A 72,089-nucleotide genomic window follows, 5' to 3' on the forward strand; every position below is an offset into this window, starting at 1 on the left:
ATCACAGAGGAAATCTTTACAGTTAAAGATTTATCACCAGACAAGAGTGTTGGCAGTTTTTCAAAGAGACATTATTAAGGGCACAAGAGCAAACTATCCCACTGCATAGGAAAGATAGGAAGTTGGCAAGAGACTACCCGGGTTAACCAGGATCTTCAATGATCTGAAACTCAAAAAAGAGTCCTAAAAATGTGGAAACTAGACCAAATTACAAAGGATTAATATAAACAAATAACAGAAGTATGCAGGGACAAAATTAGAAAGGCCAAGGCACAAAACAAGATTAAACCAGCTAGAGACATAAAGGGTAACAAGAAAACATTCTACAAATACATGCATCCGATGAAGTGGATATTCACCCACGAAAGCTCATGCTCCAAAATGTCTGTTAGTCTATAAGGTGCCACAGGGCTCTTTGCTGCTTTTACAAATACATTAGAAACAAGAGGAAGACCCAGGACATGATATGCCTATTCCTCAGTGGAGGGAGGCGGGGTGGAACAATAACAGAAAATTTGGAAATGGCAGAAGTGCTAAATGACTTTTTTGTTTCGGGTTTCACCAAAAAGCTTAGTAGAGATTAGATGTTTAACATCATGAATATCAGTGAAAACAAGGTAGAATCCGAGGCTAAAATGGAGAAAGAACAAGTTAAAAATTACTTAGACCATTAGATGTCTTCAAGTCACCAGGGCTGATGAAATACATCCTAGAATACTCAAGGAGCTGACTGAGGAGATATCTGAGCCATTAGTGATTATCTTTGAAAAGTCATGGAAGATGGAAGAGATTCCAGAGGACTGGAAAAGGGCAAATATAGTGCCAAAATACACAAAGGAAAATAAGGACTACCTGGGGAATTATAGCCCAGTCATCTTAACTTCAGTACCCAGAAAGATAATGGAGTAAATAACTAAGCAATCAATTTGCAAACACCTAGAAGAGGGACAGGTAACCTCTGGCCCACGGCCCGCCAGGGTAAGCACCTTGGCAGGCCGGGCCTGTTTGTTTACCTGCCATGTCCGTAGGTGCAGCCAATCGTGGCTCCCATTGGCTGCGGTTAGCCGCTCCAGGCCAATGGGGGCTGCAGGAAGAAATGGCCAGCATATCCCTCAGCCCACACCACTTCCTGCACTCCTGTGCACCCCAATCCCCTTCCCTGAGCCCCCTTATAGACCTCACACCCTTCCTCTGCCCCAATTCCTTGCCCTGAGCCCCTTCATGCACACCACACCCTCCCACACCCTGCACTCCCTTCTGCACCCCAACCCCCTGCCCCAGTCCTGCATACAATTTCCCCACCCAGATGTGGCCCTCGGCCAAAAAGTTTGCCCACTCTGGTCTAGTCTGACCTCCTCTTTAAAATTAAGAATTTCTGAGGATTATAGGAGTTTATAAAATATTTCATGAATCAAGTCTCCTTTACTAGCTTAACACATCATATCAGATCTGCCTTGTTTAGGCATTAGGCTCTAGGGTGCTTCTCCAAACCCAGCCCTGACAAGCCGCTGCTCAGGCCTAACGTCCTGCTGCTAGGGAAGAAGCCCCGCTTCTAGCCACACCCTATTTTTGCAAACAGAGCAGCTGGCTCACCCAATTTGGGGTAACTCTTATCCCCTCTGCCCCTGCCTCTTTACCCCGTTCTTCATCCAGGCTGCAACCCTGTCCCTGATTTTGTCCATCGGCATGAACCTCTCCCCTTCCCCGGCCGCAGGTGTTTGAACAGCCCCTGCATGCAGTTCACCGCCCGCTGCACAAATCTGGCCGTTTCCCCGCCTCCCCCCTTCGCAGCAGGGAGCACGTTCGGAATCCCTAGTGAGGGCAGAGGATTCAGCGGGTATTACTGCGCATGTTCAGCAGCCAACTGTGACGCTCCTGGACTCCTTCGGCTTACTTCAGGGCAGAAATGTCGCCGGTAGTTACTGCGCATGCTCAGTAACAGTTTAGGGCACAAGATCCGAACTGACTTGGTTCAGCCCATGATAACCCCGCATCCTCCACTGCTCCAGCAGGCCCTGGTGCGGACACCAGCTGCCTCGCGCCCGCGAGTAGCCGCTAGGCGGAGCAGCTTCCCCTTCCCTACGCTGTAGGGCCGCGCCCCCGCCTCCGACGGGTGAGTAAGCGGGGAGCCCCCAAAGCCCCCCAGGGCCCCTGCTCGCAGCGCCGCTTCGGCCGCAGATGTGGGGCCCATGCTCTGCCCGGCCGGGCGCGGGGGGTGGTGGTGCCGCGGGGCGGCTGCTCCGACCCAGCCCCTGCGCGCCCCTTGTGCGGGACCTGGCTGGCCTACGAGTGAGGATGGTGCGCAGCGCAGTGACACACACACACCCCCGGCCAACATTTTTGGGGCTGACCAGCGCCTGGACGTACCGTGCTGGGAGCCGTGGCCTCTCTGTGTGTCTGTAGCGCCCGTCGCCCCAAGAGCTCAGTTTTAAGGGGGGTAATGGAGTGGGTTCTCCATCACTGGCTATTTTTAAATAAAGGTCGGATTTTGGACGTTCTGGTTCAAAGAGGATTTAACATGGCCTAGCATTTGCTGAATTACCTAACGGGGCCAGACTAGGTGATCATGGTGGTCCCTTCTGCTGTATAATCGATGAATGTATTGAAGCCTTTGCAGGCCTGGAACACTACCGTATCTGAATACAATAAAATATTTCACATTGTTGGATCCTTGGCATTTCTGCCACAATTTGCTCTAAGAATCCAGGGCAGTTTAATCAAAAATAATGTTTGCATTCTGTCTACAGTATAAAAATACATAACTTTGCTTTGTGGTATAGCCTTTTGGCAGGGAAGGAGGGAGGAGAGAGGAACTGGGTGGAACAAAAAGAACAGTGTTATAATTATATTATGAATTGTTTTAATTTTTTTGACCAGAAATGAAAATATGGCACTCTCCTACTCAAACTACTGTTGTTTTTACTCTTTGTGTGTCATCTAAACCTACTCAGAGGAGCACAAAGATAAAATTGCCAATGGCTGATTTCAGCTGAGGTGCTGAAGTTCAAGTAATCCCAGATACCATGCAAATGAAAACTGATCTCATGATACTACTAGTTTCACAATCATATATTCTTCTAGGAAGAACAAATTAGGCAATACCTAAATGAATAAAACAAGCTGAAAAAACTCAGAATTTTCAGGCCTTATTTTTAATGCATTTTTTTACCCACAAATTTATGAGACAACAAAAAAGATTGTGCTTGAGAGTTATTAAAAAGGGGTAAAGTTACATTAACCTTGTAGGAACAAGAACCATGGATTTCCGCTCATGATGAGAGGCAAGAGTGAGTAATATGAAAGCCATATGGAAATTATTATTGCAGGACACAAATGGTAGTAGAGGAAAAAGTGGCTTTTATGTCTGCAGTCTCTGAAGATTTGGTAAAAAATAGCTTTTTCATATATAGGAGTTTAGAAAGCTGTGAGTAAAGTAGGTATGTAAAAGTTTTGGAGAAAGAGACTAGTGAAATATGGATTACACAATCATGCATGTAGAAAATGTCAGTTTTTGCCGAGTCCTTATGGAATGAGAGATGTTTCAGTTTCTTTGTCTAAAGTAGGAGTAGCTAAAGGAGATTAACTTCGGTAGATTTCAAATATTTTGAGTCCCATATCTAAGCCCTACTCCCCAGACCAGGAGGAAGAAACTGGAACAACTCTCACAAATGTTTGAGACTTCAGGAGTTGAGTCACCGATTTTGTTTCTAGTGAAGCTCAGTCACCTCCATGAACTTATTTTTTACCTGTTGTCAGTAATGTGTGCAGCTACATTCCAAGGCAAAATGCATTATAATTAGGCTTGGTAGAATTCTATTTTTATTTTATAATTTCAACAGATAATATCAATTGCTTCCTTTTTAAGTATTTTTTAATTTTTTATTTCACATTCTTCACAATTGCACATGTTGGGATGGATTTTAAGCATTTTTTTGTCAATTTTTAGAGATTTAAAATTTCACAGTTGAGAAATTATGGGCAGGTCAGAAAGTAAGGAGGGCCTGACAATTATTTAATAACAGTGGGTGTTGAAATTTAAAAAGTTAAAGCTTTATGACCATTAAAATACAAATTGTCAACATCACGTGTCAATACACAAAGTAAATATGATTACAACAAACTCAATAACTGAAATGAACGTCAGTAAATTGCAAAAGCAGTTTAAATCCCGGGGATTTACCAGTGATGAAGTGTCCTCTTGAAACAGTGCAGGAAGGTTCATTTACAAGTTGAACAGCCATTTTCACTGATAAAGTCCTGTGATGGGGTTGTCTATATAACAGTTAATGGTCAGTTGCCAAGTTATGATATCTCCAAGTTCCAGTTAGGATCCGGGAGCCATTGAGCAAAGCACTGTAAAAATCCATACAATAAGAGGGTCAGTGTCCCAAGTTTACAATCCAGAGTCTGAAATTTGTATGTTTACTCCTGTGGGAATTCTGTGCCAAAAACCTAAATTCTGTGCACAATGTTTTAAAATTCTGCATATCTTATCTGTTGAAATAATGCAATATAATCATGCCGGTTTCAGTTATTTTGGTTTATTTCAAAATACCTGTTAACAAGTATCTCTGTTACAATACAGACAACAAAAAAGATTCAAGAAATGTTTTTTTGACAAATAGATTCCTTACCAGGCTTATTAATACAGAACTTTGCATAATTCATCTAAACTACAATACAGAAACTTATTTTCCACACCCTTTATCTGCACCCCTCAGAAGAAGTGCAGAGGCCTTTGCTTGAGGGAATCAGGGGTAATGGAGGAACTGAGCGAGAGGGAAGTAATTACTGGAAAGGAGCCTGGGAGTGAATCTGGAGAATTGTTGGGTGTGAGTGGGAGAAGGGTGGAACATTTTTTGGGAGGAGGGAAGATTGTTAGGGAGTTGGGGCACCTCCCGCATGCAGACCCTGGCTGACCCCTAGTCTCTCCAGTTCAGTCAGGCACATCTGCCCCTGTCCCGTGTGTACCTGCGCCTTCCACTCAGCCACCTCCTTACTCCTGTCCCCATCTGTCACTGCACCCTTCTCCCGCATCCCTATGTGTCCCTGCACTGCCACTCAGCTACCCCTTTGATCCCATGTGACCCTCCACCTCCCACTCCCATTAAGCTCCTGGCTCAGTGCTGTCACCCCAGTAGTTCCTATGCCCCGGCCTCAGTCTGTCTCCCCAACCCTTCTGAGCCCCAGTCAATGTGACCCCCAGCATCTCCGGGTGCCCTGCAGTCTGTCATCCCCCCAATATCTCATGCCTCTTCCCCTGCCTGTGGGGACAGGTGGCTGTGCGTAAAGCATCCTCTCCAGGACTGACTGCTCTGGCCCTGAGCCAGCTGCTCTCTCTTTAGGTCCTACAGTGGCCACTGGTAGATGTAATTGCAGGGCCTCTTCAGCAGAATGTAGTATTTTGCAAGGGGAAAAAAATCTACAGGAGACATGAATTCTGTGCATGCACAGTGACATAGAATTCCCCCAGGAGTATCAAGTGCACAAAATAAAAAATCACAGCTATATTATGGTGTTTCTGTCAGTGACACAGGATAAGCACAGAGCAGTGGCTTGGAAATAGTGTAACCAGAATTCGCATTTCATAGGGTTTAGTGGCAGTTTGGGAAAACCAGGAAGCCAGTTGAAAAGTAGGATGTTAAAATGTGTAATCCTTGGATGGTGTGAAGCATCACCTCATGATTCACTAAAACATGTCTGCATGCTCTCTGAGAATGTATGTGTTGATTTTGTCTTATTTTTCCCAGCAAAGGCAATATGTACAAGAATGTGTAAACATAGTGTATTTTTAGAAATTAGTTATGTTTATTCCTAAATCTCTTATTTAGAAATGTTATGAAGTGCTTAATATCATTGAATTGATAGGTGACAAGAAATCTGATTTAAAAATATTTTTTTCTTGACCAATTGTAGCTGGAAACCTGTTGTTTGGACGCTGAACTATGACATCATGGCAAGATTTCACAGAAGAACATGCATTATTTTTTTGCTTTTTATTTTGTTCATTTGCTCCATGATGATGGCTTTGAAGACTCTGAGACCTGACAGAGCTGGTTTTGGGGATCCATTTGGACTTGGTCTCCTACCAGAACTTCAACAACGGACAACACTCTTAGAAAATAAACACAGTCCCCTAACTGCTGCCAAGGAGGATAGTGTAACACACACCAATAATTTGCACAGTATTGCATTAAATAGCATTAAAACATCTATGGCCTCTGTAAGAAAGTTGGAAGAGGAATTGCCTTCCCCTAATTATAACTTTCATGTGTTCTACTACAGCTGGTTTGGGAATCCACAGTATGATGGTAAATATATTCACTGGAACCATCCACTGGTGCCACATTGGGATTCCAAAATTGCAAACAATTACCCAAAGGGAAGACACAGTCCTCCAGATGATATTGCTTCCAGTTTTTATCCTGAACTTGGAACTTACAGCTCTAAAGACCCTTCTGTCATAGAAGCCCACATGCAACAAATGCGTTCAGCCTCTGTTGGTAATGTTTGTTTATTTTTGGCATAGTAGTCATTTGTTTGACCTCAGATACTGGTGTAAACAGAACTGTTTACCTTCTTTGTTTTCTCTAGATATTGAAATGTAAGAGAATTTTGGTATTTTCTTTTTCTGTGCACGGGAGATTTGTGTCAATGATAACTTCATGGGAACTTCTGTTTTTAACAAGTGACTTTGTACTTTATGTTCAATCCCTAACTTAATCTCTGGTCTTCCAAGCTGCTTCATACAGATACACCTGCTCAGAGCAGATGCAGGATTGGGGGCTATATCTATAGGTGTTTAGATGAAGGAATTTTATATTATTTGTTTACTTGTTTAACAGTACTCTGTGTAGTGTACAAAATAGAAAAATACAGATATAGGCATTTTTACAGTGGATATGATGTCTATCAAGTAGAGAAGATCAGTCTTAGATGTTTCTGTAATGGTTCTCAGGCAATCTAGGATCAAGTGTCACCTTATTACCCCTACCTCAAGACTTGCTTGTGTTTACCTGGGTGTCAACTCCCTCACATCTCCAGCCTGTGAGCCACCCAAACAGTCTCTCCAGACTTGGCCTTACTTTTCCTAGTTTAACAAGAGATGCACCCCAGTCCACCCCTTTGAAGCAGCCCCTTATCCACTGAATACTTACAGAAATCCTAGGTTTGCTGCCCACAAGGGAATACTGTACACACCAGCTTGTGTGATCCTATTTAGGATTAGTACTTTTGTTAATGTCACAGCACTGAGCTACATTTATAATGAAAACAACATAAGTTTATTATCAAATGTTCAAGTAATAATGACTAAAGATAATGGAAACATAAGGTTACATATAAAACAACTATAACACACTTTCTAGAGACTAAATTTAACATACTAACTTCCAGTCTAAATACGTTTCTCACACCCATAGTCTCTTGCAGAGTCTTCCACCAAGATAGGAAAAGATCCTGGTTTCATGAATGTAACTGTGGTGTTTGTTTACTTCCTACATGCAAGGTAAAGCGGTGTCTCTTTGCCTTTTCCTTCTATCCCCCAAAGTTCATCTGTCCCCCGACAGACAGTGTACTGCCTCCTTGTTGATTTTTAGAACCCCCATTGCCTTTGTAAATGACTGTCCATTGCATTAACTTACAGTGCTTAATTTACATGCCAGAGGGACTGCTGAATAGATTTTAAAACATACATTACACACACACACTCCTTATATAGAATCTGTCTAGAAGTTTCACAACAATATTATTGACCAACATGGTTGATCCTGGCTTTCATTTATGATTTCACACGATGTTCTTTGGTGAACCAGAATTTATGTACCAGGATCAGTGTATTCTTATTATTGCATTGCCAGTTGGCATCGAAGTGTTTCTGAGTCGCAGTTTCAGAGGCTGGTTCAAGAAATCTCTTAATAGGCAATTATGGAATAAACTGTCCACAGAGGAAAATTCTAGCCAACCGCTATCACCTAATAATTGTTTTATGCCCTGATTTGTGAGGGATTATATCCCTTGTACAATTTTCCTCCTGTACTTTGTAACTGTGGATATTCTTACTATCCATATACATGTCCAATGCTCCTGTGAAACTTGTTAAGCTCTTGACAACATTAATGCCTGGTAGAATAGGTTGTACTGTAGGTTACCTTTTTTTTTAAACTTATAGACCAGTATGTCCTTTTATCTCTTAAATTTAAAATTTATTAATGAGTTTCATTGTTTGTCCCCAGTTTTTATATTAAATGAGAGGGAGAACATAACTAGGAGCACTCAGGTTAACTTTCCTATGCCATTCTCCATTTTATATACCTCTGTTATAGTCCTCCTTACTTATTTTGTCTGTAAACTAGGCAGTCAGAATCTTTTCTGTTTTTCCTTTTTTGGATTTCAATATGCTTCTGATTATTTTATCATTTGCATCTGAACCCCCTTCTGTTTCTACAGCTATATTTGACCAGACCTGACCACAGTATTCAAGGTGAAGACTTCCTGTCAATTGGTATAATGCCATTATAATGTTTTCGTGAATATTTTCTATCCGAATATCTTCATACTTCCTAATATTGTTAGCTTTTTTGACCACAGCTGCGTATTGAACAAAGATTGCTATTTTCATACCAGTGATGTTTTTGTTTTTTAAGAAACTTAAATTTTCTGTTTTTACTAACACTGGGACAGCTCCATTGGTGTTAGCAACAGTGGGAGCACTAGTGTGGGCAGGTTGCTGCTGAGATTGTAAGCACAGTGATGTTTTCTCTCACTCTGTCAAAGTGATGAAAACACTGGCAACAATTTTCGCCTTGTCGACAATTTTATAAGGTATAATCCTTTAAACTTCAGGCTATAATCTTTACTTCCAGTAAAAATGAATTGGTGGAGAACATTAGGAAGAAATTTCTGGTGTAGACAAGACTTGGTGCATTCTTCTCTTTGCTGAGTAATTACAGTTGATTTAGGACTCAACAGTGTGTGTGAATAGTTTAAATTATTTCTTTCAGTGTACATTGCTGATACACCTATATAAGCTTCCTCTGAATTTTCTCTTGGTTCTGTCTAGTCTTGACTATCTCTAATAATTTCATTTTATTTCAGAGTTCACTTGCTTTTGTGGAACATGAATTGCTACGATAAACATCAGTCCTAGTATGGATGTTTGGGATACTGTTCACCTTTTCCTGTGCTGCGGAATTAACCATTATTCCCATTATTTGTCTCTTAGTTTCTAATCCATCACAGTACTTTTAATCTGGCCTTAGTTTTCTTACTAGCCTTTTATGTGAGCCTTTATGCTTTCAAACAGACTTAGTTAAAAAAAATGGCTTTAATCAGTTCTGTTATCCTCTGTTGTGGTCAAGCAATTCCAGAAGATTGGAGAGGCAGAATTTTTCTTTACAAGGTTCATCCTTATCACACAGTTCTGCTAGATATTTTATAACTCTTTATTTCAATTAATTTACATGGTTCTGAAATGTATCTCACTAGTTTATAATTCATGGTTATGCCTAATAGGTGCAACTTTTGCTATCCTCTGTCAGTGTCTGATTTTAGTGAGATTGAGCTGCTAACAAAAATATTCAATCACTTGAACCTTAAATTCTTTCAGATCTCTAGAATGAGTACCAGGTTCAAGTGGCTTGCTGCTATTTACTTTTTTAGTTTGTTCCTCCCTTTGCCACTTCAATCTCCAAGAGTGCTTCTCTTTTTTTTTAACCTGTGAAGAGAAGATCTGTAGTAAGTATCTTCTTAACAACCTCAGGGGTGAAGACTGATACAAAAATATAAATCAGAGCAGCGCAGAGAAGCTGTCTTTTTCCTCAGTTGTTCCCTATGTACCTTAACGTCCAGTGTACCCATTGATTTTTTTTTGCAGGCTTCCTGTTCCAAGTATATTTTGAGAATTTATTATTCTTATATGCTTATCTATGTGCTCTCCTCATGTCCTTTTACTTTCCGTCTTAAATTTTTCTTATCATATTTGTCCTTTTCTGTTGGCTTCACTTAAGCTGGATTTCTCTTATTTCTATAATGTGGCCATTGAAACATACTGGATTTATTTTGTTTTCCATTTCTTCTTTCTTTTTTTTTTATTTAGCAGCATGCAAATGTCTTATGATGGAATTACTGTATACTCATTATCCTCCGTGATTTTCTCAACCATGTCCCAACTTGATATCTGACCAGTTTATGTGCAGTTAGTTGCACGTTGTATTATTCCTATTCTATTAGATTTTGTTGCTGGTTTAATCTCCTAAATGTCATGCACTCAAGTATCATTTTCCGAGCTTGGGAGGTTAGTAGTATGTTCCTACTTGTACTTGTATTTTTATGTTTGGGGGTTAGTTTCCATACACATTCTTCTGTAAAGTCCTCTTCACTCAAAATTTTATCTCATTAGAGTGTATGGAATCTTTTAGGTACGGTACCCACTCTCCTTCTGTGAACTAATGTCATTCATGTATAATAACTTTAATACATGTCTGTAAATCCCAGCAGTTGTTGTTCCACTGCATTTCAGAAACACAGATTATTTCAAAGTTCTGTTCCAGTGCAAGTCATCTTTAGCTAATGTATTCTGTCTCAGCTTCTCTGACACTTATTTTTTTTTTACTTTTGACAATATGCATATCAGATGTACTTTTTTTAAGCAACATGGGGGTGGTATTTTTCTCGAATGTACAAATAAGTTTGGGGATAGTATATTTCCGTCCTTTGACTTATTTTCATATTCAGCAGCAACTAGTGCCATATTTCTCTGTTAATTAAAAAATTAGGGCATTTTTCCTGAGCCTTATAACTGAGGAATAATTTCATGAACATTTTTTTTTTCAAAGGATTCTGTGTCATGACTGTTGGTTTTTCCTTGAGGAAGCAAGAGCTAGAAAAACCTGAAAGTGTAGTCTTTTAGGTGTTTGGTACAGTTGGAAGAACAAGACAGGAAAAGGAGATTGCTGTTGCATTGGTCTCTGAAATTGAATTGTTTCACGATAGTGCTACTGGCAGCCCTGTTTGTGGACTTGTACAGTGTGCATATGCTATGACTTCCTCCTGGTGAAATCCTGGACTATTGGCAATCTTATACTGTCCGCTTCAATTTGACTTATTTCTTAAGGAATCTGTGTAAAGTCTCAAAAAGAGCAGGAGTACTTGTGGCACCTTAGAGGCTAACAAATTTATTTGAGCATAAGCTTTTCTGGGCTATAGCCCACTTCTTCGGATGCATAGCTATGCTGTAGCCCATGAAAGCTAATGCTCAAATAAATGTGTTAATCTCTAAGGTGCCACAAGTACTCCTGTTCTTTTTACGGATACAGATTAACACAGCTGCTACTCTGAAACCTATCTAAAGTCTAAATGTTGTTTTTGTTGGGGGGGAGGGGGACGGGGAATGGCTCTTCAGATGGACCAGAAAACACTCCTCTGCTAGATTCCTGTGGGAATTTTCTAGGTAATTATCTGGTAATTTCTTGATTTACTCATCACAGATTTTTATTTAAACTTTAGCCTGGATACCAGTAGTCAGTGATTTATACAGAACTATGCATAACCCATGCATTAACTGAGTCTTATAATAGTGACATAACTTATTTGTCATGAGATAGTGGGTCTGATCTAATCCAGTTAAACTCTGGAAACTTTGCTATTGTCTTTAATGGGAACAGAATGAAATGATCTAGTTATTTTATGTTAGTGTTAGCGTTTCCAGTGGAATTAAAAATTTACTTGCATTTCCATAAAATATACAGTGCTATTCAAAATGTTTTTAAAATATTAAGTACAAGAATAAATGTTATTGAAAAGACTCTTGTGCCAAATCAATTTATGGCTGGTTTTCTGTAAGTAATTATTATTATTTTCAGATCTTTGTTGTCTATGGACCGTATGATTTATGGTCCACTGGCTGTGTCTACAAAGTTAGGCCCACATGCCATCCTTTACCTTGATCTAAAGGCAACCTGTGACAGTCCATCAATAAGAATATTGTGCAGAGATCATGGGTAGTGTAACCTTTATGTAATAACTAAGGCTTTTAGTTAGTAAATATAGTGTTGCATTTAACATCACTCAGAGGAATGGGAGGGAATTGTACCAGGCACTTAAAATTCCACCGTGGCTATTTCTGTACCTTGCTTATTTGACTATCTGCATGCAACTTTAATGTTTGTGTGCTCATCTGCAGTAATTGCATAGTCAAATTAGGTGTGTAGCTGCATATATCTAAGTTATTTGAAAGCCTTGCCCTTCGCTGGTTTCATTAAAAAAATATATATTTTTCAAACCATGCTTTTATATTGTTCCTGGTTGTAAGAAATATTTACATATATTTTGTATCGAATGCCAGTCTTACTTAGAAATGACAGTTACTCAGTTAGCTATATAAACTGTTATACGTGAACATGATATTTATGCCTTTCATGTACACATTTCTGTTTTTTGAACTTTTAGTAGGCATAATGTTGTGTTTGGTGGCATAACTCAAGCTCATGTTTTATATCTTAGGTGTCATAGCCCTTTCTTGGTACCCACCTGGTATGGCTGACGAAAATGGGGAACCTGCTGAAGATTTGGTGCCTGTTATTTTGGATAATGCACACAAATACAGTCTAAAGGTATAGTACTTTTAAAGTGTTCATATTCATTACATCTCTAGATCAAATGTACAGATATATGTTTGTTCATGAACCATATAATTTGTACTCTTGTAACAGTTGTATATATTTTGGATTTAAACAGACTTAAAGCTTTATTTTTCATGGGGCGTGGCATGTAGAGAATTTCAAAGTGAATTGTTAGTTTGGCTTTCATGAAACTAGACTGTTTTATCTTGATTTTAAGGTACTTTATCTGTGTTCATTCCTTCTTGTGGGTTTTCTTTTCACTTACCTTTTGAAGTCATTGTGTAAATTTGTCAGTTTTCAGGTATCTAAAAGGGTGTCATCAGGAGGAGGGAGAAAACTTGTTCACCTTAGCCTCCAATGATAGAACAAGAAGCAATGGGCTTAAACTGCAGCAAGGGAGATTTAGGTTGGACATTAGGAAAAAGTTCCTAACTGTCAGGGTAGTTAAACACTGGAATAGATTGCCTAGGGAAGTTGTGGAATCTCCATCGCTGGAGATATTTAAGAGTAGGTTAGATAAATGTCTATTAGGGATGGTTTAGACAGTATTTGGTCCTGCCATGAGGGCAGGGGACTGGACTCGATGACCTCTCGAGGTCCCTTCCAGTCCTAGAGTCTATGAGTCTATGAGTCTATAAATGTTCTAAGAATTTAAAATTCTCTTTTGTGAATATGTGCCACCTATTTTAGAGGTCTGTCATAGAGTTCAATTCATAGGAACTCTTTAAATGACTTACTTATCACTATAGTATTACAATTAAATAATATAATTTAAGATAGAATAAACCATCAGACTTCATTAGTTGTAGTTTCTTTAAAGTAAAAGTTTTGTTGTTTTTTTAAGTCCTTTCTATAGTCAAATAACTTGATATTATTATTATTTTTTAATTGATGGAAGCAGCATTGGTTCATTTTCTACAAGAGTAACCCAGAAACTCTAGTTTAAATAAAAATTGGCTTTTAAAAAAGAAAATGTTCCAGAAAACACTAATTTCTACAAGAAGTATTTTAATAACTTAGTATTATGACTGCAACAACTTTTTAACAACTCTTTAATATTATCCTTTTTGAGAAAACAAACCCTATATGAATGGAATGTGCTTGAACATTCATGAGTTAAATGTGGATCCATTCCCACAAATAGTCTGTAGGCTAGTGGAAGCAGTATGTGTTAAGGCAGGGGTGGGCAAACTTTTTGGCCTGAGGGCCACATCCGAGTATGGAAGTTGTATGACAGGCCATGAACGCTCACGACATTGGGGGTGAGGGTTCTTGGCTAGGGGTGTGGGCTCTGGGGTGGGAGCCAGAAATGATGAGTTCAGGTTGCAGGAGGGGGCTCTGGGCTAGGGCGGGGAGTGGAGTGCGGGGTGGGGGTTGAGGGCTCAGGCTGGAGGTGCAGACTCTGAGGTTGGATTGGGGATGAGGGGTTTGGGCTATAGGAGGGTGCTCCAGGCTGGGACCGGTGGGTTCAGAGGGTGGGAGGGGAGTGGGATCAGGGATGGAGTGTGGGATTGGGGCATGGGGAGGTGCCTCAGGAGTGCAGGCTCTGGGTGGCACTTGCCTCAAGCAGCTCCCAGAAGCAGCGGCATGTCCCCTACTACATGGGGGCGCGGCCAGGCGGCTCTACTGCCTGCTGCCCCATCCGCAGGCATTGCCCCTGCAGCTCCCATTGGCCATGGTTCCCAGCCAGTGGGAGCTGCGGAGGTGGCACTTGGGGCAGGGGTAGCATGCAGAGTCCCCTGGCTGCCCCTGTGTATATGAGCTGGAGGGTTTGACATGCTGCTGCTTCTGGGAGCTGTGCAGAGTGGCCCCCAACCCTTTTTCCCAGCTGGAGCACCGGAACAGGGCAAGCCCCAGACCCTGCTCCCCAGCAGGAGCTCGAGGGCCAGATTAAAACAGCTGGCAGGCCAGATCCAGCCCGGGGACTGTAGTTTGCCCACCCTTGTGTTAAAGTAATGGAAACAAATTGACTTCTGAATGATCCGTATAAACAGTATCTCCACCAATAGATGCTGATGTATGTTTATCTTAGTGTTAAGTCATTGTCTTGTGTGTTATGTTGTTGAGGGGTTATGTTATGTTGGGGGTTTGAGTAGTAAGTTACGTCCTGCCTGTATTGCTGGTGGTGGTCCCTGCAGAGTTCTCTCTAGTATTCCAGAGGTAAGGATCGCATGGTATAGTATTGCCACTCTTACTTCTTCCCGGCTGCTGGCTGGGGGCCTGGCCAGTAGCCACCACTCTCTGGCTGCCCAGCTCTGAAGGCAGCGCAGAAATAAGGTTGGCAATACTGTGATCCCCTTAAAATAACTTGTGATCTCCCTTTTGGGTCAGGACCATTAATTTGAGAAACACTGGTCTCCCCCATGGAATTTATATAATATAGGGTAAAAGCAGACAAAAGACCATATTTCACAGGGGGAGACCAAATTTCATGGTCTGTGACACATTTTTCATGGCTGTGAATTTGGTAAGGCGCTGGTTATTTGCAAGGGGGATTCTGGTTATGTGCATCCTAAAGATAGGATAAAAGCAGAATAATAACTCATTGAAGCTGGCAAACATCGAGCCCACGCTTTTCTTGCCTAACTAAGGAAAGCTATGTTGTTCTTCCAGTCTAGGTTTTTATATTATTATTATTTCAGTTGGGTATTGGATTTTGCATGTTTGGATTTTTTATTCTGAAGTTTGGTTTTTTAGGTGGTGTGATGTTATTTATCTTTTTATTTCATTCAAAGTAAATAAACATATTGCCATTTAAGTGGTTAACACATCTTTTGTGTCCTTACACTAGATTTTTAATAAATTGTGTCACTCTTGCATTGTAGCCAAATGTGTTTTCCATGCTAAAACAATATTACTGTTCAAGATAATTTTTTACAAATATCAATTCACATTAAAAGTTCATAAGTTATTAAAGTCAGTATTGTTCAATGGTTAAAGGGGATATGGAGCCAGGACTCCCGGGTTCAATTCCTGGGTCTGTCTCTGGCTTGCTGTAGTATGCTGGTCAACTCATCTTTGCTTTTCTGTTTCTGTCTTTCTCTCCCTGGGTGGTCCTATCCATTTTATAATAGGGTAAAATACATTACATTTTAAACACCTCTGTGATGTAAGTATGTCGATAAAATACTTGGAGACCCTCTGAAAGATACTGAGAAAAGCAGAGTTAAGCCTCAAAAAGCTATTGGCACCTCTTCAGATGCCAAGTGCCATCAATTCCCTTGTGAAATTAAAACCAATTCCTATGAGTTATACTTCCAGAAACTGTTTTTAATCCACTTCTTTTAACTGTGTGCCTTTAATGATTCATAGCAGTAATTATCAACCAAAAAACCCCTCTGTGTTCAGTATTAGTTAAATGATAGATTGGATTAACTGAAATGAGTAGTTTTAGTGCAACTTTAGGGTTGAGAAATAGCTGTTCAAAAGTCAGAGAACATTGGTTTGGCCACATTGGATATTCTGACTATTTTACTGTGTAGATTAAATAATCTAACAAAAAAGTTTACCTCTCGTTAGGAAGACTAGAACTGAGAATACAATTTCTCTAAAAATATCATCTGTTCAGGATTCTCACTTGTCAAATCTTGACTCCCTACTCCAAGGCAGGCAGGCAGACATTCCTAGTTCTAAAGGTTTCTTGGCCCCTTCGGTCAGTGATAGTGCTATTGCACTGTGAACTTTGAAAATACTTTACTTATGCATTCATTTCTCATACTTGGGAAGTATGCTGCCAGTTTTGTGTCTTGACTTTTGAGCCAACTGACTCCACATGATGTTAGTAAATATTTGATGTTGGTTATATAGCCTGCTTATAGAGGCTGGGAGTACATGTGATTGAACAATTAGCTGCTCAAATATGCCACTATGGAGTGTGTCAGAGGGCAATACATGACCCATTCGTGTGGTGGTGATTCATCATGACTGAGGCTACGTTTTAGTCACCAGTATTTTTAGTAAAAGTCACGGACAGCTCACGGACAAAATTCACCACCTGTGACCTGTCCATGACTTTTACTAAAATTACTAGTGAATAAAACTTGAGGGGGGAGGGCTGCCTGGGGGCCCCATGGGTGCTGGGGGTGAGTGGCCCAGCTGCTTGGGGGTGGGGGGGGCGCTGGTGCTGGGGGGACCTGGGTCGCAGCACGCGGCCAGGGACTCCCATTGGTGCCTGGGTGTGGGAGGGGGTTGATGGTGCCAGGATTGTACCTGGGATAAGAGATATCACTAAACTTACTCTTGTGCCGCTCTGTCCCCTTCGCAGCCTCCCACCTATTGTCCATAAAGTGGTTGAGGGTCTCTTCTGTCCTAGCACACTACATCATATTGAACCATAGATTAATGTAGCTATATAGAGCAACTATCTTTTACTGATACATAACCCTGGTATTATATCTGTACTTTTAAGTACCCTGTATAGCCCAGTGTTGGTATTACATATATGCTCATAACCCAGAATGTTAACATCCCTTTATCCATTTCCAGTTCTCTGACTAAGGTTTTTCTCTGTTATCTATGAGACTGCCCCAGTAGTTCATACCATGAAATAAAGTGAGAGATAGAGATACTATATTAGTATAAGAACTAGTAAATAATGGAAAAGACCTAATAATAAAAAGCCCAAATTAGAGTTGCTGCTATTTGTTGTTCATGAATATGCAGATGAATGTTCACAGATTCTGTAAAAGCAGCAAAGAATCCTGTGGCACCTTATATACTAACAGACGTTTTGGAGCATGAGCTTTCGTGAGTGAATACCCATTTCGTCAGATGCATGTGGATCGTATAACAGTGTGTAACATGCATCTGACGAAGTGGGTATTCACTCACGAAAGCTCATGCTCCAAAAGGTCTGTTAGTCTATAAGGTGCCACAGGATTCTTTGCTGCTTTTACAGATCCAGACTAACATGGCTACCCCTCTGATACTTGACACAAATTCTGGTTTCATATTCATACCTTAAGTACATTATTCATCTGTTAACTATTTGTCATGTGTATGTTGTTTATAATTAGAGAGAAGAAACAAAACCATAAGAGCATTCACTTGAATAGTGAATACTCAAAGTGAGCAACTTACAGACAACCAATAGTCTAAAAATTGCTCACCCAAAATATTTGTTGACGACTTTGGAAATCTTAAATATGTTCTCAACTATCAGGAGTAGTTCACAAATGATGTGCGAGAAGACCCCACAATTCAGCTTATTTTTGGATTCCGTTAATATGCAGTTCTTTTCAGCATTAGGAAATATAAATATTGTAATGTATTTTTCCCTAAAGTGTTAATGGATTAAAATTAAAATCAGGAAGTTAGCAGGAAAGAGATTTGCAGTATCATTGGAATAATTTTTTCTCAGTACCTATACTCAATGTCTAGTCTTAGCACAATGATTTTCATCTTCAATATTATATTTTGCAAGCATCCTTGTAATTTGAATGAGAAAATGATTAGAGTTAAAGATGATAGACTTGTCAGTAAACTCAGAATCATTATGGAAAAGAAATTATTTTCAATCTAAAGAGATACACACTGTTATACGACCTTGTTTTTAACTGGAAGTACCATTGTCAAGTATGATTTGCCTCTTCATTGGACTGAAGTAAAAAGAAATAATACAACAATTGAGGGAAAGCTTAACAATCCTAACAATTAGTCCAACACTGTGTTTCACTTTAGTTTGTGAAAAAATCTTTGTAATAGTATCAAATTTCACTTGAGACTAGCTGAATATTGGTTTTATTTTATGCATTCTAACTTAAAAACTGCTTCTGAAAAACTGCCAGCATTGATTAATGTAAAAACATTCTTCATTTTAATTGGGTAGTTGAAAACAATGGAGTTTAGTTTGAAGTGAGCCGAAGTTTATGGCATAAATAATTTAATATGCCCCAAGCCTGAAATTCAGAAATAGCAATGATAGTATATTAGATTTAGTGCCTAGGTATTTATTGCTGTTGATGAACCTATAAAACTGTAAATAAAAGGTAAACTTCTAACATTCTACATTTTAAAATCTAATTTCTCAGTGAAAGCTCTCCTTGGAGAAATATTATCTGTAAAAACTGGAATATAATGTTGTTTAGAAATAGAATATAAAAAACTTGGATCAGCTGTTATCAGTTTTTGAACTGTAAATAGATAATCTTTTAGTTAACTAGCTTAGAATATGTATTTTAGTAGTTTTTTCCCAACATGCTTATTACTTACAGTAGCTTAGAAAAGCAATCTTATAAAAACTAGTAATAAAGAGTAGGTATATAGTTTTTTCTATTTTTTCATCAAATCTGTGTTGTTAATCGTGGCAGTCCAAAAATAGTGAGTCTTATTGAGTTAGTCTTCAGGAATAGTGGTCTTGAATAAATTACACACATAGCATTGTGGAGATTTTTCAAAATCCCTCTTTCTAGAGCTCTATTGGTGTGCCTGATACTACTTAGACAAATAACACCAAATGGCTTGTATGTTCTGTAATGTTTTATAATCCATATTGCATTTATTGCATTTTTATTTTGCAGGTCACTTTTCATATTGAGCCATATAAAGATCGAGATGATCGCAGTATGTACAGCAATGTGAAGTACATTATAGACAAGTAAGTGCTGTCTAAAATGTGTATTTTTGGCATTATCATGTGCTCTGATAGATATTTCTCAGCTATTGTGTGAACTCTTAAACTGCATATGGTATGACCTGATCTTGAGAGAAATGAAAGGGGCTGCTTTGCTCGTAACTGACTGACCTAGAACTCAGACACAAGGGTATGCACATTTTCAAGTATTGGGACATGCATGTTATGTGGAGCTGCAGTAGACAACTACATTTAAAATTTCTTCTTTTAGTAGTTGCACATGTGCTGCCAGCTCTTGGTGTTGGAGCACCAGTATGTGCTCAGTAGAAACGTTTTCCCTAAATGATACCCGTTGGGTAGCTTGAGTTCCCCCTGCTGCTGCAAGCATAACCACCCCTAAGCCCCCCCATTTTCCTCATACCTCCTGCAACAGTCATTGAAATTATGATCTATACCAGAACAGTTGTTCCTCTCGGCCTTTGCGAACATAGCATGTATGTATATAATTAAGTCTAGTCTTTAGTGTTGTTAGGATAGATGGTAAGTTTTAGCTGTGTTATATAATAAAAATGAAGTTTTTTGGGCTTCTTGTTTGTTTTTCCCATTTTGGATTTTTTCTGTTCACGCTACCAAGGTATGCCCCGATCACTGGGTTTCAAGCTTTGTGCTTCTTGCTCCAGGCCTAGGCCAGTGAGTGACCTACAAAATAGCTGCCTGAAGTGCTTTCGGGGAAGCACAAGTGAAGGACCCGTGCCAGATTTGCAGGGAGTTCAAGTCGAGGACTAAGGATAGGCTGAAATTCCTGCTGATGGACGCGGTGCTCACCATTCCAGTCTGACTCTATGCCAAGTGCTACAGCTTCAGTGAGAAGTGCACCTTCCACTTTATTGGAATCCCGGCACTGTTCTTCCTTGCCCATGCCAAGGAAGAAATACAAAGCTTCCAGAGAGGCACCAGCCAGGAGATGGTCCCCACCCTTTAAATCTGATAAGAGGATCAAGAAGGCATCGAATAGTGTGCACCTGAAACCTAAGCACTTCTCATCCAAATCAGAGCCTAAGTCAGCACAGTCGGCTTGGGTTCTGCAAGGAACACTGTTATCTTCTTTGGCCCTGCAACAGGAGACCACCTCAGTGTCAAGTACCCTGGAGAAGTTTGCAGCAGCAAAAACCTGCTCCTCTTCTTGGTGTTGATGTCTCCTTTCTTACAGGTGTCTAGTTCTTTGGCGCCGCTGCCACATCTGCCGCTTATTCAACCTCCAGTAGTTCAGTTGCCTGCTTCCTGGACTCTGTTATGATGGCATCACTGCCTTCATCGCCAGGCTCTCAACAATGGTCTCTGGCACTGACTGGATTGGTCCTGCCATCGTCAGAAGAAGGGGAATCCTCATTGGACTCAGAGGTGGGATCTTGCTTATCACAACCCTGATGCAGGATCCGTCAGTCTCCGCACAGATTCTCTCTTTTCAACTACCCCCAGAACCCTTCAGTGGGACCTGCAATATCCAGATATTAGGAAAGGCAATATAGAAAAACCTGTAGGAGAACACTTCAACCTCCCTGGCCACACTATAGCAGACCTTAAGGTGGCCATCCTGCAGCAAAAAAACTTCAGGACCAGACTTCAAAGAGAAACTGCTGAGCTTCAGTTCATCTGCAAATTTGAAACCATCAGCTCAGGATTAAACAAAGACTGTGAATGGCTTGCCAATTACAGAACCAGTTTCTCCTCCCTTGGTTTTCGCACCTCAACTGCTAGAACAGGGCCTCATCCTCCCTGATTGAACTACCTCATTATCTCTAGCTTGCCTGCATATATAAACCTGCCCCTGGAAATTTCCACTACATGCATCTGATGAAGTGGGTATTCACCCACGAAAGCTCATGCTCCAAAACGTCTGTTAGTCTATAAGGTGCCACAGGATTCTTTGCTGCTTTTACAGATCCAGACTAACACAGCTACCCCTCTGATACTTGATACCAGCATAAGTTTGTAGCATAGAGCAGGGCTCAGTCCCCTCATCCAGAAGGGCTGAGTCTGTGCACCAAGCAGCTCCGTTCCCAGAGTCCAGCACGGGGCCCAGTACCGAGCATCAACAGAATGTTCTAGCATGGGAAAACGGGCAGTAGAAGAGGTTCTGCCCTCTCAAGTCTTGGCTTCCTCTTTGCCCTCTCCAGACGAGGCCATTTCATCCAGCAGCTTCACCTCCTCTTGATGATTTGAGGTTTATCAGGAGTTATTAAAGAGAGTAGATATATAGAGCCAATAAAGACTTTATGGCAGACTCCATCCTTTTTACCTCCCACCTCTTAAAGGGCAGAAAGAAAGTAATACATACTGTCGCAAAGGTTTACCTTTATACTCGCCCACTTCTGGGGTCATTAGTTGTTGCAGAGGCTAATGAGAGAGAATGACAGCCTTCCAGTCCGAAATCAAATGATGCTAAGAGCTAGACTTACTCAGCAGAAAGATTTATTCAGCGGAGGTTTGCAGTTGCATATCACCAACCAACCGGCTCTGTTGAGACAATATGATTTTAATTTGTCAGGTTCCATGGAAAAGTTCTAGGAGCTGCTTCTGGAGAATCCTAGGCCAGAGCACTCTTCCCTGGTCAATGAGGGCATAGTGATCATGAGAACTTCTCTGCAGGTGGGATTGGACTCAGCAGTTAGAACCATGGCCTCAAGAGTGGCCGTACATAGATCATCCTGGTTGCAGTCTTCTGCTCTTTCTGCTGAAGTTCAGAGTGCTATCCGGGATTTGCTATTCAGTGGTCCTTCTCTAGCCTCAGACCAGAGAAACAGCAAAGGCCATGGAGTTAGGGCCTCTAGAGCAACCCTGAAGTTCTTTGGTTGTGCACATCTGCCCCGGTTAGGAAGCATGGTTGGCCACAGCAGACACACTGCTCCTCTCCGACAGGATATATCAGAAAGAGTTTCAGGGGTTATATGTGTAGGTCTCCCCCTCCTGCTGCGTTGGCACTAGCCCTGGGCCCCTCAAGACACATAGGAACCACTAAGCAGGCATTTTAATGGGCCAGTCAAGGTTGACATACTAGTCACTCTCTCTCCAGACCTGAACCTCCTTTGCAAACCATCTTTCCCACTTTGTCAGCTCTTGCCAAGGCTGTAAGCGTCAGCTGAGCACTAACAAATTCTGGAAACCAGACCAGCTCACCTGTATGTTAGCATTGTTCAAGATAAGTATTAGACTTGTAAGTATGTGTTTAGTGTCTAGGCTATATGGAATACTTAAGTTGCTGCATGCATTAATTTCACTTGTAGGTTCCATAACAGATGCCTTTTTACTGACATGGGCAGGCAGGCTCCTCTGTGCTTTCCCACCAGTCCCACTCATTCATAGAGTATTGCAAAAGATAAGAGAGGATCAGGCTGGAGTCATGCTTACAGGCCCAGCATGGATCCATCAGCACTGGTTCTCCATGTTCCTGGCGCTGTCAATGAAACCTCCAGTTTCACTTTCATTATCCTCGGATCTAATCTCCTAGGATCACGGGTGCCTACTCCACCTGAGCCTACAGTCGCTTCTCTTAACTGCATGGATGCTCCATAAGGTAAATGCTAGAGAGCAGGCTTGCTTGAAAGATGGTCAGGTGGTCCTGCTAAATGGTAGAAAGTCTTCTATAAGAGCTATTTACCTTGCTGAGTTGCAGGGTTTCTCTATCTGGTCTCACCAGTGTGGCGTATCACTGACCAGCTTCAGTTCACCATATTCTGAACTACTTACACCAAGATTTGACAGTTCCATCAATGTACATCTGGCTGTTGTTTCACCTTTCCTGAAGTGGACAATTGCTCTATTTTCTCAAGTGACCTGGCCTTAAAATTTTTAAGACTTGATCAAATTATATCCTCAAGTGCAAGACTGTGTTCCCCCCAGAGGATCTAAACTTATGCGCGCCCCTCCTCCCATCTGAATCATTGGCTGCCTCCTCGCTGCTGCATCTGTCAATGAAGGTAACATCTTTGGTGGCCATTATCTTGGCTAGAAGAGTAGAGGAGCTGCGGGCAGTAATATCAAGGCCTTTATATACAATCTTGTTTAAGGAGAGGGTTTACTTGCATCCTCATCCATCCAAAGTTCATCCCACAGGTGGTTTCCTCTTTCCACATCGACTGGCCAATTTTTTTGCTTGTGTTCTACCCAAAAACATATACAACCAGGGAGGGAAGAGTGTTTGCATACCTTGGCTGTTAGGAAAGGCTTGTCCTTTCACCAGAACAGAACCAGTTTCGCAAATCTTCCCAGTTGTTTGTAGCAGCGGCAGACAGAGTAAGAGGTCAGTCAGTCTCCTCCATCCAGAGAACATCTTCCTGGATTGCATCCTGCATACGCATGTACTATGACTTGGCTAATGTCACTCCACCTGACAAAGTCACAGCTCATTTGATGAGATCACAGTCAGCCTCGGCAGATTTTCTGGCACAAGTTCCAGTTGAAGACATTTGTAGAGTGTCAGCCTGCTCCTCAGTCCACACACTTCCCATTGTACTGTGGTTCAGGACTCCAGAGATGATGCGAGAGTGAGGTGAGTTGCTCTCCAACCTTTATTGAAATAGACTCCAATCCCGCCTCCTGTCTTACAGTTTGTAAGTCCCCAAGAGCGGAATGCACATGTGCAGTCACTCAAAGAAAAACTGTTACTAACTTGTTCCCTAACTGTCATTCTTTGAGATATGTTGCATACGACCATTCCATCACCCGACCTTCTACCCCTCTTCATCAGAGTTACGGCAAGAAGAACTGAGGGAGGCTAGAGACGACTCTGCCCTTTATACCTGCACGCAGTGGTGTGTAGCAGCAGGTGGAGCTTGAGCCATCCCAATGGGTGCCACTGAGGGGAAAAGTTTCTGATTGCTGTGCGCTGGGCACACCAATGCCAAAGAATGGAATGGACGTGTGCAACACATCTTAAAGACCAACAGTTATGGAACCAGGTTAGTAACCAATTTTTATCACTTCTAATGGGCTAACCATAATATCCTTAAATTCAATCCAGCCTGAGAGTCAGAGAAGATATGAACAGCTACTAGTTTTTATTTTATTGCTGCCACTGAAGAGTATCTTCCATAATGATTCAACGAATTAATGTTTTGCCTTTGAGAAGAAAGTGATAGCTATCTGTAGGACTTGACACTAATAATTAAGTTATGCAGTAGGTTATTATCTCCTTGCTGTAATAGTACATAAATTTCCAGCATATGTATGGTTAAAATATATATTTGAATGGCCACATTACTGAATTAAATTCGTCTTGAACATAAAGTTTTAAAATTCATAAAAAATTACTCAGTTCAGTATGCGCAAGATTCTCTCCCAACTCGCATCTTATTATGAATATTTACCATATTGTTTGCTTTATAGATATGGAGGCCATCCAGCTTTTTACAGGCATAAGACCAGCACAGGCAGAACCCTCCCCATGTTTTATATTTATGATTCTTATGTAACAATCCCTGAAATATGGGCAAATCTATTAACTGTTTCCGGATCCCAGAGCATTCGCAATACTCCATATGATGGATTATTCATTGCACTTCTAGTGGAAGAAAAACATAAACATGAAATCCACAGAAGTGGTTTTGATGGAATTTATACATACTTTGCCACCAATGGTTTTTCTTATGGCTCATCTCATCACAATTGGCCAAGTCTAAAAGCCTTTTGTGACAGCAGCAACTTAATGTTCGTTCCAAGTGTCGGACCAGGATACATTGACACCAGCATCAGACCATGGAATAACCACAACACGCGCAACCGTGTTAATGGGAAGTATTATGAGACTGCCTTCAGTGCAGCACTTTTGGTGCGACCAGAAATTATTTCCATCACCTCTTTCAATGAATGGCATGAAGGGACTCAGATTGAAAAAGCTGTTCCTAAGAAAACTGGACAGGTAACTTACCTGGATTACAAGCCTCATAAACCAACTGTGTATCTGGAGCTCACTCACAAGTGGTCTGAGAAATACAGTAAGGAAAAAGAACAATGGCTTATGTGAGGTGCGACTGCTCCTGTTTGTAAATACATTCAGTCCATCTCAGAGGTGGAAATGACACTGGGAATTCTAATTCAGCCAATCAAGATGGCTTTTATCATAAATATACGTTAAAAAAAAAACAAACTTTTGAATGTAGTATGCGCTATTACTGTACCTGTTAGAATTAATTTTGACTCCTTTTAGGGGCTAAAATAATAGTGAGCAATATTGCATCTCTAGGCTATTTTAATTGGAGAATATTTTGTGAAATGTTAGATGCTTTTTATTCATAATCTGTATGTAAAGCTTACAGAAACTCTATCTGGAATAATTCAGAGGTGTCTCAAGTAAAGTGAGACAGAATTTAGCATATTTACTTTTATTACCTTTAGCTATATAGCCGTGTTTCAGAGTTGAATTCTACTGTGATTAGAATTTTGTCTCGATAGTTCCTCAGAGGATAAATATTTGTGGTGCATGAAATAACGTAGCAATTGTTATATCATTTGTACACCTTGTAGCAGGCAGAGAGTTTACTTTAACATTTGACTTGTGGTACAAACACTAAGACGTGTGAAATTGTTTTGAAATTTACAACTTTTGGTTTCAAAAATTGATGAAAGGGTTGTTTAACTCCAGATTAGTCTTGTATTTAGATTTTGCATTCTGTATTTTTTTGTAACTATGGAGTGTCAACAAAATGCATTGAGATCTTCTAAGTAGAATAAAATTAAAGAAGGAATAACAGTAACTAAAATGAGGGGGGAAAAGTATCTGAGTAATGAAATTGCTCAAAATAAGAAAAATCGGTTTCTTAAACAAGATTTTCTTTAATGTTTACCAGGGATAGAATTTTTTTTATTACTTATTGCAGACTTAGATCCAGTGTTTGGAGGGAAAAAAATGAAAAGATTACAAGTCACATAAGTATTTACTAGTCCTACAATTGATTCATTTTCTAGAGTAGTCTTTGTTACATGATTTTAGCAGCACATAGTCTTTGGCCACTAGAATGAATTTGTCTGTTACCATCTGAAATCTTAGCTTTCAAGTTTTCAGACAGTTCATTGGTTTCCTGTAGTACTAAAGGTCGCAGCTACCAAAATCATGTCAGAATGCAGGTGAGGAGAAAATACAGCAAGATAGTAATTGAGTGATGTTCTTATTGCATTTCATAATGTGCCATTGCTAGAAATGGGTGCTTAATACTGTTTGAAAAGCTGAGATTCTCAGGTTTCAATTATTATAACTCATTCCTTTCTAGGCCTGGTTGTTTCTGGGACACCGCTCGACAATGGTCTATGTGTAGCAATGCTTTTTTGGCACTTACCCTGTTCTGAATAGAGCAAATCCCCAAACTTGGACCACTGTGGGTTTCACTATTTGGTTTCATAGTTATGGTGAATTTGAGAGTACTTTGGCAAATATTTAATCTGTAGCATAGTATAATTGCTTTTATTTTATTTTATTTTATTTTTTACTTACTTTAGGCCCTGATCCTGCATTGTGATTCACATGTAAACTGCCCATTGGAGTACCATTGATTTAATAGAATTTTGTGCAGGCACAGTAATCTGCCCATGCAGTCGTAATGCAGGATTGAAAAAGTGAAACTTTTTTTTTTCTGAAACATGTTTAAATTTAATCTTAATGACATGATGTTGCTGATATTTGTTAGTGACTTCTTAATGTGAAGGAAGGAAGGGTTTATCTGAAACTTGTCTCCATAGATTAAAGATGGTTTTTTCACCAAACTTATGTAGGGAAACTGTCTGAAATCTTTAACTGTTTTATACATCCAGGCTGGCAAATTGTTTGTAAGATTTCTCTTCAAATTATTTAAATGGTTCTATTAGTAAGCCCCCAAACATCTTAGACATGGAAATTCCAACTTATTTTTAACTAAGATTAACATATAGGACCATATTCTCAGCCACAGCCCAGGATTGTGAGGTGTAGCTTACAAAAGGGGCTGCGGAGGAGCCATTTGTGGTTCCCAGTGGTGGGATCAGTTCTGCTCTCGTTGCGTCCCTAGTGTAGTTTAGAGCAGCCTCAAGAGTGTGTGTGTGTGTGTGTGTGTATGTATGTAAATAAAAGGAGGCGGGGGCTTGGGGAAGGGGAGAGAATAGAGCATTACCCTGCATCTTGTGTAATCACTTGTATCAGGGCAGAGTGAATGTAAAATTCTACTAAATCATAACAAATGTCCTGGTGCGACTACACAAAATACAGAATAGAGAGAATCTGACCCAAAGTGTGATAAGCAATAATCTTGGATCCTATCCTGCATTCCACGCATACCCATTGAAGATAAATTTTGGTATGCCAGAAATGCAGGATTGTTTCCCTTTTTTGTATTGAGAAGTGAGGAGTAGCTTGGTCCCTTCAATGTGCCTGAGAAATGCCTATCTTGACTAAAGGCTAGTCTATACTAGAAGCACTACAGCAATGCAGCTGTGCCACTGCAGCGTGTCTGGTGATGATATTCTGTGCTGACGGGAGAGAGCTCTCCTCTCAGCATAATAAAACTACTTCTGTGAGAAGGTCTCCCACCAACATGGTGCTGTCCACACAGCACTTATGTCAATATAACTTATGTTGCTCAGAGTGGTGGCTTATTCACACACCTGAGCAACATAAATTATGCCAACAAAAGCTTTAGTGTAGACCTACCCTAATATGTAGTCTGGGATGTTACAGTGCACCTTCAATATGTTGTATTCTGTTAAACGGTTTCTTCTAAATATTTTGCACTGTCAGACTTCATTTCTAAGGATCTCAAAATTCTTTTTCAAAGTAGGTAAGTAGTATTTTTATTTTTCAGATGGATAAACTGAGCTATAGATGATTTAGTGACCTGACCACAGTTACACAGTGAATCAGTGACCATGTAGGACATAGAGCAGGTATCGATTCTTTGCCCCCTGGTCTAACCACTCTCATACAGTCTCTTAAGGAAATTAATGTATGCACTTTTAGTATCAGTTCCTTAAATAACTATACCTATTTATTTATTTGTTTATATTTTTTACTTTTTCTTTAAAGTATTTACAAGCCTCAGAGTGCACAATTACTTCAGTTATTTCCTCACTAGTTTTCTATCTCTCAGCGACTGAAAGAGATGCTCATGCTTCCTCCTACATGAACTGGGAAAGGTTCAGACCATTAGTAGTACTTCTGAAGTAAGAGGTTTTGAAGGGAGAAAGACTCTTTAATTTCTTTATTCAAGTTTTTCTCAGCTTTAGGTCCTTTTCATCTCTTGTTTACTGCTTCCTAGCACTTTTTAGACAGTTTACATTCAACTTTTGGTTGTCTGTTTTTCCCCCACAGACAACATTTACTCTTCAAATTTGACTGGTACAGTCCCTCCAGTTTATGCTGGGTATGAAACTCTTTGCAATTATTGTAACCCCACTAAACAATTGGAGATATCTTTCTCTAGTTTAAAAAAATACTGCTTCTTAACAAGTGACTTTGCAGTGGAAGCACATTGTTCTCAAAAGTTCATATAACAGCACCAAAGGACAGATTTAAAAACAATATTCAGATGCTTGAAGATGCAATTAGGTGTCTACAAGGATTTTCAAAACCTCCTAGGTACCCAACTCCCATTGTAATTAAAATCCCATAACCTTTTAGAAATCCGGACTTACTTTCTACCCAGACAATACATTTATCAAAGTTTAGAATTAATTTCAGATTTGCCTGTAGATGAAGTGGCAGCATCCAGAGTCCCTGTTTTTGGAAGCAACAATATCAGTGCCTGAATATATAGTGAGTGTGTGATAAGGTATTTATGTTTTTGAGGGGTAGAGGAGCTGCCTTTTACTTTCTAGTAGGTGGAGTATAATAGCTCAGAGTAGAGAACATTTTCATAAAATTGGGTTGAGGGGAGAAGACTTCTGCAAACACAGTGAATCTCATTTCTTCACAACATGTAAGCAATCAACGCAAAAGAGTCAAATGGCCTTGAAAAGTGTTTGGAGTTTTTGTATTTTTTTAAGTTTTTAGGAACAGCTGCCCTTGGGGTATGTTCACCTAAAAGTCAGAATTTTGGTTGCAGAAAGCGATCCAGGTAAATATCTTGATACAGTGAGAGTGTATTTGAGGTTAGACTCTGGATTTGGACAGTATCCTCCACCTTTCCCTGAGTGTCAGTCAAAAACACATTAAAGATTTTAATAGCAATCATTGCATACTTAAGTGTAGGTAATTGTTTGCCATAGTATTCATAATAGATAATATTGCATTAATGGTAATTAGGCAAAAATAAAAACTATAAATGATTATTAAAGGCAGTCACTCGCTGATATATCTGTGCTCCATAGCAATGCTTAAAATCACTAGTGAAATACCACTGAGCAATCATAACTGGGGAAAGCAGTGATGACAATACTCAGGAAATGCTCTCCAAGGCCAAGTAGCAATGTTTCTAAAGCCAGATAATTCATGTATAAAAGTGTGTAAAGGCCTTATTAAGTCACTTGTAGACTTCAGCTTCTGACAGGTCCAAGTAAGTTTTTTTTATATACTTTTTTATTTATTTCCATAGGCTGTATCTAAACTGAAGTGTAGTCCATCCCCTGTACTCTCAGAACCCTTGTCTATATTGCACAGATTTGAAAAAGTTGCCTTGCCTTTTTTCCCAAGTAAAAGAGCATGTCTATCTATTTTGCACATACTGTTAACCCCTTATGGCTGTCATCTTGCGAATGCACAGCTTCAATCTTGGATCAGCTTTATTTGTAGAGTTCTTTTTCTCTTGTGGTGCCAATATTATGTCAAAGACTTAACAAGTTTTTGGAACAGAAGAAGCTGTAGTGTCTTTTACCATGAAATTCTGTACACACTGTGTACGTAGTATATACTTGCATATTACATACCTTTTGATAGTCTTTTTGCATGGATTTTTCAGGTACCCTTTATAATGTTTTACAGGAAAATATATTGTATATAGAATTTTTATTGCTGGTGGTAGGAAATAGAGATTAGTTCAAAACATTTTTATGCACTTGGACAAGTACATTATTTTTTGGTATCTTAGGTTTTTGCAAAACTTATGTACTTAAAGGAGAAAGACATAATTTGATTTAAAAGAATCCTACATCTATTCTATTTAAGATAAGGTAGAAATCTCTGGCAAACTGTTCTAGATACTGTAAGTATTAGTTCTGGTCCTTTTGCTTGCAAAGAAGTTCTAATTTTCTGTTATCTATATAAACCCTCACAATCTTTTATTCCTTTCTTTTTGTGAACCTCCTCAAAATATTGTCATAGTCTGTTACTTCTCTCCAGATTTAAATCTTAAATCTATTTTTAAAGTAACTTTATTTCTAAGAATTGCTGTATAGTTCCAATGTAACCAACTTGTTAACAATATTTTGTAAAAGAATGTGCTTATTATATGTATTTTATAAACAAAGCATGAATTTTACAAAATGTGTTTTTATGATTTTGTTGTGGATATTAATATTGTGTGCAATGGACATAGTTTAAATCAGTTACATTTTAGGTGTTTTATTTTCCTACCTGGCTGTAGAAATGTATTACTAATGTGGCCTAATTCTGTCACCCTTATTCAGGGTCCTACTCAATGTATGAGATTTGTAGCACAATCTAGCTCATAGCGAATCATTTGAGTACACAGTGTTTTCATTTATAATCATGTTTATAAAAGACTAGTTGCTTAAATGTTGATGAACAATAACTGTGTGCCCAAAATGTCAGAGTGTATGATAGTAGCAATCTCTAAGCAGTCACAGCGTAGAAAGTGAATTTTCTATCAACTATGACCTTAAAATTGAGGTGTCTTATGTGAGCCAATGCAATATCTAACATGGCGTATTGGTTCTTTCTATTAACCGTCTGCTGCTCTAATTTGTATATAAAGGAGATTGATTGGCACATGGCAGCTGAATAAGTAGTAAATTTTGGTGAACCAATTTCTGCTTTGTGAGCCAGTGCGATGTCAAGACAGAAAAAGTGAATAGTGATGCAGGACTTCTAATAGTACTAACCCATGAAACATACTGGGTCTGATCCTTATGTTTTTAAATAGGCAAAACTTCCACTGAAGTTGCATTTAATCCAGTAAAAGGCTCTCTCTGCAGTGCACAACTCACAAAAATACCCAGAGGCCTTTGAAAAACTTACCCAGGAGGTACAGCTATGTTTATCCAAAAGATGAAAAATGTAGGAATTAGATTTGCATTTTAAAGTGGTAAAAGGAGTAGTAGACTCGTGTGTGTGTGTGTGTAATTCTAGAGAAAAGCATAATAGCAATACTCACCCAGTCTTAATGCAGAAGGGTTTATGCCTGTTTTGCCTGTGGGAGAAAACTGGGATCAGGCCAGAAATCTGGCTGATAGACTCTCAAGATGCATTGTCCTATGCCAGTTAAAAAGCATCCAAAATATAAATGCATCACTTGCATTAGTTATTGAGGGGAAATCTACCTGTAAATAACCTATGGTTGGAAAATACCCTGTTCAGTTATTTATAGTATATTTTACTATTCACTATAGTGACATAGATGTATTCTAGTAAGAAACTACTGGGTTATAAATGTAATGTACTCATTCATTACTACATGTTTCTAGATATAGTCTAAAGTATTTTGAAGCCTAGAATAGTTTGTCTTGTTGCACTTCAATTTGTTGACCACTAAAATTTCAGTGACTTACCACTGCTGTTAATGTAGAATGTTTTGCTATGCACTGTGTTTAATTTACTGTAGCCTAAAGAAATACTATGCATGTCTCAGGAAATCCAAAATGTAATCAAATACAATATGTGCTTGAAATTTAAAAATTATATTAAGTACCTTGTTATGTAATTGTCACTCTAAAAGGAGACTGTAAATGATTTCTGGCTGTTTTGATAAATAAAATATCTCTATTACAATGTTTTGTGTAATTTACTGAAAATATGGTATTAAGAACTGATGATAAAATAGAATGAAATTTTAATTGCTCTTCTGTTTGTTTTCCATCAGCCTCTTATACTGAATACGGGATGCATGTTCAAAAAATCTTTTTCCTGTGAAACACAACGACAGCTGTCATAATGTAACACGGGTTATTTTTTTTTCCCCCTCAGCAGAATGTCAAAGAAAAAAGACAGCAGCTTTATAAGAAACAGGTATAGATACAGAAGAGCTGCATGTATTCCCAAATTTATCAATATTTATTTAGTTTTTTTTATTCTCAATTTATAAAAGTGCTTGTAAAAATTAAAAATACAGACCAGAAACTTACAAGGTCAAAGACCTCCAAAAGAGCCTCCTTCAAGTTCATCTAAATAAATTCTTCCTGGCACCTCCTTTTCCCATACACTAGTATTATGAAATCAGAATAGAAGCTTCAGTATGATAGGTGCCATACAGACACATAGGAAGGAACAGTTCTTCAAATACTTGCTCATGTCAGTTCCAAGTAGGGGTGTGTGTGCCATGTGCAGAGTAATTGGAAGGTTTTTCACCCCTTCTTTGCAGTGTATATAGGTCCCTGCCGACCCGCCGCCTCTTCAGTTGCTTCTTACCACCAGTGTTGGTCGTTGGAGCTGAGTGTCTCGCTTGCTTTGGCAAGCATTTCCCTTAGTGATCTCTCTCTTTTCCGTTAGCTTGTAAAGAGTTATAGTTAGTGTTAGTTACAGTAGTTAGAGTTGTGAACCACGACCATTACCAGTTTACTGTCCTCCCCCTCGGCCTGTCATTAGCCCCTTGAGTTTTCACTAAGTGTGTGGCAGTCATTGTCTAAGTTCCCTCTAAGCTGTGCGGCCATGCAGCACCCTATTAAGCACCACGCAGGTGCTCAGGGCTGCGGCACAGAGAGATACCTCTCCCTCCAGGCCCAGACCTGTCACAGCAGGGAGAGGCACCCCAGCCCAGACCTGCTGCAGCTGGGGGAGAGTGTGGGGTGGGGGAAGTCTTTTACTGTACCCCAGCCCCAGGACAGCCTGCACCCCAAACCCCTTATCCCTGGCCCCATCCCAGAGCCTGCACCCCCAGATGGGGGCCGTACCCCCACCCCCATACTCCAACTGTCTGTCCCAGCCCTGAGCCCCCTCTCACACTCTGAACTCCCCAGCCCCACTTCCACCACATGAATTTTGTTATGTGCACCAACACATCACCTCCATATTGGTACACATAATAAAATTCATTCAGCACTTGCGTGGGAAATATTAGAGGGAACACTGGTCAGAGCCACCTTCCTGAGAAAAAGGCAGGTGCATGTATTCCCGTACTTCGGTGACTGGTTATTCAGGGCCTGCTCCAAGGCACAAGTGTAGCAACATATCAGCATGATAAGGTCTACTTTTGACGGGCTGGGTCTCTTGCTGACTTCACCAATCAATTCTATCCCCTACTCAGAGAATAGAGTTTTATAGGAGCAGTGTTGGACTTTGGTAGGAAGGCTCCGACATGACCCAAGTCTTGTTTTCAGATGATGCACGGCATCATAGAAGGCTTTAGGTAATACCTCATCGCTACAGCAAGGAATTGCTTGAAGCTCCTCGGACATATGGCATCTTGTACTTATGTAGTACATCATGCAAGGCTGAGGTCCAGACCTTTCCTGGCCTGGCTGGTGTCAACTTATCACCCAGGCCGCGACAGCAGTGCACTCCCACTGCAATTTCTCAGATCTCTCCAGTGGTAACTCAATCTGCAAGCTGTGTGGTGTGCACAGGTGTCCCCTTCGCCAAACCGCATCCCTCACTTGCTCTCAGTTGCTCCAAAATCCTGTGTAGACATACCCTGGCAGACTGGTAAAGGAAATGAGCACCAGAAAAAATCACCCTCCATTAAGTATGTACTGCCTCCAGTTTGCTGAAGTTCAAATGCACATCAGCTGATCTCGGTGAGCTGTTATACAGAGAAAGAGGTGGTCTCTTTAGGAGCTATGATTGGATCATATATGGGCAAGTATATAAAAGGTGCACTTTGGTATGAATGAATCTGCTTATGAACAAGGTGTTAATAGGTGAAAGCAAAGAGGATCTAGCAAAATGCTGCCTTCTCCCTCTATTGAAAACATCTTCACTCCATTTGTCAAGGTATAGTAGTACAAAGACTGGGATTCTTACTGCATATGTCACTTATCGTGGAAACTCATATAGTTTCCCAGTGTTTGGCACTTGGCTACAACAGTAATGAGTAGAGCCAGTTAAAAAGTATTTATAATTAAATTGTTGAATGTATTATCAGAAAATGTATAAATATTATTCAACATAATTTCAAAATATCACTAAATAATAATAGTAACAACAGAGCCTAGATTTGGGTAATCAGTCCTAAATTATTGTAGAAAATGTTTTTTAAGAAGTTTTTTATTCTTTTCTATTTTTGCTACTATATTCAAAACTGATTTTACCGCTTTTGTAAAGTGTTTTAAATCAGATTCTAATCTCTGCTACACAAAGCATAAATCGTACATCCTGAGTGATCTGTTACTATTGCACTTGCACATCACTAAGACAATAACACTTTATGTTCTTAAATACATGGAAATGTGCATTGTGCATCTGAGATCTGACCTTCATAATTGTTCTTGTAACTTCAAGTTGTTTCTATGGAAACACAGCATGGTATCTCAAATCTCTGATTTCTCAAACTGCAGTGAGATGATTCTGAAAATAAAACTCCAGTTGCTCCAGGGAAAAGAGAGAGGAAAATTAAGACTGCTGGCCTATTGCAATGTTAATGGCTATCTATTGGGAAAGTCTCTTGAAAGACTTCCAAGTTCTGTTATAAGGACATAGAGAGGAGGAGTGAGAATCCTCATCCAGTGACATCAGATGCCTAGTTTGAACTTTGAGAAGTATGAATTTGTGCATTCAAATTACATTTCAACAAGGCAAATATCTCATGTTTGCATAATCTCTACTATTAATTACAAGTTTGTGTGATATCAATGAATATTCAGAGAGAGAGGGGAAAAAACCCACATAACCTATTGGCTTTCTGGAAGTCCCAGAAAGCAATTTTAAACCTATGTATGAATTAAAAGTGAAGATTTTTATGAAAGGAAGCCTGCAATCTGCCTTTGTTGGGGGTAGGAACAGCAGCTCTTACAGTGTCTCTCTACTCACTTCTCAGTGCATCAACCTTGCTTCTGGGGTAAAACCCTGGTGTGAGGGCTACATTTTTGAGAATGCACAGAAGTGCATGCTAAGGTGAAAGTTCAGATATGGTAATAGCTTCGATAGACCTTATGATACTGTAAGCACACTGGAAGGGATTAAGATTTGCCTTATGGTTAAGGAAAGCAAACTGGATTCATTTCCCACTTCTGCCACCAACTTCCTGTGTGACCTTGGGCAAGACACTTAGGGTGGGATCCAGAAGGTATTTAGGTGCCTAAACCATGGATTTAGGCACCTAACTCCCTATTCTGCCACAGATAAATATTTAAATAGTCATTGGGCCAGAGAGAGGAAGTGAAAGAGCAAGCATGGGAATGACTGTTATCCAGGCGCTAGGGTGCTCACCTGCGATGTGGGAGACCCAGGATCCAGACTCTGTTCCCACCACTCTTTCATTCCTTATCCATAGTGAAACAGCTCCAACAAGAGAGATTGAAAAAGTCCCACGTCAGAATATTCTATGGCTCAGTGGTCATGAGACAATTTGAACAGGGGTTTCCCACCTTTCTTTCCCCTCCCCCACACCCGATTGGGTGGAATTGAACCTGAGTCTCCAACATCCCAAATGGGTACTCTAACTACTGGACTTAAAAGTTACAAGGTCAGCTCCTCCTTTTCCTCTTTTGATTTTGCATGGAGTGAGCTAGGCACCCAAGTCATTCCCTCAAGAAATGCTGTAGGCACCTAAGTCACCTGACTGCAGGGGCCAGGTTCTTGTTCGTGCCTTGTTGGCAGAGCTACGCACCTTCTTGCAGCCTGACTTAGGTGCCTATCTCAGAGAGGAGCAGAGCTTAGTGCAGACCTCTCTCATCAGCATCTCCCCTTGACTAGTCTAGACAGCTCCCCCTTCCCTCAAAAGTGCTGGCTTTTGTACAGGCGCCTAACTCATCTTTGTGGTTTGCAGTGGTGTTCCTGTGATTTTCTAGGTGCTTAAAAGTTAGGCACTGCAATGCTGAGCATCACAACACCTAAGTTCCTTTGTGGGTCTCACCCTTAATTACACCACACATCCTCTTAGAGGGAGAGGCAATGGTAAAAGTTTTCTCCCGCTCTGTCTTTTTCCCCTTTTTAGATTGTAAACTCTGGTTTAGGGATTGTCTTTTATTACATTACTGTACAGCAGTTAATACAAAGGGGATTTTTGCAAGTGCAGTTGTGCACATAGGTAAACATGAGATTACCTCATAAACCTTTAAAATAATCTCAGTGGGCAGTACTGCCTGTACCAAAAAGAACTACTTCAGTTCAGGTCTTGAGTCTTTTGGGGCACGAAGACAGCATGGTCTGACTGAAGGCATCCTTTGACCATTCAGGGAGCAGTATTGGGGGGACTTCATCAGAAAGAATATTCTTCCTTTCTTGGTTGAAAGAGTTCAAAGGAGGGGACTGTACAAGTGGTGAAAGTGTGTGTGTGTGAAATGCTTTCCCTATTTAAAATAAAGCCTCAGATGTATGTATACAATCTTGATTTTCATTCATTGCATAGTTAAACTGCATCTAACAGCGTTGTTTTCCTGTCACTTAAAAAAATGGCCTTTGCAATCCAAAATAAAAGCAGTAGCCAGTAAAAGAGACTTGATTGATATGAGCCAGAAATATTGATTGTGTGTGTTGCAGAGGCCAAAATGAACTAAATGGTACAATTCACATGAGTAGAATTATCCACATGCATAAATGTTTACAGGATTGGGACCTCTATCTGGATGTGTAATCACAAATCAGATGACTAATTCTGTGGCAACAAAGTTTTATTCTTGTGTAAATGACTGTTCCTCAAACTCACATAGTTACTCCACTTTCTCACGTCGCTGTATAATGCTTTGTTTACAACAAAGCAATTGATGTTGAAGTGCATTTAGGGGCAGGCTTATTCAGATATTCCCATGCCTTTTTATATGAGTAATGCAGGGATATTTTTTCAAAAATTTGAACCACCTAGCCACAATTGTTCTGGAGGTTTCAGTGTTCGTGGACAGCACTGGATTCATTTGTCCTAGAATCTGAAGTTATTTATTTTCCCACAAAAACAGTGCAAGACAGTTAGTTCCCACTCTGCCCCACAACTGTGCTTCAACCCTGAGTTGGAAGGACCCCCCCACACACACACCTTAAAAAGGAAAAGGCGGGTCTATCTGTTGTCTGACTCAATCAGCCGCTATGCCAGTGGTAATTGTGTCTTTATGCTGGATATGGTGGGCACCTGTTTACAAATGAGATCACTACCTACCTCATTTTACATGGGTCACCCAGTAGCTGTCAGGTAGCAACTGCTTTCAGGCAAAACTTATCAAGGCCAGATTTTAACAGTGACAGAGGTGGAAAAACTATATCCCATTACAATATCCTTCAGCCATAGTCCCTTTTTAAATATATAAATGAATGAATGAATAACATGCCTAGAAAAACTTTGTAATCTTAGTGTCATGTTGGAGAACACTTCACATGTTTATAAAACCTACAAAATAGACTCCTGTAATGAAATGCTAACTTTAATTTTAGCAGTGTAAATGGCAATGCTATAATTAGCAACTAAAGCACATATAAATTAATCATTATGTAAAACTCCACTGAAGTTCAGTGAAGAAAGTCAGCATTCATTTAAAAGAATTCATTTCAGAATTCTTGGAATAGTCTCAGATAATTCAGCTCTATGGTATCCTTACAGTTTATGAAGTTTTGACATACACATCAGTTTGATTATCAGTAAAAGAAACCACTGCTCATAAAGGCAGCACAAAACATTGATCCATATATGTGTGAATTTTGGAATGCAGAATTGCCAAAAGATACAGGAGAGAAAGGAAGTACAATTTTACTGTTGAATGTCTTTTAAATAAAAAGAGCTTAGTTCTTTTTAACCATCTCCCTCTTTTTAATTTTGTCCCTGGGAAAGCAATTAAGTCCAGACTTGAAGGAATTTGAAATCACTAGAATTCTCAGACTGTATGTAGATCATGCATCTAGACGCTCTATACAAGGCATAGGAAGAGCTTGGTGCCTGAGAATGGGATCCACAAAAGCCAGCCCAGTAGGTTCTGACTAATGAGGAAACAGGATTGTCCACTTCTCAAATGAATGCCTGAGATATTCTGAGGTAGGTCTCTCATTCTCTCTTGCTGAATCAGTTTTTCTTTGGATAACTAAGTAAATATTCTTTGGGTAAGAGAGAGAGAGAGAGACTGAGAATGACTCTGTAGTCCAGTGGTTTGGGTACTCTTGTGAGAAGTAGGAAATCCTTATTCAAATCTCTTCTCTTCATCTGGCGGGAGGCAACTGAACCAGAGTCTCTGACATCCTAGATGGCTACCTTAATCACTGGATTAAAGATTACAGGGAAGAATGTGACCATCTCCTTTCTGGTAGTTATGTGTGGAGTTAGGCATACTCTGAGAACATCTATATGATCAAGCCCCACAGGCAAGATGTGTCCTTCACCTGATTAGTGGATCACCCAAGGATTTAAGTATGATGTGGGCACCTGGATGCCTGGCTGAAGCAGCAGTGTGCATTACCAGAGACTGAAACTTAGGTTCCTAGGGCCTCTTTACTGCAAAAATGTAGTTGCTAAGTGAGTTTAAGCATCTACAAGGTTAGGCAGCCACTGAGTGGGGATTTGCAGATTGCAGTAGCATCTGAATTTGGGGGGCCTAAATCCATGCTTGTTCATAAATATGGAAGCAACAACCAAAGACATTGCAAATCATTTGGCAAACTAGAAACAAATTAACAAGAATTGGAGTACATATTTTGCTTTGAGCTTACTCCTTTAATACCAGATTGGACATTCTGGTTTCTCTAATGTGTATTACCAACAACAGAAGCTTCTTACCCATCAGTTAGCTGGCTGTGGTACTTGTGTGCTATGAAGTACCTCTCTTCACCTGAACTCCCATTCCCATCCAGGCACACTATCCGAGGCTTTTTGCTCTTCTGTTTGTTCTCCCATGAAACCAACACCGTGCTTGATTCCTCTTTTCTTTCTTAATCAACTGCTACTGTAAATATTTTAGGGTAATATGTACACATACACAGAGAGAGACTAGTTCTGGGGATGAAAAGGGTTTGAGGAAGTAGATTAGGGATACAGGTGTGGAGCTGAGACATGAACTGGCAGAAAAATCAAAGCCAATGCACATACTGAGAGAAGCAATACCATGCTCAATTTTACATTCAGTGTATGGAAACAATCATCATAGAGTATGCCCAGGAAATGCAGGTCCCTAGGGTTTAGTTAGGTTCACCTGCAGTTTGTGTCATGGAGAGAAAACAGGTGGCCAAGGTAAAACTAACAGGGACAAATCAAGAAGTGCTAGATTACAGATTTAGACAAAAGTTATGTCTACATTGCAGTGTAAGCCCAGGCTTACACTGAGGCTTGAGCCCAGACCCCAGACCCGTTCCACCTACACACAAATCTTTCACACTCAGGCTTGAGCCTAGGGTCCTAGGAGCTACAAGCAGGGCTGGCTCTACTGTTTTTGCTGCCCCAAGCAGCGCGACGAATTGCCGCGGACGGCGGGAGCAGTCCATGTGCCTTTAGGGTAGCACGCGCGTTTCCGCGGCGGTGGCAATTTGGAGGCAGCTTCTCTCTTCAGCGGGAAGACAGAAGCTGCACTACTGTGGACAGCTGAACATAGAAGCTGCTGTGGAACTGCTGCCACCATGGAAATGTGCGTGCCCCCCAATGGCACACGGACTGCTCCTGCTCTCTGTGGTGGCGCGCTGCTTGGGGGCAAAAACACAGGGACTGCTGCCCCTTGCAGATTGCCGCCCCAAGCTCCTGCTTGGGATGCTGGTGCCTGGAGTCAGCCCTGGCTACAAGGCTGCAGGGTCTGAGCCAGAATCAAGCAATGAGCCAGTGTTCAATCCCAATTGCTTTACAGTGTAGATGCAGTCCCCCACAATTTAGGTCCTATGAGTCTGTCAAAAGTATCCCACAATCCCATGGGCCAATATCCTTTGCCTTCTCTATCTCAAGAATCTGAAATAGACTCCAGTGAAAAGAGAAGCAACCCTCCTTGGTATACAGCAGCAGTTCAGTGAATCAGCATTAACCCTTCTATTGTCTTCTGACCACTGAGCTGCAAACACACCTTCAGAGAACCTTTTGTGTTTGCAATGGAGACTGAATGGAAGAAGCCTTTTGGAAAGCATAATGCTTCACTGTCATGGGAGAACATGGGATTTTGTTAAATCTCTGGTGCAAGGCCAGAAAAACAGTGGACTTTGGTAAGATGGGGAGACGGAGGGGGAGAGGGATACTGCTTTCCAGCCACTCAGCTCTGAAGGCAGCACTGCTGTCAGCAGCAGTGCAGAAGTAATACTATATCATGCCACCCTTACCTCTGCACTGCTATTGGTGACGGTGCTGCCTTCAAAGCTGGATTCCTGGCCAACAGCTGCCACTTTCCAGCTACTCAGCTCAAAATCACAGACATTTGTTCTTATTTCAGAAATTTGCCTGGACAGAGATTGGAGGACAAAAAAAAAAGTCATGTCTGGGAAAACCTGGATTTATGGTAATCCTAATTACAACAGGACCCCAACTCTAGTCTAGAGTATAAGAAAAGTTTGCATTTATGGCAAAGATTTTATGCAATTCCTAAAAGGGAGCATTATAATATTTTATTAAAATTCTAATATTATATATTTTCTACCCCACATTTGATAAAGCTATTCAGTCTAACATGAGTTTCTTTTCTTCTGGCTCCCCCCCCCACCCAGGTATTTTAATCATTTTGTGACATTGGTAAAACCAGTACCTGCTCTGGCCAAGACCTTAGGCGTTAGCTAAAGTGACAAACTCATAACTGGACACCAAATCAGCTCACCTATATGTTAATTTTGTTCAAAATTGGTATTAGTCTTATAAGAATGTGTTTAGTGTTTAGACTCTTTGAAATGCTTGTAAATTGCTGCCTGCATTAATCTCACTTGTAATGACTGTGTTCCATGCTATAAGGAAACACATAAGCTTTGCTTTATAACATTTAAAATGTTTGCACTGAACTTGTGAACCCAGACGTGGGAACCCAGGCACCTATCCATGCAGAAGGACTATCAAAAATTAAGTGGGCCACATAAGACAAAAGCTTTGTTAATTGCCCCATCCAGCTATGGAGAAGTATATGCAGAAGGCTTTGTCCCATCGATTTGAACACTGGAAGAGGGAAATAAAAATAGTCAACATGAAAGTTCTCTCTCATGTCTTTGCTGTTTGAATTCTCACAGGGCCAGAAACATTAAACTAAGGCAGAGATCTCCAGGAGTTATCCCCGGGTCTGCCCTAAAAGACATTTTGAATTGACAGATTACCTCATCTCTGTCATCTTTAGGTCCATCTTTAGATGGTAACTCATTGTGTGTACACGTTTGCTTGCTTTAACTGGAAATAATGTTCTCATTTCTTTTTCCTAGTTAATAAACCTTTAGATCATTTATTACAAGACTGCCTACAGGCATTGTCTTTGGTGTAAGATCTAAGGTACGGATTGATCTGGGATAAGTGACTGGTCTCTTGGGACTGGAAGCAATCTGGATACTTTGTAATATTTGTTACTGGCTTAGTGAACTCTAACTATAGAACATGTGACCAGTTTGGATTGTCTGCCCTACTTTTTGACAGTCTACGCTGAGGTTGGCATTCATGGTCATGAGCCACTCCAAACAGCCTGACAGTTCTCACACAAATAAGATATGTAACAGCTCAGGCAGCCCTCAAAACAAGTTGAAGCAAAATAAAAAACCACCACCACAAGTAGCTGAGATAACATCACTTATAATAAACATAACTCCCACTACAGACAGATCCTTGAAAATGATTCCCTTTGGAACCTAACTCCATAATAATAAGCATTCAGGTAGCAGAACCATCACTGCAGATAAATAACATTTGCAAATAGTGAATAAGCAAGTTAATACAAGGATGCTCAGAGAATAAACTTTGTTCATTTTTTTGTGTATTTCATTTAGTAACATGGAATTCTCTTGGCCAATCAAATACAGAGGTGGTGTAGAGTTATTGATGCATGACAGTTTCCCATTCCCCCCCTCTCTCCCCAGTTATGCAATTCTCCTGCAGTCTGATTGTGGATGCCTGTTTTGCATAATCAATGCACAATTATAACCAGGCTGTGAATGCTAATTGCTCTACTCTGACTCCTGCACTCAGAATTTTAAGACATTTGCTGGTCTCCTGAGCTTCCCGTTCCCTTTAGCAGAAATTGAAATTCTACATTTGCACAAAAGGAGAAAAAAAGTATAAAATCAAAGGAAATGGTGCTGGCACTGCTGAAACTGAAATTGTTTAAAGAAGGCTGAAAAATAAAAAAACCTGACTCATCCACCTCCTTACCTTGCTTGTTTTAGCAGAGCATGCTTGTTTAGTTCAGTGGAGAGCGTGCTAACTCTGTAATTCAGAGCTATGGATGGTAGTCCTGCTTCGCAACTGAATTACACAGCATGAGCTTGGAAAAATCATTTCGCCTCTCTGTGCCTCAGTTTCCACAGCTATCAAATGAAGATAATGAAACAGACTCTCCTCTGAGAAGCACTGTGAGATCCACAGATGAAGAGCACTATACAAGAGTGAAGTATTTATTTTGTTTTCAACCTTTGTTTCAGTTGGGAAAATTCCAGCTCTCCCATACTAGCTCAGTTGTGAAACAATGTAAACAAACACATTGCAGTTGATTTGGGGAGGAAGGCTTTGAATGGACCTGAGGAGAGGGAAATGAAAATAAAAGGGTAGAAAATAAAATGCAGAGGAAGTGAAGGGTACAGAAGGAAGAAAATAGGGAAGGTAACAGGAGAAAGAACCAAAAGTTTTATAATTTAAAAAACAATTTAGCTTTCAGCCTACAAGAAATGAGCTATCAAATAGGGAGTTCTTCTTCTGTCATTTAAAATTGAATGTTTAATTAAAATTTCATCCTTAAATGATAGCTTGTGGGTACTTCCAGATAATTGAGAGATAATAACCATATCATGGGCTAATAAACTCTTCACCTTAGGCCTCAGAGATATCCTGGATATGATATCTAATAAATAGGGAACACCCTCAAGCCATCCCATTATATTATTTATAATACTTCATGCTGTACTAGTAAATGTTCTGTTCTACTTTGTAAAAGTAAAGACAACGTCGTAATGGGAGACCTTACTACAGACAGTGCTTTGCTATAGAATCTTTGCCAGGAAGTGGAGGGGAATTGCTGGGAGAGCTTGAGAGAATGTTTGATGTATGGATTAGCAAAATACAAATTAATGAGGGTCTACTGTATTTTACATTTTCTACGAACTAGAAACTGGCATATGAAAATCCCCACATACTGATGCTGAGACAGAATTAAGGAAGCAAATGAAAAACAAAACGTAAGTGACAAGCTGTGGCCCAAATCCTGCTTAGCTTTGTCATGTTTTAATTGGAACAAGGTAAGCAGGGTTTTTAATCTTATATTTGAAAACCTACTGGTAATCCATGAAGAATATTCTGTAAGGGTCTGATCCTGCAAGTCACTCCATGCAGGTGGAGACCCATTCAATGACATCAGTGCAACTCTGTGTGGGCACAGTGGTCTTCCTGTGTGCACTGTGGTGCAGGATCAGTGCCTTGATACAATACAAGACAAAGCAGTCCCTGGTCTCAAAAGCTTGATTTTTTTTTATTCCACCTGCTTCATTCAGTTGTGGTGTAATCCAGTGTTTGAGATACCTCTTTGCTTTGGAAGCAGTTGTGATGCCCAAAACTGTCTAAGTCAATCCTTTAGGCCCAGTCCTGGTGTAGAGCATATAACTAATGCATCCGAGGAGCAAACTTTAGAAGGAATACTCAGGGTCACGGTTCCTGCCCGGTTACAGTTTTGCTCTGGGTGCAACTTACTTCTCCCCTCATGCCTGCCTGGAGAATTAGGGAGAGCAGTCCTGAGGCTGTGCCAATCTTCACCCACTTGTCTCAGTGGCAAATAGTTCCACATCAGACCTGCACCCAAGCTCCAGGTAAGGCTGAGCAAATGAATGTGGGAGGGCCTTATTCCCTACTTCCCTGTTCAAGTGGATAAACTAAAGGCACAATCTGATCCTAAATTAATTAGGAAGGAAGGTTCTGCTTAGAAAGAGGAGTTGCTGTTAGACACAAATCTTGATAATTACTGGTGTTAGGTAAGAATACCTGAGGAACAGAAATCCTGATAATTTAAAGAGCTCCTGCTTACTTTTTCTCTCGTTGTTATATATAATGTTTGCTGAATTGTAACTGTGGTTTTCTAAACACAAGCAAAATAAAATCAAGTAGACCTTCTTTGCTTTCATATATTGCCTCAATTAAAATAGGTACTGATTTAAAATTCAGAATAAAGATTGAGCTAAAAATAAAAATGACTGATCTGTAAGTATAGATCACAGCTGTCGCTATTTAACAGACTTGATGTGATACACATTATGCCTCTTGGGCAGGCGTGGTCATAAACATTGCTTCCATATATTTTTAAAAGCATTTTCCAATGGGACTATTTAAAATATATTGTTTCTGATAGTTATACATCAGAATTCCCTTTGGAGAGCATGTAGAAAAATATGCATCTTTTAAAACATCAATAAACACTGTTGTAAGCAATGTTGTTGTAGCTGTGTTGGTCCCAGAATATTAGAGAGACAAGGTGGATGAAGTAATATCTTGTACCAGACCAATCCAATAAAAGATGTTTTCTCACCCACCTTGTCTCTCTAATAAACAGTGACACACACTATTGCTACTGAGGACTGTCTGAAATTGTAGGTCTTTGAAGTTAGTAATTAGCAGATAGACATTTTCTATGTCCCAGTCACACACACATGATCCCTTGATGATTGCACTTGTTTTTCCATTGTCACGGACTTAGCTTTGAATGTCACTCACTGTTACAAACAAAATACTCATTACTTATTTTTCCTTCAGCTACAAATTTGTTCTTTCCATTGATTTTTCTGTCTGATGTAATGCTGAAGGAAAACTGTTGAATCTGGATTAGTGTTACATTTCTCAACTGCTAGTAACACAGTCTAATTTTCTCATCTCAGTGAATTACATTTGCATTTGGGTGACCTTTCAGAAATACAGCTATAGTAGAGGGATTTGGTAATTGTCACACTTCTGGTGAGGCACTGAGCACTGTCAATTCCCAATGAAGCCGGGGAAGTTAAGGGTTCTCAGTGCCTCACTGATAACAACTTGTGTCTATTTTGACCTTACTCGGATGATAGGCACTACCAAAGAGAAAAAAAAAACCCAAATATCTACCACACAGATAGAAAACAATTAGAGATGTAGGAGAACTTGGCATGTAACAGTCAAATGATACCATGCTGCACATATTCTCAATTATGAAGAGCTTCTAAAAGAGGAATGCCATTCCAACAATATATGCACAAAGAGGTTAAAGCAAGAGGGCATGTGCAGAAGCACAGCTTTTACCGCTAAGAGCAGAGGGACTGCTTCCCCCTCACACTCGGCTGGTGCAGTGACCACTCCTTCTGTATCAGTCTATTTCATCCTCTGGTTACATGCACTGGATAGGTTATGAACTGCAGGGGCAATTTAATTTGAAAATATGGTACCAGAAGAAATACGCTTTGCAAATAGAACGCCGATATCTAAAGCTGGAATTTCCTAGCCCTTCATATGTTGTTGGTTTGATATTGTTATTAACAAAGTACACCCTGAGCTCATATACAGTATGGCAGAAGTCCTTGCCTGCAAACAGCGACTCACACGAATAGCCCTTCTTCTTGTGACCACTATGGGTCAATGGAGGTCAGTATGGGTTTGCAGGATCAAGATTTAAATAGGCTTTTGGCAGTTTCACATACAGTAAATGTAAAGGTTACATTTTTTGCTGTGTTATTTGCATGTTACAGTAATGAAGTCCCAAAGTAGATTTAAATAAAGTATTAGACTGGAGCAGCTGCTCTTGCCATCAGGAAAGAACAGATTGCATTTAGTTGTATTCCCAGGGCTAAGATAGGAGCAGGGTTTCAGACTGAAAGCAAATAAATAGTATCAAATGTCTAAAAACACAATTGTTCTAAAAGAAGCGTAACATTTCTCCCATAGGAGAGACCACAAATTAGGATGTGGGACTAGCTTTATATACCTGACATATAATTTACCAGTCACTGTCAACTGGAAAGAGAAGATTGTAAGCAATGGAAACACATCTTCATACTGGGGTTTAGTAAGTGTGTATGGTGAACAGACTTTTTTTAAGTTGCTATGGAAAAATCTTCTCGCTTGTATGCAGCCTATCTGTATCAGGAACATAGGAATTGCCATACAAATTCAGAACAATTAAGTACTTCCTTAGTGCTCCATTTAGGAAGGAACAATCAGTTGCACACACACAAAATGAGAAATGACTTCCTACGTAGGAGTACTGTGGAAAGGGATCTGGGGGTCATAGTGGATCACAAGCTAAATGTGAGTCAGTGTAACACTGTTGCAAAAAAAAGCAAACATCATTCTGGGATGTATTAGCAGGAGTGTTGTAAACAAGACACGAGAAGTAATTCTGCTCTACTCCACGCTGATTAGGTCTCAACTGGAGTATTGAATTCACTTCTGGGTGCCACATTTCAGGAAAGATGTGGACAAATTGGAGAAAGTCCAGAGAAGAGCAACAAAATGATTAAAGGTCTAGAAAATGACCAGTGGGGAAAGATTGAAAAAATTGTGTTTGTTTAGTCTGGAGAAGAGAAGACTGAGGGGGGCCATAACAATTTTCAGCTACATAAAAGGTTGTTACAAGGAGGAAGGAGAAAAATTGTTCTCCTGAACTACTGAGGATAGGACAAGAAGCAATGGGCTTAAATTGCAGCAAGGGTGGTTTAAGTTGGACATTAGAAAAACTTCCTAATTGTCAGGGTAGTTAAGCACTGGAATAAGTTACCTAGAGAGGTTGTGGAATCTCCCATCATAGGAAATTTTTAAGAGCAGGTTAGACAAACACCTGTCAGGAATGATTTAGATCAGGGGTCCGCAACCTTTCAGAAGTGGTGTGTGCCGAGTCTTCATTTATTCACTCTTATTTAAGGTTTCGCGTGCCGGTAATACATTTTAATGTTTTTTAGAAGGTCTCTCTCTATAAGTCTATATATTATATAGCTAAACTAGTGTTCTTTTGTAAAATAAACAAGGTTTTCAAAATGTTTAAGAAGCTTCATTTAAAATTAAATTAAAATGTTGATCTTACGCTGCCAGCCCACTCAGCCCGCTGCTGATCTGGGGTTCTGTTCACCTAGGCCGGCAGCGGGCTGAGCAGGGCCTGCAGCGGGGACCCCAGCTGGAAAGAGTCCAGCAGCCAGAACCCCAGACCAGCAGCAGGCTGTGTGGAGCCGGTGGCCTGGACCCTAGACCAGCAGTAGGCTGAGCGGCTCAGCCCACTGCTGCTCAGGGGTTCCATCCGCCGGCTCCTGCCAGCTGGGATTCCGGCTGCCAGATCCGCTCAGCCCGCTGCTAGTCTGGGGTCCCGGCCCTGTCCTGCCCACATACAGTGGGTATCTATCTACCTTCTCCCTGGTTCTGGCCCATTCTCTTCCTCTCTCTGCACTGAGCTGAGGTTGGGAGTGCACTGAGCACAGGGCTAGGGGTGAAGGGTTTGGCCAGGAGCTAGAATGAGGGAGGGGGCTTGGGGTTGGGGCAGGAGGTTTGGATGTGGGGCACTTACCTGGGCAGCTCCCATTTGATGTGAGGAGTGCAGGTGGGAATGTGTGGGGGGTGCAGGCGCTCCCATTTGGTGCTCAGGATGGGGGTGGGGATGTGGGGGATGCATGGGGTGTGGGGGGACTGGGGATGTGGGGGGTGCAAGAGTCAGGGCAGAGGGCTGGGGGCATGTGAAGGGGTGCAGGTGTCAGGGAAGGAGGGGGCTGGATATGTGTAGGGGTACCAGAGTCAGGGCTGGGGTCGTGGGGTGTTTGTGTGAAGGAGTCAAGCAGAGGGCTGGGTGTGTATGAGGGAGGTACAGGGCTCAGGGCAGGAGTCTGAGGGGTGTGTGGGGCTCAGGGCTGGGGTGGGGTTCAGGGCTCAGGGTAGAGGCTGTGGGGGGGTCAGGGCTCAGGGCAGAGGGCTAGGTGACTGCCCCCTTCAGAACTGCCAACCCCACCACTCCTTGTCCCCTGACTACCCCCTCCTGGGACTCCTGCCTCTAACTACCCCCCAGGACCCCATCCTCTGTCTAAGCCTCTCCGCTCCCTGCCCCCTGACAGGATCCCCAGAACTCCCGACCCTTACAACCCCAACTTCTCTCCACACCCCTGCCTCCTGACAAGACCCCCAGAACTCGACTCATCCAACACCCCCAGCTCCTTGTCCCCTGACCACCTCCTCCAGAGACCCCCCCAAACCTAACTGCCCCCCCAGGACCCTCCTTGCTCCCAGTCCCCTGACTGCCCTGACTTCTATCCACCCCCAGCCCCCTGACAGACCCTGGGACTCCCATGACCCATCCAACCCCCCCGCTCCCTGACTGCCCCTTCCAGAAACCCTCCCCGCCCCTAACCACCCCACCCAGGATCCCACCCCCATCCAACCCACCCTGCTCTCTGTCCCCTGACTGCCCCCCCCTTTTCCAACTCCCCCAGCCCCGGACCCCTTACCATGAGGCTCCAAGCAGAGCATGCAGTCCCGCCCCTCAGAGCGCTGTATGCGCGGCAACTGGACTCCGGTTGAGTAGGGAGCGTGTCTGTCTCCCTGTGGAGCCAAACACTGCCCCACGGGAGCGCGCAACCCAGGCCCCCAGAATGCTGCGCGTGTGGCGGCAGGGCTGCAGGGGAGGGAGAAAGGCAGGGGAGGGGATGGCGGCTTGCTGCACTCGGCCGGGCGCTCCGGCCTGGGAGCGCGGACCCCACGTCGGGAGAGTGAGGCCATTTGCTCACCCCGTGTGCACGCCTATGCTTCTGCTCCCTGCCCCCACAGGGGGAGCGGAGGGCAGAGGAGAGTAGGCCGAGCTGGGCAGGCAGCAGCGTTCCATTAAAAATCGGCTCGCCTGCCGTCTTTGGCACTCGTGCCATAGGTTGCCAACCCCTGATTTAGATAATACTTAATCCTCTCCTGAGTGCAGGGGACTGGACTAGCTGACCTCTTGAAGTCCCTTCCAGTCTTACGATTCTATGACCAATGGTCCATCCAGTCCAGTGTCATGTCCCTGACAAACACCATTAACAAATGCTTCAGAGGAAGGCATGAACCCACGCAATTAGCAACTGATATATATCCTGAAATATAAAAGATTACATTCCTTACAATTTTTGTATCCTAGCTACTGTTATTGTTCACATCTTTATTTATTTATTTTATTAGTCCTATAATAGCATTTTGAATCTACTATGCTCTTTGCCTGAAAAATACTTTGTAGCAGTTTCATAGGTTAATTATGTTGTACAGAACCAAATTCCTTTTACCAGTTTTGAATATTTTTCCTGTCAATATCATTGAGTGCATCCTTTTCCCTATATACTGTGAAAGGATAAGAGGAGATGTTCAGATAATCTTCTTTATACAGTGTTATAACATGTCACCTTTTATTAGTCTCAGTCATGTTGCACATATATAGTGTTTTCAGTTCCTGTTTTCTTCATTGCAGCATGCTACAGAATTCAGGCCTGCTGGCAATAGCCAGTATTCAGTCATGTAAATGTATGTTTTCCATCTATTTTGAACCTCTGAATGATTTGTGGTTTAACAATTTTCTGCCCCCTTAACACATTTTGCATGCACATTTGCAATCAGTGTGTTTGTAGGAAATGTATTGCATTTGTGCACAGTTACCAGGGCTGATACTAGCTGCACTGGCATTCTAGCTGAAGAAAGGATTTAGTTCCTACCATTACCACCCCATTTAGCTCCCAAAAATGCCCCAATGTGCCAAGATAATCTCAGTCTGCTCTTCCTTTTCTCTGAGATTCTGCTTGCACTTTATTTTCTGAACTTCTAACATATCCTTGAGACCAAGAGACTGATTTCTCTTATTCCATTTGCATTCCACTGACCTGTTGGCTTTTGCTTGCCTGTAGGCAGAATGACCGTGGCAATTCCAGCACTATTCCAGTTTATCCTTACATATGATGTAAGGATATCCTAGACAATCATCTATATTACCTGCATGTAAAGATAACTAGGGTCTCTCCCCTCGAAGACTAGCATTCTCATTTATGTGCCGTTAATATTTCTATAGGGCACATCACCATTGCATCTTTTCATCTCATAGCAATGTGTGCTTCTGATATTGCCTGTGTCTCTTTAATCACCTTAGTCAGAGACTGAAGCAATAGAAGGGGGAATGTGGATGCTTTAAAAAAAAATACTCTGACAAAGAACAGAAAGGAAGATTTTGTTTGTTATCATTTGATATTATAGTTACAATAGACTCGGGGGGCTATCAGTACTAGCTTTCCTTTACTCTGAGTCAGATGCCGTTCTCAACCCTGCCTGCTCTATATTAAACATTGTGTAGGGGCCTCGTTCACTCTGCAGTGACAGAGCTGTCAGGAAACTCAGAGGACAGCTATGTCAGCCCTGTGAATGTTTCAAAAAATATAAAAGCAGTCAGCTCCAAGGAGTCTGCGGAAAACCTTGCCTTTGGCTTCAGCTGGTGTTACTATGTCAGCACAAATCACCACAGGGAGCGCAGAATAGAAATGTGATTCTATTTCTAACTGCACTGCTTATTATTAGATTATTTTAGTTTACAGAGTTATATTTCACATTATATCATTGACATTTGTTAATTTGAGTATTTAAGTAATAAATATTCTATATATCTTTACAGATGAATTTAATGTGTAATGAGGTGTCTCCTCTATTATCAGGGAGAGGCAGAATATATACTGCCCTCTTTCCTGGAGCATATCCGGTTTGCCTGGAAGAGACGAGCGCCTTGCTTCTCCCTAATCTACAAGATTTCTGTTCCCAGGCCCTTAAAGAGGCAGTAGCCTGTTTTCTCTAACACTATTTGGGGGACCAATTCCTCTTTCTCAACACCTGCTTCTGCTCTTCCTTAAGGTTTTTGTCCACTCCAGAAGTCCAGGAATCATGCCTGGGCCATGAAAGGGTCATGCCATGGGACAGAGGTTGATGACCTCTTGTCCCTATTACCTGTAAAGGGGACAGTCCCCCTCTTACAGTTATCCTCTGAAAATCTGTCTGCACAGTCCCTTTATGGCCCAGTTCTGCCACACTTACCCACCCACCATGTGTTGTACATTAGTCCATGAAGTACTTTGCTCAACAGAGTACTTGCAGTCTGTAGTAAGACAAGATGAGTAAGAATGGCAGAACCGGGTTCTTAATTAACAATACATTGTTTAGACTATGCTACCATCTGACTACTTACAGGGCAACTTCTTTCTCATACTCTTAGTTTCATGGCCACTGTTCATGCGCAAAGCTACAGTACAGATTTACATATATTAGTTAAAAGCTTATCTTCCATACATCGTTAAATAATTATAGAGCAAATAGATATTTGCAATCACTATAATAGTGATTGCAAATAGATTGCGATCTATTTTTAATGTTGGTGATGATATAGCAGAGGTCCAAAAAGGTTTAACTCTGCTCTCTTTTCTGGCAACATGGTGGGCATTACATGGTTAATATGTTAGTCCCCATCACTAGAGCAATCTAAGATGAATTTGTCCCACCTTAGTACTTGTCACATAGCACTAGTGACTGTTCCATTTCATTTGCAACATAAGTATATATTTCCCCTGAGGGACATCCATAACGTCTATCTGTATATTCCACACACTAGGAAATACACTACAATTTACAAACATCCTTAGAGTACTATGTCAATAATTTTGTTGAACTTTTGTTATGGCAAGATAAAGATAAAGTTCACAAGTTCAGGTCCTCCCACTGACTTTCATGCATTTATCCACATGCATAGCATAATGCACATGCATAAATGTTTGCAACATCAGGACAAAGATTTTATTTTAAAGGAAATATTTGTAGTTTTAATTATTTTTCTTTTCAAACCCCAAAAGTACATGCATTGCCTCTTGGATTCCACATGTATAAGACACATGGTGTTTGTATGATGTATGAACATTATGTTTACTTATAGCATTATTTTCAAGCATTCTTGATATTATATTAATCTATTTGTGCACAAAATACTAATCAAATTTTGTCATTAGCCCTCTTAGGAATGATACCATATTACTCTATTTTGGGGATTATAAACAAGAAATCCAAGAAGGGATTTACACCATGTCATAAACAGATAGTTAAGGGTTAATAGAACAGGAGTACTTCATGTCTCTTTTGCCTGTAAAGGCTTAACAAGTTCAGTGAGCCTGGCTGTCACCTGACCAGAGGACCAATCAGGGGACAGGATACTTTCAAATCTTGAGGGAGGGAAGTTTTTGTGTGTGCTGTTAGTTTTTGGTGGTTGTTCTCTCTGGGTTCTGAGAGTGACCAGACGTGCAACCAGATTTCTCTCCAATCTCTCTGATACAGTCTCTTATATGTCCAGAATAGTAAGTACTAGTTAGATAAGGAGAGTTAGGCTTATGTTTGTTTTCTTTATTTGCAAATGTGTATTTGGCTGGAAGGAGTTCAAATTTGTATTTTGCTGAAAGGATTTTAATTTGTACTTGTATACTTAGGCTGGGAGGGTATTCCCAGTGTCTATAGCTGAAAGACCCTGTAACATACTCCATCTTAAATTTACAAAGATAATTTTTTACTGTTTTTCTTTCTTTAATTAAAAGCTTTTCTTGTTTAAGAACCTGATTGGTTTTTTTTATTCTGGTATGAGATCCCAGGGGATGGGGTCTGGATTCACCAGAGAATTGGTGGGGAGAAAGGTTAATTTCTCTCTGTGTTAGGATTACTTTTTCTCTCAGGGAGAGTCTGGGAGGGAAAGAGAGAAGGGAGGGGAGGGTGAATTTTCCTCTCTGTTTTGAGATTCAAGGAGTTTGAATCACAGTAATCTTCCAGGGTAACCCAGGGAGGGGAAGCCTGGGAGAGGCAATGGAGGGAAAGGGTTTACTTTCCTTGTGTTAAGATCCAGAGGGTCTGGGTCTTGGGGGTCCCCGGGCAAGTTTGGGGGGGACTAGAGTGTACCAGGCACTGGAATTCCTGGTTGGTGGCAGCGCTACAAGTACTAAGCTGGTAATTGAGCTTAGAGGAATTCATGCTGGTACCCCATCTTTTGGACGCTAAGGTTCAGAGTGGGGAATTATACCATGACACACCACCATTAGTTTTTTACATGATTTAAAAATATTAAATATATTAGGACATGTAAAAGTATTGGGAAATATTAAAAATCAACTGGGAAAGGAAACTGGCATCCAGCAAGAAAATGAAGATGAAAAGAGGAATGAACATAGCATTGCTTTTAAAGCCTTTGGAGTTTCAGGTGAGTGTAGACAATTAGTTTCTGTATAAAGAGCAGAGTTTGCATCTATAGATTATCCTTCCACCAGGATGTCCAATCAACAACTTGTTTGGAGTGCTCATAAAAAGGATAATTTTGCCTTCATTCAGAGATGCTTGTTTAGAAGTATCCTGAGTTATTAAAGAAATATTTTGATGATGCACCATCAAGTTGCAGTAAGAAAGCAAAGTTTAAAAAAAAAGAAAATGTAAAATCAGGAATAATGTTAAAGCTGCATCACTTGTTATCCAGCCATAGGTTTTTCTTGGTGTCCTTATTTCTCTGTGAGCAAGAGAAGTAAGACTGGCAATCATTCTTATGTAAAATAATTACATTTTTTAAAAAGCCTTACTGTACTGCACTATTTAAGTGCCCTTGAGACATCTAGGAATTAATTCTTTGCTGGCATAACTCCACTGAAGTCCTATGACATTCCAGCATTAGCACAGGATATTGTCAACATGAAAACATACATCATGATGCAGCATTCTCTGTAGTATGTATTCCAAATGCCTGCATATTTCAGATACTCCCAGAAAGAATTCAGATCAGCTGCAATGAAACAGCCAGAGGAAAAAGTGAAAGAGCTACTGAAGCTATGTGACCTCTTCCAAGCTTTCACATTTTTATGTGAGAAGCAGATTCATGGGCTTGATGTTAGAAAAGATATGAAGGAACCCAGTCCACAGGTCAAAGCTAGTTGAAAATCTAGAGGCAAAGATAAGGGTTTATGGGTTCATGTTGAACTTCATGGGTGTGGAAATTCAGCAAAAGCTTTTCAAATAATAAACTATTTAGCAAAGGGTGCTATGATAGGGTGAGAAAGACACAGCCCTGAGTTAGTTTAGCAGGGGAATAAGAGCTGCTGTCCCTCTCCCCCCCACACATTGCTTGGTCCTGTTTACATTATGGAGTGGGGACAGAGGGAACTTCACACTCAGTACTCCCCACTGTGAGCAACTAGGAAAATGGAGCACAAGAAGTAGAAGGCACTCTGGCTCCTTCTTTCTCTCTGGCCAAGGTAGATGGGGAGTGGGCAGATTAAACTGCTCCAGCAGAAGAGCTATACTTATTTCCTCTCCCGCAAAAAGAACAAAGTAGCTGTAGGGTAGGAATTGTGTTTGAGTCAGTTTGTCCTCTGGTCTGCTCTTGGAGTGGTTCAGTTACTGGCTGTCTTCCTCAGGGCAGATGGTTACTTTACACTAATAAGCAACGTATTCTGTAATGCCCACTGGATGTTGCCCCACTTTGGAGCTGAGATTACTCTCTCCTTTATCATAGTACTAAAGGATTCTACAGTACATTCACCAGCCAAACAATACACTTTCAAAATTTACTATCAGTCAATAATTAATGCAATGCCATAGAAATAAAGGTCTCCCATTTTGTGTATTCATTCTGTAGGATGGAGAGGCAGCAGTCCTTCCATAGTTAGGGCCCCAATTCAGACAACAGTCATATCTCCATGAAGGGTGCTTAAGCACATGCTTAACTTTATGCACATACTTTAATCCTATAGAAGTCAGCGGTGTTGAAGGATTTGCTTGAAGATACACATGTGGTAAGTACTTTGCTGAATTGGGGCCAAAAGTTGCAACCAGCTTCCACTATAAAGCTCTGCTCCGTGCCACTCAAATGTGAGTTTGGAATATTGGACGGGATTTAAAATTGTTGTATTTATAATGGAGGCAAAGAGAAAAGTTTCTACAAAATGGAAAAAATTTGTCAAACTGCTTTTGAGTTAAAGGTCAGTGTTACCTGATTTGAAATCTTGCACTTTGTGCTAAAAGGAGACAAAGTGCTAGATAATCACCTATTATTAATCTTCAAACTTTTCAGAAAGTTATGTCTATTGGAAGACTTATACATTAGTTATATTTAGTTGATATTAAGCAAAATTATTTTTCCCTAGTGTTTTTAGGAGTGGTGGTGGATTGTTTTAGGGCAGAATCTTGCTCCCCATAGTTTTAGTGAGAATCCTGCTGTCAGTTATGTCGATGGCATTTTATTGTCATTGACTTCATTGCAGGCAGGATTAGTCACTATATAATCTTACCCTTTTGCAACTAACAAATCTATACAAATTTTGTTCCAAGGTTGAGTCAGAGCTTCTTGAGCTAGATCTACAAAGGGACTAAGGTGCCTAACTGCCATTTTAGGTGCCCAAGGGCAAAATTTAGATCCTCAAAACCCTTGCTCAATAGCCACCTAACGCTTCAGATGCCTGAAGTCCCTAGGTGCCTATGTTTCTACTGAAGTCTCCATGGCACCTACATTTTTGTTGCAAGGTATGTGCAAAGCTGCCTAGTTTTAATGCCTTGTGTCTACCTCATGCCTACACTCCAGCAGGATCCTTGCCCTGCCTATCTCACTCTGTAGGGTCCAACCCACTAGGTAAGTTCAGAGCAGCCCTACCAGATTGGACCTCACACAAACTACAGTTGGAAAGGGGGCACTGTTCCCTTTAACCCAGTGGTTAGAGCCTTCACCTAGGCTATGGGAGATTTGGGTTCAAGTCTGCCTTCTACTGAAGTGGTTCAAGCAGTCAAACCAGATTGCCCCCTGACTACTCTAGCTTCTGGATAATGGAGTAGTCTGAGGTAGTAGGCTCTCCAAATCTGGTTTTGAAGTTGTTCCACTTTTATAAATAAATTAAATATTCATTGAGCTGGAGAAAGCCTAAGAATGACTTAATAGCCCAGTGGTTAGCGTACTCACCTGGGATTTAGAGTACAAAGTTCAAGTCCCTGTTCCAATGAATATTTATTTGTGGATTCCACTAAGCAGCCAGCTGCCTAAATGTTCAGCACTGCAATTACTGAATTTAAGTCCTCTTGGTGGCTCTAGCCCCTTGTGTCAGAAATAGCTTCTCTGATATATTTTGTAATATTTGGCTGAGAGACCTCTATGTACTTATGCTTTTTCTGCTCATAAACTGAGCCTCATTCTTTTCCACTTTAAAGGAAGAAAACAAATGGTGGGTACCTTGAGCCTCATGTGCTATTAATTTTCTTTCAAGAAAAGTGATGGGTGAGTGGTATGGTAGCAACCCTCCCTGTGATTGTACCTTGCCAGGTTTGTATGTATCTGCATTTCTGGTAAATTAATAGTATCAGGAGAAACTATGCTGCCTTTCAGATGAAATGGGAAATGACTGCTCTGATTACCCATGTCCATTAATGATTCTGTGGCATTTTTTGTAAAAGTAGGATTGTTAACTAGAGGGCTCTGGTCAAATATTTTATCTGCTTACCTAAAATTCTCCTTGCAACATAAAATAGAGAATTTACTTTTCAATTCCCTTTTTAAAGGCTCCTGTGCAGTGCTGCCATAACAGAATGGCTGTTGTATTTTATTCCCAGAGGTAGCTGAACTTCACTTGGGTGGATTCCTTACATGTAGAGCTATTTACAGCTTGCAGAATGCTTTAGGATCCTTCTGGATGAAAGGCACAATATAAGTTTATTCTAGTTTTGCAAGGTTTCAGAGAGACACCCAAAATCTATGTAATGTCTTGATAATAAAATCAAGTGAGCTTGTAAAACTTGCAAGGTCATCATTATTCTGAATTTCTTTAAGTGCAAGAAATATCCTGGTGTAATTCATGGACTTACATGTAAGTTCACTTACAGTTCATGGACTATCATGTAAAAAAAATATCAAGTCAATTAAAATTTAATGAATTAAAATCTAATTACTGATATACTTTAAGACAATATAGACATGACATTTATGACAGATATTTGCTTCTTTTTATCATGTCTTTAGTGTCTTCATTCAGAATTGCTTTAATCACAGCAGCAAGCTAACAGGAGTTAGCTGTGTCTCCTAACATTTCTCCTAACGTTTCTCAATATGTTGGAATCTTTGCAAGAAGTGTCACTTTTTCATTTACGATGTTATTTTCAGGAGCAGGGTCCATGCCACTCAGGGTAGTCATTATTTGTCACAGCTGTACAACCTCCAGCATTCTGCATTCATTCCTCCATGTTTTCAGAGTTAAAATTAAGGGTTTTTTCTTTTTGTACCAGCACATCTTTCCGTAAATTCTTGTACAAAGAGATGAATTTTCAGAAGTGCTTGGAACCCAGCCACACTCATAGGAGTAGATTGGGAGTTACTATGTACTGAGTATTTTCAATAACCTAGCTGTCACAGTTCAGGGCAACTACACCTGTGTTTCCCCTCTGTGGGCTAGCAAGGGCACTCCAGGATAGAGACCCCTCAGCCATCATCATTCCTGGGTAAAGCTTTGCAATTCTCTCCTTCTTTATCAGGATTTTTCCAGGATGCACAGCTCCTTACCAAGGAGCTGACTTCCCCCAGCAAGTCAGACTGCCTAAACAGACCTATCTTTCCTTCTCCTCACAGGCTATGAACAGTTTAATTGCCCGTAAGTTATACCACTCAGCCCTTTCTAAGCAAGCACATTTATTCTTAAGGTGAAAGCATCACCAAAAAAGCCATTAAAATTATAAAAACTTTCATGCATGACAATAAGTTTACCAGCAATCATCCCAACTCCAACAAGGGCTCCTACAGGTGATAAGTCCTTCAATCGAAAAGTCCTTCAGTCAAACCCACCAAAGGTTTTTTCATGTGATCACAAGTTCATAACAGCTGTTAGATCAGAACAAACCCTCCCAGGAGTCTGAGAGTGGCTCCTTTCTACAGTTTGGGCCTTTGGTCTGCAGAGATTGAGAACAGATAATCAGACCGATAATGACCCCAGCTTCAACAGGTTGGGTCTTTGCATAACTGGAGGTGGTAATTTGCATTCACCTTCCCCTAAATATTGCCTAAGAATCCCCCTTAACTTTGTCTGACATATTGTTTAAAATAGCTCATAACACTTCCCAAAGTTTACAGTGGCCACATCCTCCATCTGGAGAAGTTACCTACAATCCCACTTTAATACATAAACATTTACTTTTTTAATACAATGAACTCCTATGATATCTAATTCAATAAAGTTTGTCCAGGATATTGCAGGAAAGTGCCATATCTGTCACATCAGCCACTTCATCTATGAATAGAACTCTCCTGAAGTCTGACCATGCGTGCCTATATGACAATTTGGGAATCTGTCTTTACATAGCTTCTGAATTCTGATTGGTACTGGGTTTTCCTGATGTCTTTGTGTGTGTTAGATTGCAGTTACTATTTTGAATGTAGGGCATCTCATGTCCTTTTACCTCTACATTGGACTGGAATTCTAAAAGGCAGCAGCCCTGGGCTGACAATAGAAGGTTATTAAACCTTGATGGTTTCTGTATCCAAATATAAATAACCTAAGCAATATGCTGACTGCTGCCCAGGAGAACTGGTTTATCATGGGAGAGGTCACATGGCAATGAAGTCACCTGGTAGTGGTTTGATCACCAGTTGAGGTGCATCAGGTGGTCACATGCCAGAGGAAATTGGAAGGTTATAAAAAGGCAGGAGCCTTCAGCCATTTTTATCAGCTCAAGGAGACGGAAGCTGCTGCAGGATCCTGGTGAAGCAGGGATAATTCTACCTACCTGACCACAGATGGAAGTAAGGGTGAGTGAAAGTGAGAGGCATTGTGTTTGGGGGATGATGACATGTTGTTTTCTGAATAATCTGTCCCACCTTGTGCTTTCTCTCTTAAGTAAAAAGAGAGTTGAGAAACCTTTTGCTAACCCTGTGTCTATTTGCTTCTCTGTGATGTGTCCCTTAAGACAAACTGTAAACCAGAAGGGTTCACGTCTTTGGTGGGATTTTGGGGAATGTACTAGAGTTTCTGGAGAGGCTTGAGGGAGACTATAGTAGTTTCAGAGTGTAGGCAATTGGATTGGGGGATCTCCATTGCTGAGAGGAGAGTCAGACACAAGGTCTGCACCTGGAGTGCATGCCTAAGCACAACGCCAGAGACAGTGCCTAAACTCTGTCCAGCCATAGCACATGGGATTCAGTTTTTGGATCCTCCCAACAGCACTCAACCCATTTCTCTACCCAAATGAGCAATACATCTTCAGTTGTCAGATTTATAATTGATGTCTTTATTATTAATTTCTTCTCAGGAACTGTTTTATGTTCTTTATTGAACACAGCTGTGAAAAATGTGCTTTTGAACCCTGATTTTAATATTGTCTCAATCATTTGGTCCACAGGCTGAACTTTTGCAGTTGTGTTGGCATGATGAAGAGCAGATTGTGCTCATCAACTGTTTAGTGGCCAGATTAATATCTACCTTGCCAAACAATAACACAACTTGGAATAGCAACTTGTGTGATATCACAGTTGTTTTGTCTGTTGGCACTAAACTACCAAAAAAACCATTGAAGAGTATCAGAAATCTATGCTCTGGATTGTCCTCTGCATGAAACGGGCAGGTTATTCATACTGATGTGCTTAAAGCAACATAGCTTCACATATTTGCCAGGCATATAATCACATGCAAGTGCACTGAGCCTCTGGCAGTTTCCTGTATCTGAAGCCAGTGTTTTCTCAGGCAACAGCATCCAGAAATAGTCAGTTTCATCAGCATTGTAAATATGGTCTGGCTGCAATTCCTCCTTTTTTCATGACATTAAAACTAGTCTTGGCAAAGCATCATAAACATAAAATAAGAAACATTCCTGCCCTGACAGAGAGATGGATTACATCGCTAAACAAGTCATTTCTAGCTCTACATTTTATAAATCAGTTTCCACCTGAATGGATCCCCTGATGCAGTAGAAACTGACAATTCTGCCAGCAATAGAGAGCTATTGGATCTATAATCAAATTTAAATATTTTCAGACAGTCAGCACTAGCTGAAAGTGGGACAGCTCCATGTTGTTACTCAAACGCTTTTTTGTTGCTACTCAAATGCTTTTTTGTTTCACAGCTATACTTGGACATGCTGTGCACTCATTTGGTTTTGTCCACTCCAGACAGATTACTTTTTCCAAAGCTTCATAGTGGAAGCTTTCCTTCATTTTCTAAGGATAGGCTATGGAATGGGAACCAAGGGACCAAGGTTCTACTGCCAACTTTGACACTATCTTGCTGTGTGACTGAGTCACTTAACCTCTTTGTGACTTAGTATTTTCATCTATAAAATAGGACTAGTGATACTCTTGTTTGTAAAGTGCTTTCAGATCTACAGATGGAAAACCACAGTGTTAGGGCTGATACAATCATTGGCCCACATCATCCCTTCCCACTGAAAAACCCACATGGGGATTCAGAGGATATGTCTATACAGCAGCTGGGAGATGTAATTCTCAGCTCAAATAGATGTCCATGCACTAGCTCTGCTTGAGCTAGCAGCCTAGCCATAGCTACGCAGGCACTAGTTCGGGTTAGCTGACCAAATACACTCCTGCCCAACCCATGACTCAGGTAGCTAGTCTGTGCCACCACAGCCACATTGCTATTTTTACACTCTAGCTTGAGCAGAGCTAGCTATGTATGTCCCCTGAGCTGGGACTCTAACCTCCCAGCTGCTGTGTAGACATACCCTGAGGGGGGAAAATCTCCAAGTATCCATATAGAGACCACCACAGTGTCCTGTTTTCCAAACTGTGGGTCTACTCCACATGCAGATTTAGGACCCCTCTAATAGTAATATTATTTTCCTTGTTCAGCCATAGAGAAGACAAAGTCGTATATCATTTCTTTTGCACTTCTTAGTCTCCAAGTGAGGCACTGTCCACTCCAGATCAATGAGGAATTTAAACAACAATCATCACCATTTTATGACTGTTCTAAAACCCTGAGCTTTCATGAGAAGTTTGGTACAGAGACCTTCTTTTCTTGCTATTGATTAAGCACAATTTACACACACAGCTGATTTCCAAAATACATTCAGCAATAAAAAAGAAATGCCCTTGATTAAGTGACAGAGGTATTTAGGTGGTAACTGCACCTATAATGAAATAGAAGATCAAAAATGTTAATCATTTTGGCTGACAACACTGGGTGATTAATAGCACTAATATGCTACCTACAATTTCAGTGAAAAAAATGCCCTCTCAGGCTGTGAGAAAAAGCTATTTTGCATCTATCGAGTTTCATAAATTTGGATGTTCATAAAACTGGGCTTCTATTATACCAGGTTCTTTCATTAGTGAGATGTCTATTAGAATCTTTTTAGTTCTAAGTACAACATCGTAGTTGTGGCAGCCTCAATAACAAGAAAATCTCTCAGCAATTCTATTCTAGGCGGACTGTTAGCTGCAGAGTCCCTGGGTAGACCCTGCTGGGGTGTACTAAAGGTTCCCTCATCCATGTTAAGGTAGTACCAATTAATGTGTAACATGTTAGTGTGTTAGAAGTCACATCACTATCATGTGCATTGCTCCATTCTGTAAACAAATCCTAAGATCTTGATTCTGCAATGAGTTCTTCATATGCTTCCATGCAGAATTCCACTGAAATCAATGGGGCTCTGCACAGCAATCCACCCATGTGGAGTTCTTGGCAAAATCAAGACCTCAGACAAGTCAGAGGAAGAAGAATAAGGAGAAATATCTGGTGAGGTGAAGGAGGTTGGAAGTATTCCTGAAAGGAATGGATTAATGGGAGGCTCTGAAGAGGGGGATTTATCACCCAAATTACATTAGAACGTAAGAATGGCCAATGGTCCATCTAGCCTAATACTCTATCATCAGACAGTTGCAGGTGCTAGATGCTTCAGAGGGAGTGAACAGAACAGGGAAATGAATAATGATCCATACCATCATCCAGTCCCAGCTTCTGGCAATCAGAGATTTAGGGATACCCAGGGCATGGGTTTGCATCCCTGACCTCTTGCCTAATAGCCATTGATGAATCTATCCTCCGTTAACTTATCTAATTCTTTTTTGAATCCAGTTCCGTTTTTTGACCTTCACAACACCCCCTGACACTGAGTTCCCCAGGTTCATTGTGCATTATATCCTTATGTTGGTTTTAACCCTGATGCTTATTAACTTCATTAGGTGACCTCTGGTTTGTGTTATGTGAAGGGGTAAATAACACATCCTTAGTCACTTTCTCCACACCATTCATGATTTTAAAGACCTCTCTCATATCTCCCCTTAGTCACCTTTTCTAAGCTGAACAGTCCCAGTCTTTCTAATCTCTTCTCATATGGAAGCTGTTCCATGCCCCTCCTCATTTTTTGTTGTGGTTGTCTGTATTTATTCCAATTCTAATGCATCCTTTTTTGAGATGGGATAACTAGCACTGCACACAATACTCAGGGTGTTGGTCATAGATTTATATAGTGGCATGATATTTTCTGTTTATCTTTCCTGTAATGTGTATTCTTATAAATGTACATGAAGTGGTGTAAGAATTAGATGGAATGCTAAGGCTATATTTTGCAGCACCTTGTCACTTTAAGGGTTGGAACTCTTCTAAAAAGGTCAGATGAACACAGCTCTGGTGATTGGGGTGGGGGGGAAGATTGCAGCAGAGTTTAGTGCTCCTGGAAGACACTAGCAATGAGACTGGTGCTACATATGCATGTTAGAACTGACAAAAACTTTAACACAGTGTTTCTCAAACTGGGGTCGCCGCTTGTGTAGGGAAAGCCCCTGATGGGACGGGATGGTTTGTTTACCTGCTCTATCCGCAGGTCCGGCTGATCACAGCTCCCACCGGCCACGGTTTGCTGCTCCAGGCCAATGGGAGCTGCTGGAAGTGGTGTGCGCCGAGGGACTTACTGGCCACCACTTTCAGCAGCTCTCATTGGCCTACAGCAGCAAACCATGGCCAGTGGGAGCCGCGATCAGCCGGACCTGCGGACGGAGCAGGTAAACAAACTGGCCCGGCCCACCAGTGGCTTTCCCTACACAAGCGGTAACCCCAGTTTGAGAAACTGCTTTAACACAATGTTCCAGGAGCGTAACATGAATTTGGTAACTGAGAAGTTAAGAGTTTCCAGAACAAGGGATAACTTGATAGATGGTTAAAGCCAAGAGAAAGCAGTAAGATAAAGACATGAGGCTGGGGGGTTTGCTGGTTGGTAATGAATACTACATGTGCCTGGTTATTGGGATAATTATTGGGTCACTGGGATGTTCACCCGATGCATATGTTGGTTTAGATTAATAGCAGAAAATTGGGAAATAAGGAAGGACACACAAAGGCTACTGATAAATACACATCCCTGGTTAAGAGACAATGCCTGAGTTATTCACAATGAAGAACCTACTACTTTGGCCAAAGGCAAGTTACACAGTTTGTTTTGCCAAGACTAGGACTCAAAAAATCTAAAGAACAATGAAGTTGCACATTCTGATCTCATGTTTCACCCAGCTTTGACTGGAATCTTATTAAAGCTTTCTTCTTGTCCCCTCAACATGTGGCAGCATTCACAGCTCCCATTTGTACTGACCCTTTGCAGCATTATCTTTATAACTAGAACACTGCTGAACAGAGCTCTGCTTATTGTATTTTTAAATTAAACAATGAAGTATTTCTGAGCTAAGAACCTGAATTCAGAGAAGAGAGGTGTTAAAGAACTGGTCACAATCAGTACCAACCTACATCACCTGTGATACTTATCAGGCCAGTGGCGGCCCTTAGAAGGGAGAACTCAGGCCAATTATGGCAGCATTTGGAAATGAGCAGAGCTAGAATGCTCAGACCTGGGTACTGGGTTGCTTGCTGATGAAGGGCTTGAGAGAACTGATATGGTGTGCTTTTTGAGAAAAGAAGAGGGACCAGTTTTAGTTTTGTTTGGCTCTCCAAGACTGGCTCTTTTCCTTTCGCCATATAGGAAGGAGGAGCCAAGACTACTTGCAGGGTCAGAAAAACTGCTTTTCCTCTTTTGTATGAAGGAGTGGAGTCTGTTCCCTTGGAACTGTGGAACTATTTTCGTTGTTCTTTGGATTGTTTTATAACCTAGGTACCTGGAAGGTGGTTGACATGCTAAAGGATGCCGTTGGAGGGTGACCCTTAGGACTGGATGACAATATTGCTGTTGCTTGGGGAATGATGTGCAAGATAAGTAAGGTGTCTGCCCAAGGAGGTGATCTCAACCTTTGATCTTGCCCCTCATCTTTAGTTGATCTCTGAGGTAGGAAGAGATTTTCCAGGCTTCCTCAAAGGAAAATAAACTATGTGCTGAGTCTTGACATTCCTCCACCTCTCTTCTGTGGGCTCCAGATTCAGAGTGCCACTAAGACATGGGGAGAAAATGTCCAGCTTCTTAAAGAACAGGGACTTCTCATCCATAAGGCTCTTTTTTAAATCCTATGACTGCTCACTCCATCACAGTCCCTGGAATACACTCTTCCCACCCCCTTCCCTTTGGCAAGCTGAAGGCTCAACTGCTTTGTTGAGATAGGTTAGCTCTCACTATTCCCTTTCACGGGCAGGTCAAAGGGTCATGAGAAAGAGAGCAGAGGCAGCCTGTCTGCAGCTGCAATCTCTTCATGGGGTGGAGTGACTAAGCAGTTTTACTGCCTAATAGTTGCCCTCCACTTTCAGCCCAATTACAATCATTTCCTCCAGTTTGTTCTATGTGTTGAACTAAATCATTTGGGGGAGAAGACAACTATTTTCACTTCTGTCCAGAAAAGGCCAGACTTTCTAGAACTGCCTCTACATTTGCATACAAAAGTTTTCAGGTGCCACTTTGGGCAGCCTTTTTATTTTATTTTTACCCAATATCTAGACCCTGTGCATGCCACCGCCTTTATTTGCATGCAGTTTGGGGTTGAGATTCTAGCAGCAGCATGTCTCAGGTCAAGCTGAGGCCAGTCTGAGCCCTTTGGCATCAATGTGGTGCCATGGGGGTAATGCTGAGGGAAAATCTCCAAACACAAACAAATGGTAGGCTTTTTTTAAAGGCTGAGCCTGAGATTTTTGGCCTTTAGCACTGTACTAAATGATTAAAATATGTACCTTTAAATGTGAAAATGGTGGTTTATCTTCAATGCTGCCACTTCAGAACAATATCAATATCAAAAGGCCCAGGGGGAGACAGTCAAAGACATGGATTTGTACTGGAGTCTTGTGTTCAGGGCCGGCGCAACCCAGGCGACCTAGGCAGTCGTCTAGGGTGCTAACGTTTGGGGAGCGACAAAGCGGTGTCTGGATCTTCGGCTGCCCTGGTTGTCATCGGTATTCGGGGGCGGGACCTTCCGCCGTCTAGGGCACCAAAAAAGCTGGCAGCGCTCCTGCTTGTGTGGGACCCAAAGCAGTGTGTTGGGAATCAGACTATTTGCCTGGGCAGATTTAGTCAGAAGAGAAGGATAATGGGGTAACAGGCAGCTGCAGGAAGAGTAAGAGAACAAAGTGAACAAAGGAAAAGGTCTGGCCTGAAAGCAGCCCCACCTTTAATGATGGGAACCTTTTCTACTTCACACTTCCATCAAACAGCTATAGCAGTGGAAGTGTTTGGGCTCCTATGAGAAAACAGACAAGTAAGTAAAAGAAGGTTTTATTTAAGACACTTTTTAAAATAGCATGTAAAACTAAAAGGCCAGAGTCTCTCCCCCATTCCAGCATATTTGTATTAATCCAGTGGCACAAAGGGACAAGAATCTGGACCTATCTAGCCAGCAGAGAATTTCCCCACACAGGAATTTTCTGCTGGTTCTTAGGCAAGCCTTCTCTCTGCAACATTTGATTTATTTATTGTGTATTACAGAAGTGCTTAAAGACCCCAGACACCTCAGGTCTCTGTTGTGCTATGCAAACACACAGTAAGACAGTCCCTGCCCTTAAGAAAAGCTTCTAGTGTAAATAGAGCAGACAAGCTAAGGATGGGATAAAGGGAGTATCATCTGAGATCTCTGCTGAACCAGAAAATTTTGCCCAAGGTATATAAAGATTGTATTTAAATAACATGCATACATATATATTGTAACATTGATTTTCTTTTAAAAAAATATTAAAACTACCAAACCCACAATTTTATAAGAATACCCTCACACTTTGCAGTGCACATGTTTTCAACCATTATATATGCCAAATAGTGTTAAGTTGGTACATGTGTATATTCATGAATAAACATCTTTTCCTGTGTTTTGTTACACTGGGCATGCACACAATTTTCTTTCATAGATTCTCTGGCAGTTGAATGCTGCTCTATATTTCCTTACACTGCAGTTATCAGATTAATATACTTAAATGTAAAGCAATCTGCCTGTTTGTGTATCTGTGTATTTGTCTTAGACTTTTAAAATGCTGCCCTTCACCATAGTATTTGAGTGCCTTCCAAAGAAAATCGATAGCAATAGTGAAGTAGAATTCATGAAGTCTCTGGCATTTGTTGACCTGAATTTATGGGCTAGTTGATTATCACTTGCTACTGATCTGATCAGAAGATATTTTAGGTTCTTGCCTCAATTCAGGCTACAGGGATAGAGAACACAGAGTTCAATATCATGAGAGGATTCTCGGGGTGTATTGCAAGGACACTTATACTGAGGTCAATACCAACCTTTAAGATCTTTATTAAAATGAATTAAAGAAGAATAAATATCACAGAGAGTCACAGAAGTAATACCATTCTATGAATCCGGTGATAACATCTCTATTCTAAAAGACTACTCAAGCTAGCATACTTACACCCTTCCTTGAAGACCCGGTAGTAGGAGACTCATTGCTGGCATTCCCAAGTAATTGATGGTCCAGGCTTCCCAAAATGGTTGGGATTAGGTTCGAGTGTTGAGTAGCTAGGTTATTGTGAAGCTGAGCTGATAGCTTGATAGAAGACAGGAAAAAGCAATGACCCTCCTGCATGGTGGTTTGCCCTCTTATAGAGTCCAGGTACTGCCCACTGCCAGAATCTAAGCCCAACCTACTATGCCCAAATCTTATTTCCTCACCCACATAAATCTTTGGGTACACTTACTCTGTAGGTTAAATATTATGACATAATTGATATTGATATGTATGAATATATCTAATTCCTGAAACAGTTACCCTTGGCCTAACTCATGACTTCCATGTTCTGCAGTGTGCCCGGCAGTTACCAGTCTGCTCCAGACCTAAGGGAAACAGATTCAGTTCTTTGTTCTGTTTCCCATTCAGTTCCCCAAAGTTAAGGGGGATGACGGTAGGCCATTTATCTATGCCAAAGTTTGCAGACACTCGTACTAACTTGCTTTAACTAATCATACAGGATACAAGCCTGTAGCTTACTTGCGTTGCAGCCAACTATTATGAATACCATAAACTGGAATTCAACATAAACAAAACCCAAGAAAATACTAGGATTCGCTGATAAGATATAACAAAATATAACTCAAACCAATAGAAAAACATTATGCAATATAGCAAGCTAGCAAATGGGCCTTATGGTCTACACACTTCTCCTTCAATAGACTCAGAACATTGCTCTGGGTAGTGTTTTGGTTGTCTGTTGCAGTTTTTTATTTTTATTTACATTTATTTTGGGAGTAGTGTGGGTAGATGGGACTTAAATTATTGTCATTCCTACTATGGGGGAACAGCTGAACATATTATGCACCATAACAGGATTTGACAAAATGTGTAAACTAAATAATTCTCCTTTCATTTCACAATTTAAATGTCTAAGGTATTTCTGTTGATAAACTGTCTTCTCACATGTTTGAGCTCTCTGGGTTTTGTGCAAAGGTGTATTTCACATAAATTCAAAAGTCTTTTGATCTAAACATAATTGACAAAAATCAATAACAGGATTCTGCATGGTGTGGCATTCCTTCAAGATGTTTTCCCATCTAAGGCTTAGTGACAGCAAATGTAAACAAGTTTCCTGCTCTTCAGTTTCCATGACTTTAATAATGCCCTCCAACTAGCAAGAGATTTCTGAAATTGATCCTGCACAGGGAGAAGGTACATGGCTTGGTAAATAAATAAAATGTTGCTGGGGGGGAGGGGTTTCAACCATGTGAAAAGTTCATTGCTTTTCATTTCAAACAGATCAGTCATCATTCTAAAAACCCAATTTATGCTACATTATTTCTCTGAGAATAGAGAAGGAAGTGAATGATCAAACATAAAAATATGAATATTTAACAAATGAGTTAGCCCTGATTTTCCTCAGAAAGCTGCTGCTCTGAGTGTTGGGTGTTGAAAAGAGCTTTGACTTGGATTTTCAAAAGCACTCAGTGGTGGCATAACTGCTCTTGTTAACATCAGCAGAAACTTACACTGACTTCTATAGGAACAGAATTAGGCCAATGGTGAGTGCTTTTGAAAATCCTACCCATGGGCTAAGGTTATCTTATGTTTACTATTTTAAATTAGGGCTGTCATTTAATCACAGTTAACTCACATGGTTAACTCAAAAAAAGAATCTTGATTAAAAAATAATCACATTAAATCGCAGTTTTAATTGCCCTGTTAAACAATATAATACCAATTGACATTTATTAAATATTTTTGGATGTTTTTCTACATTTTCAAATATATTGATTTCAATTACAACACAGCAAACAGTGCACAGTGCTCACTTTATATTTCTGATTACAAATCTTTGCACTGTAAAAATGATAAAAGTGGATGAGATGTTATAGTTGGGGAAGAGTTTGGTTTGGGAGCTTAATTTTTGGACATTAGCTATTACTCTTATGTGCATGTGCCCAGAGCAGGGACATCTCCAGTAGATCAAAATACTGTCCTCAAATGCGAAGAAAAAACAAGGAAGCGGCGGGGGGAGCTCCATTTGCCAATAAACCTATTAAATTATCCATTGAAAAAAAAATCTCCGAGGGCAAATGCAGCTGCTAGGAATACTCTTCACTTCTAGGTTTAAAAAAAATCAAAACCTAGAGTGGATGCACTGGTGAATTTTATTACCAAGTACATGTGTTTACCTATGGATGCTCAAATACTCATTTCTGCATGGGGATGTTTTAATGTGATAGTGATACTTCAAGGAGTAAGTGTATCAACTTCTCTGGTAACATAACATGTCTACTGAAGGCATCACCTTCCATAGGCAGTACTTTGGGGTATGTCTAACCTGTAGCTCTTGCTAGTTCTGCTTTAGCTAAAGCGCTAAAAATAGCAGCAGAGCTGGGAATAGAATAGGCTGCAGCTTGAGCTATCTGCCCAAGTGCATACCCAGGGTATCCAGGCAGTACAGCTATTGCCAGGGTGGTCAGGAGTGTTGCTCCAGCTGCAAGGTCACAATGCCACTGAAATTTGATCCAGCTCTGTCTTGACGGCACCAGCTCGTACATGGTGTGCGTAAGAGTGGGAAGACTCCCTGTGGGAGGAGGGGGGCACTAGTAGGAACCAAAAGAGTGTCCCTGGTGGAGGGGGCGGTGGGGATATTTTTCCCACACCAAAAAATTAAATTGGTACTACTGATTATCAGGACAGGGCCAACTGCAGGGAATTAGCTCTTCTCAGCGCACCAGGGGCCTTATCCAATGCCTACTGAAGTCAACAGAAGAGACTTCTAGGGCACTGGCCCCTAAATTAGTTCAGTCCTGCTTCTGTCTCCAAGTGCCACAGTGGTTGGGGCTTTAATATGGCAGTGAGTGTCAGGAAGAAAGGATCTCTAGAATGAGGGCTGTAACTAAGAGGATAGAAGATGAAAAGTCCCTTTCTTCTATATCTGTGGAATTTGATGGGATGAGCTACATTTTAGACCTCCTGTTTTGAACTTGTCTGAACATACCTCACTTTGCCCATTAGCAGCAGAAAGCCTTGTCCTATTTGTGCGTTGACATTAAAGTGCAGCATGTTCTATACAGTGGAGCTCAGCACAAATGTATTAACTCTTCCTTATGTGTGTAAACATCTTTTCTTCCTGCAACTCTCCAATCTCATTCAAACAAATCTCCTGGATCTACATGAAGACAAGGAAAATCAAAACAAAGAACAGTAACAAATGGTAGAGAATCACTGAAAAGACAGTTCACTTCTTTTCCTGATCCCATTGCAATAACCCATCTAAGGGTAGAATTTTTGAAAGCACCACAGGCCTTGGTTTTTAAAGGTATTTATGCATTGCTTCACTCAGCATTGTAAAGTTCAAGTGACTTAGACTGCAAGTCTTATTTTCAAAAGTGACTTAGGCTCTTTAGGCTCAAGATTTTGAAAAGCATTTAGGTGCCTAACTCCTACTGATTTCAATGAGTTAAGCTTCTAATTACTTTTAAAAATGGGATTCAACCATCCAAGTCACTGACTTGCATTTCTAAGCAGAACACTGCGTAACTACCTTTAAAATCTTGGCCTAACTGATTTAGGAATACAAGTTGACTTGCAAGCCTAAATCTCTTAGGGACTTTTGAAAATATCACCCTGTTTGTTTTGTAAGAAAAATAAACTGGATTGACCTGAATTAGTCTTGTGGCTCAGAATAGAACATTTTAGTAGTGAGTTATCACCACTTCTGCTCTCCAGCATAAGAAAAACCCTAACATGAACTAGTTCATTTCTAGGAAGTTATGGAAGCAGGTGATACATATTCAGTGAAGGATAGTAATTTAATTTTAGATAGTTGTCTTACATTCTGATTATGCAGCAAGAAGACACCATTTTTGTTTCAGTCCAGGAATAAGACTGAAATTTCTTCTGAAATTACATCCAAGGTTTGTTTCTGACATCAGAAGACCAATAAATTAGAATGGAAATAGGACTACATCTTGGTTTCTGTACTGTATGTGGTAACCATTTAAGAGAAAATTAAAACATTACACCTATGATCAGTTGCTTTGTCAGACATTCTGAAACAGCTGAGTCATGAAAACCATCAGAATATTGTTTGTATTAGTCTTACTGGAAGTGATTCAAAATAATTTCATCATAATCAGTTACCCAGTTGGCATCTTAAAAAGCTCTTTTAAAGCTGGTGTTTTTATTGAAATGAGGCACTCCTGGACAGTAATCCCACTGTATCAATCAATTTAATACAAGGTCTGTATGGCCAGTATTTACTCTGAAAGCATACACTTGTTATAATAACTTATTCAACAAGTTTAAACTTCCTTTTGTTAATTAAAAGAGCACAAAAAAGACTTTATCTGGCTTTCCGTATGATGATGATTATCTCGTAGTGCTGCACTACATTCATCTAACCGATCTTTCCAGAGATTCTCCTATCTGAGTGAATGAGTCACCATTTCTATAATTAGCTTTTCCAAGATCACTGGAGAATAAAATCTTTTAATTGTTTTATTCTTTTCACAATAGATAACACCTTCTTAAAGCAGGCAGAAACAAAATTTTTCAGGGAATATAATTAGAAATTAAATTGTTTCTGAGCACTTCTGTCTCCATGAAACGTTCACCCTTTGTAATATACTTGGATGTATCTTAATGATCAGCTGCCACCAAATAATTGAATACTCTGGAATGTGAACTGCTAGAGAGTCCATACACTTTCATTACTGTTATTTTTGGTTTAGTAAACAGGGATTTTATGAAAATGACAGTC

General features: G+C 40.6%; 1 protein-coding gene across 4 annotated transcripts; it reads left to right on the forward strand.

Moving 5' to 3' along the window:
- The first annotated feature begins 1,937 nt into the window (after positions 1 to 1,937).
- MANEA (mannosidase endo-alpha) lies at positions 1,938 to 32,240 on the forward strand. 4 transcript variants are annotated; one of them, XM_030555965.1, is made up of 5 exons: positions 1,938 to 2,113; positions 5,917 to 6,503; positions 12,502 to 12,611; positions 19,139 to 19,215; positions 24,577 to 32,240. In XM_030555965.1, exons 2-5 carry the CDS (start codon positions 5,954 to 5,956, stop codon positions 25,211 to 25,213), a joined length of 1,374 nt encoding a protein of 457 aa, XP_030411825.1. In that variant the 5' UTR covers positions 1,938 to 2,113; positions 5,917 to 5,953; the 3' UTR covers positions 25,214 to 32,240. The 4 variants fall into 4 exon arrangements, with proteins under 4 accessions (XP_030411825.1, XP_030411826.1, XP_030411828.1 ...); XM_030555966.1 differs by lacking the exon at positions 1,938 to 2,113 and adding an exon at positions 2,882 to 2,994; XM_030555968.1 differs by lacking the exons at positions 1,938 to 2,113; positions 5,917 to 6,503 and adding an exon at positions 11,411 to 11,449.
- The last annotated feature ends 39,849 nt before the right edge of the window (positions 32,241 to 72,089 follow it).

This window comes from Gopherus evgoodei, chromosome 3 (genome assembly GCF_007399415.2).
Source record: "Gopherus evgoodei ecotype Sinaloan lineage chromosome 3, rGopEvg1_v1.p, whole genome shotgun sequence".
Classification (NCBI taxonomy): domain Eukaryota; kingdom Metazoa; phylum Chordata; order Testudines; family Testudinidae; genus Gopherus; species Gopherus evgoodei.

Excerpts from the sequence above, each read along its gene's own strand:
- MANEA (XM_030555965.1), top strand. The coding sequence starts at position 5,954 with ATGGCAAGATTTCACAGAAGAACATGCATTATTTTTTTGCTTTTTATT. Across the intron at positions 6,504-12,501 it reads AATGCGTTCAGCCTCTGTTG|GTGTCATAGCCCTTTCTTGG; the intron begins GTAATGTTTGTT and ends TTTATATCTTAG. Across the intron at positions 19,216-24,576 it reads GTGAAGTACATTATAGACAA|ATATGGAGGCCATCCAGCTT; the intron begins GTAAGTGCTGTC and ends TTTGCTTTATAG.